Genomic DNA, 60,787 nt, shown 5'->3' with positions numbered 1-60,787 from the left:
AGGGTAAACATCGGGTTACTAAGCGCAGGGCCGCGCTTAGTAACCCGATGTTTACCATGGTTACCGTTGTAAATGTAAAAAAAAAACACTACATACTTACATTCCGGTGTCTTGTCATGTCCCCCACCGTCAGCTTCCCGCACTGACTGGTGAGCGCTGGCCGGCCGTAAAGCACGCTGTGCAGCGGTGACGTCACCGCTGTACTTTACAGTCGGCGCTCAGTCAGTGCGGGAAACTGAAGGCGAGGGACATGACAAGACACCGGGAATGTAAGTATGTAGTGTTTTTTTTTTACATTTACAACGGTAACCAGGGTAAACATCGGGTTACTAAGCGCGGCCCTGCGCTTAGTAACCCGATGTTTTCCCTGGTTACCCGGGGACTTCGGCATCGTTGGTCGCTGGAGAGCTGTCTGTGTGACAGCTCTCCAATGACCAAACAGCGATGCTGCAGCGATCGGCATCTTTGTCGGTATCGCTGCAGCGTCGCTTAGTGTGACGGTACCTTAACTGTTCTATGACTGAGAAGTTATAATAATTAGAAAAACCTAACAATCTCTGTAAAGCTATAAGATTAGTAGGTTGTACCCAATCAAGGAAGGCCTGTACCTTAACAAGATCCATCTGAAAACAATTAGCAGAAACCAAATGACCCAAAAACTGAATCTGCTGCCCTTCAAATTTGCACTACTCTAGCTTGTCAAACAATTTGGCGCAAAGAAGCACCTCTCGAACATACTCCACATGGTAAACTAAGTAAATTAAGATGTCATCTAAGTATATAACCACAAATCTAAGCAACAAAGAGAAAATATGAAAAAAAACAGGGGAGGAGTCCTGCAAAGATAATTAGCATATTCCCAGTGTATTCTGGGATTACGGAAGAATCTCTGTGAACTCAGGGAACACTGAATCTTGGCCGTTGCAGCGGAAAAGAGGAGATCGTAAAACCGCGTGACTTTTGGCACGATCTTCACCGATTTGACATCACATATACATTAAGAACATGGAACAGGCCAGTAGCCACGTGGTGAGCTGTATTGCATGCATCCTTATAAGCAGGGAGGAAATTGTTGAGGAGACAAGGGTGACTGGGACTCTGAGAGGCAGCGATCATGCTATCATAGAATTTTTGATAACTAGAATAGGAAAACCAGAGTGGACTCATTCGTCGGCTCCATGCTACATACTGCACAAGAGCAGCTGCCCGATCAACACTACACAAGCACGGTTCCAAGCCCCACACTGCGCAAGTGCAGGATTCCAGTGACGTCAGTGCAAGCATGGAAATCAAGTTGAGTGGGCGGCAATGCCCATGACTGAAGAGAAAATTAAGCACACACCTATGGCTAAACGAGCAGGTACTATATAAGTATATAAAGTGATTTCTGGACATCATTACAGCACCATTTTTAATTAAAAAAATGTGTTAGTGATGCACATTGCATCACTAACAACACACTAGGGACAGTTTAGATGCTTGAAATGATGTGACAGGTTCCTTTTAAAGTCAACCTATCAGCAGGATTTGCTCAGTAAACTACAAACAGTGTCAGGTTGGCGCCGTTATATTGGTTAAAATTATACCTGGTGATGAAATCTGTCTTGTCGCTGTTTAATCTGTATTTGCAGTTTTCAGTTAATGAGATTCTGGTGTTTCGGAGTAGGGCTGTGGGTGGGGCTGTGAGCAGGGATTTATCTGGTGCTCTGTTCACATATTCATCCTTATGGGCTTATGAGAGGTCATTGACCCATCACTGACCTGCCTCCTATTTTATAAACTGTATATAATATTGTGGGCTCTGAAAAAAAAATGTAACTATAGCAAAATGGTGGCAGCACATAATAATAATAATAATAATAATTTTATTTATATAGCGCCAACATATTCCGCAGCGCTTTACAAATTATAGAGGGGACTTGTACAGACAATAAACATTACAGCATAACAGAAATACAGTTCAAAACAGATACCAGGAGGAATGAGGGCCCTGCTCGCAAGCTTACAAACTATGGGGATGAACAGTAGCATCTATCGCTTCCTGATAGAAGCTACTGCGCACACGCCGCCAGTGCCATTTTGCTGGTTACATTTTTTTTTTCAAAGCCAACAATATTATATACAGTATGTAAAATAGGGGCAGGTCAGTGCAGGTTCAGTGACCTATCATAAGCCCATAAGGATGAATGTGAACAGAGGACCACATATCCACCCACAGCCCTGCCCACCTGCGGCCCCGAAGCATGAGAATATCATGAATTGAAAACTGCAAATACAGATGAAACAACAACCACAGGCCAGATTTCATCAACCAAGGCATCATTTAAATCAGTATAACAGCGCCAACCTGACAATTTCTGTAGTTTACTTAGCAAAATCCTGCTGACAGGTTCCTTTTAAGGACAGAAATTTCCAGGAAGAGTGGGAAATTTTGAAAAATTAGAATCTCAAAGGACGATCATTAACAATCCCTAAAAGAAAGAAGAATTAGACGTATTTAAGGAAATCAGGATGGATGAACACAGAACTTAAACACATGTTAAAAAGTAATAAAAAATGTATATTGAATGGAAAGATGGGGCATATCTAAAGAAGAATATAATGCTGTCTGCAGAACCTGTAGTAAACACATCATATTCTATAGCTGATCATTAATTAAAACTTGCAAGAGACATCAAAAGTATTAAGAAAGAATTTTAGGGGCATGTCAAAAGTAAAAGAAAAGTCAAAGATGCTATAGGATTGTTACAGGATGAAAATGGTGAAGTGGTAAAAATTATGTTGAGAAAGCCGAACTTTTACATTTCTTCTTTGTTGTTTTCGGTTTTCTCTCAGAAAGTAAATGTAACATCAACTGATCTTCACCGTGCCATTGAAGGAATAAAATAATCCACACTATCCATATACAGAGAGGTGGTGAGGGAACACTTAGCTAATTTACATGAATGTAAATCTCCTGGTCCGGATGAATTACATCCTAGGGGGCTGAAAGAGTGAGCAGATGAAATTATTGAACCATTAGCCAGAATATTTGAAAAGTCTTGGAGAAGTCCCAGAAGACTGAAGTAGAGCAAAGGTTGTCCCTATCTTCAAAAAAGGGGAGAAGATGGAGCCAGGAAAGTTACATGCCAGTGAGCCTTCCTTCTATAACAAGAAAGATCTTTGAACAAATTATTAAACAGCATGTATGTAAGTATTTGGATGAGAATTAAGTGATTAACCAGAGCCAGCATGGGTTTGTAACTAATAAGTAATGTCAAACTAACTTAATTTCCTTCTATGACAGAATCACTGACTGGGTAGATCAGGGAAACGCAGTAGATATAGTATATCTTGACTTCAGCAAAGCATTTGACAAATTATCTCATACTATCCTTATGGAAAAAAAATTACTAAGTATGAAATGGACAACTGATACATGGATTCATGCCTGCCTCAGTGATCAGACCAAAAATGTGGTCATAAATGGCTGCACATCCAGTTCGGAAGAATGTCTCAAATGGGGAAGCACAAGGCTATGTCCTGGCCCCAGTGTTGTTCAACTTTTTTATTAATGATTTAGATAAAGGAATTGAGGGTAAACTGATAGAGATGAGTGAATTTGATCGGATCAGGGCTTATTCGGCAAGCTATAGCACTTACCAATTGAGCTACAGATCGCTGCGGCTGATCAGCTGTTCGGTTCCACAGCTGCATGTGTCGTGGCTGTGTGACAGTAACGACGCATGCATGGAGAACCTGTTTGTTGGGCTCTCCATGCATGGGTCATGACTGTCACACAGCTGCGACAAATACAGCTGCGAAGTCGAACAGCTGATCAGCCAGAGCGATCCAGGAAGCAGGGTTGCCTCTGCAGCTTATTCAGTAAGCGCTATATCTTGCGAGTAAGCCCTGACCAGATCAAATTAGCTCATCTCTATAAACCGATTAAATTTTCTGATGACACAAAGCTAGGAGGGATGGCTAATACTAGAGAAGAGGAAGGATTCAAAAAGATCTAAACAAACTGGAACTGTGGGCAGCAACTAAAAGAATGTGTTTTTAACAGGAAAAATGCAAGATTCTAAATCTGGGCAAGAAAAACGAAAATTACATCTACAGAATGGGAGGAATAGAACAAAGGAATAGCACATGTGAAAAAGATTTGGGTATACTAATAGATGACAGAGTGCACATGAGTCAACAGTGTGATGCTGCAGCAAAAAAAAAAAAGCAACCACTGTTCTAGGATCTATTAACCCCTTTACCCCCAAGGGTGGTTTGCACGTTAATGACCAGGCCAATTTTTACAATTCTGACCACTGTCCCTTTATGAGGTTATAACTCGAATGCTTCAACGGATCCCGGTGATTCTGACATTGTTTTCTCATGACATATTGTACTTCATGTTACTGGTAACATTTCTTTGATATTACCTGCGTTTATTTGTGAAAAAAAAACAGAAATTTGGCAAAAATTTTGAAAATTTTGCAATTTTCCAAATTTGAATTTTTATGCAATTAAAATCACAGAGATATGTCACACAAAATACTTAATAAGTAACATTTCCCACATGTCTACTTTACATCAGCACAATTTTGGAACCCAAATTTTTTTGGTTAGGGAGTTATAAGGGTTTAAAGTTGACCAGCAATTTCTCATTTTTACAACACCATTTTTTTTTAGGGACCACATCTCATTTGAAGTCATTTTGAGGGGTCTATATGATAGAAAATACCCAAGTGTGACACCATTCTAAAAACTGCACCCCTCAAGGTGCGTGATAACCACATTCAAGAAGTTTATTAACCCTTCAGGTGTTTTACAGGAATTTTTGGAATGTTTAAATAAAAATGAACATTTAACTTTTTTTCACAGAACATTTACTTCAGCTCCAATTTGTTTTATTTTACCAAGGGTAACAGGAAAAAATGGACCCCAATAGTTGTACAATTTGTCCTGATACCCCATATGTGGGGGTAAACCACTGTTTGGGCGCATGGGAGAGCTCGGAAGGGAAGGAGCGCCGTTTGACTTTTCAATGCAAAATTGACAGGAATTGAGATGGGACACCATGTTGCGTTTGGAGAGCCACTGATGTGCCTAAACATTGAAACCCCCAACAAGTGACACTATTTTGGAAAATAGACCTCCTAAGGAACTTATCTAGATGTGTGGTGAGAACTTTGAACCCCCAAGTGTTTCACTACAGTTTATAACGCAGAGCCGTGAAAATAAAAATTATTTTTTTTTCCCACAAAAATTATTTTTTAGCCCCCAATTTTGTATTTTTCCAAGGGTAACAGTTGAAATTGGACTCTAAAAGTTATTGTCCAATTTGTCCTGAGTACGCTGATACCCCATATGTGGGGGGGGACCACCGTTTGAGCGCATGGCAGAGCTCGGAATGGAAGGAGCGCCATTTGGCATACAGACTTAGATGGAATGATCTGCAGGCGTCACATTGTGTTTGCAGAGCCCCTAATGTACCTAAACAGTAGAAACCCCCCACAAGTGACCCCATATTGGAAACTAGACCCCCCAAGGAACTTATCTAGTTGTGTTGTGAGAACTTTGAACCCCCAAGTGTTTCACTACAGTTTATAACGCAGAGCCGTGAAAATGAAAAATCTTTCCATCTTTCAATCTTTTTTTTTCCACAAAAATTATTTTGTTTTGCATTTTCCCAAGGGTAACAGGAGAAATTGGACCCCAAAAGTTGTTGTCCAATGTGTCCTGAGTACGCTGATACCCCATATGTTGGGGTAAACCCCTGTTTGGGCGCACGAGAGAGCTCGGAAGGGAAGGAGCACGGTTTTACTTTTTCAACGCAGAATTGGCTGGAATTGAGATCGGACGCCATGTCGCGTTTGGAGAGCCCCTGATGTGCCTAAACAGTGAAAAAACCCCAATTATAACTGAAACCCTAATCCAAACACACCCCTAACCCTAATCCCAACGGTAACCCTAACCACACCCCTAACCCTAATCCCAACCCTATTCCCAACCGTAAATGTAATCCCAACCCTAACCCTAACTTTAGCCCCAACCCTAACCCTAACTTTAGCCCCAACCCTAACTGTAGCCTTAACCCTAGCCCCAACCCTAGCCCTAACCCTAAACCTAACCCTAGCCCTAATCCTAGCCCTAATCCTAACCCTAGCCCTAATCCTAACCCTAACCCTAACCCTAACAGGAAAATGGAAATAAATACATTTTTTTAATTTTTTAATTTTTCCCTAACTAAGGGGGTGATGAAGGGGGTTTGATTTACTTTTATAGCGGGTATTTTTAGCGGATTTTTATGATTGGCAGCCGTCACACACTAAAAGACGCTTTTTATTGCAAAAAAAACTCTTGGAACCACTGTTCTCCCTGTTATGCCCTGCTATTGACTTGATGTCGCAATAAAGACTGGATATTTGTACGGATGGTGAGTGCTCTTCCTTCTGACAGTTTACACATATAAGGTTATATGCCTCTATCCGATCAAGTTTTGAAATCCACTTGTCCCCCGCAAGATAAACAAATCAGGACAAAGAGGTAATGGGTATGGATTACATACAGTAATCTTATCAATCTCTCTAAAATCCAAACAAGGACGCAAACCTCCATCTTTTTTCTTCAGGAAAAATTCCACGGTGACTGGTGAGGTGGAAGACCATGCATGTGTAAGGTTCTAGCAGGTACGCAGGATGCAGTAACGAGCAGGAGGCAGAACAAGAGTTAACTTTTTTTTATGAAGAGGTATTATAACTAGTGATGAGTGAATATACTCGTTACTCGAGATATCCCGAGCACGCTCGGGTGTCCTCCGAGTATTTTTTAGTGCTCGGAGATTTTGTTTTTATCACCTCAGCTGAATGATTTACATCTGTTAGCCAGCATAAGTACATGTGGGGGTTGCCTGGTTGCTAGGGAATCACATGTAATCAAGCTGGCTAAGAGATGTAAATCATTCAGCACCGCAGATGACGGGAAAAGTTTCTGAACTTCCACGCAATTGATGCCGTGCACCCCGACGTGCGTTTCGGACGTACTGTTCCTTCGCGTCGGGGTGCACGGTATCAATTACGTGGCGGTCCTGGGAACATCTCCCCTATTTTGTATAAGTAAGTGACTCCTGATAGTATCTCTATATATAGCACCTGTTATACAGCACTTTACTTATATGCACTATATGCACTTTATTTGTTTCCTTTTTCTTTGCACCTGACTTAGATTGGTTACATGCACATTATATGCACAGTTTACTATTTTTTAGAACAAGCACTGCTTGATATGTGCAATATATGATTTTGTCTTTGATACTGATTGAGTCCTTAGGGGTATATAATACAATACATAATGTAGCTGGACCCGCCTTATGTAACAAATATTATTGAAACGTGCACAAATATATTATGTATTTACATATTCATATAAAAAAACCTCTTATTTTTAATTCTTTTACATTTTAATGGTTTTCTAATTGTCACTAAATAAATATATATATTTTAAAATATCTCCTGCTGTGATAGTTTTGGTTCTGGCTATGATTGGAGCACGGTTCTTTTAGTTCTCTTTAGTGGTTACACTATACTACCTGCACATATGGTGACTTCCTGGTACTTCAGTATAATTTGAATATTTCTTTATATACATTAGTGATTTTACATAAATACTGGGGTGTCACTACTGTGTTTAATTAATTCAAACCTAGAAGGAAGACATATCGCTTCTGCAAAAAAATTAGTCCTGGAAAAATATCTCAAAAGAAGAACTTTATGCATACATTGGACTTTTACTGCTGGCAGGGAGTCAAAAATCGTATGATGTTCCAATACGAGAATTATTTCTGGACCCACTTTCTAATTCACAATAAGGCGACAATGTCAGTGGACAGATATGAGGAAATTAGAAGACACATTCGATTTGATGATAAGCGAACACGTGCATTGAGGTTTGAAACAGACAAATTAGCCCCCATCAGTTATATCTGGAACATATTTATCAAAAATTGCACCAAACTTTACAATCCTAGTACTAATGTTACAGTAGATGAGCAACTTGTACCGTTCAGAGGACGCTGCAAGTTCATACAATAAATGCCCAGCAAGCCAGCCAAATATGAAATGAAAATCTTCTGGATGTGTGATTCTGCGAATTATTTTGGCATAAATGGTGCAATGTACTATGGCAAAGAGGTTGGTGCACCAGTACAGAAGGATCTGGGGTCTGAAATTGTCAAAACTCTTGCTGTTCCAATATTCAATTCATGGACAATTATTTCACCAATGTTGAACTAGGCAATTTTCTGCTTCAAAAAGCTATTACACTTGTTGGTACTATCAAACCAAACCGATGAGAAATTCCAGAAGCACTGAAACACAATCGTCAACGAGCACTTTATGAGAGTGTCTTTGGATTCAATAACAAAGCGACTTTGGTATCTTACAAAGCGAAGAAGGAGAAATCAGTGATTTTACTCAGTACCATGCATCATAATTGCAGTATTGACAGCAATGACAGAAAATTAAAACCAGAAATCATCCTGCATTACAATAAAACAAAAGGAGGTGTAGACAAAATGGATGAGATGGTAGGAGAATATTCATGCAAGAGGCAAACAAAATGATGACCTGTAGTATTTTTTTTCAAATATGCTTGATGTAGCAGCCCTAAATTCATAATTTATACAGAAACTCATCCAGAATTCCATGCACAGAGGAAGAACAGGAGACGCCTATTTTTGAAGGACCTTTGTCATGAACTTGTAATGCCTCACATGATACAGTGAAGCAACTTGAAAGGCATGCTAAAGCAAACTAAAGAAGCAATGAAACATTGTGGCGTACAGTTTCAGATGATTCCAGGGCCAGGAGAAAGAAAAAGGGTATGTGTCCACTTTCAGGATGGCAGGCGGTATCGTTGGAGCGGCTTTGCTGCTCTGTGGTAAGCCCCGCCCCCTTCTGGGACGCGATGATGCCGGATGTGTTCATAGCACACATCCGGCATCATCGCACCCATCGCATAGGGCCCTGTGCTATATCTTGCGGCGACGCAGCGTCGCCGCAAGATATACGGACATGCTGCAATCTGAAAAGACGCGCAGCATGTCCGGAGTCGCAGGGCCGCCGTGTGCGTGTTACCACGCATAGTGGAGACGGGATTTCATTCAATCCCCTCCACTATGCTGTAACATCTGGACGCTGCGTGTCTGACGCTGCGGCTCTATGCAGCGTCAGACACGCAGCGTTTCCTGCACGTGGAAACATACCCAAAGAAAGCGCTGTTTCATGTGTCCAAAAACAGAAAGGAAAACTGAGGGATTTTGTTCTATTTGTAAGGAAAATGTCTGCAAAGAACATTCTTCCGAAAAAATAACTTGTCAAAATTGTTTGGAAGACTAATATAATAGAAAAGAAACATAATAGAAATGTAGCTGCAGCTAGTTTGGTATAGCTTTCTATGCGTTTTTGTGCTTTTTTTCATATGTTTGTGTGAAATTTTGAAAAAAAAAAATGTTTTGGGTGCTTTCGGTGAAAAATTATAATTAAAATTTTGTTTACTAATCATATTTTATTTAGCAGTTTTAACATAAACTTGCAAAGTTATATAAGTGTATTTTTCCATATGATTTGCATGGGGGCCTAAAAGGCCCCCAATACGTTAATATGAAGATTTCTGATGTCACGCATACTAGGGTTAAAGACTTAAGGCCCCTTCACATTTAGCGACGCTGCAGCGATACCGACAACAATCCGGATCGCTGCAGCGTCGCTGTTTGGTCGCTGGAGAGCTGTCACACAGACCGCTCTCCAGCGACCAACGATGCCGGTAACCAGGGTAAACATCGGGTAACTAAGCGCAGGGCCGCGCTTAGTAACCCGATGTTTACCCTGGTTACCATGCTAAAAGTAAAAAAAAACAAACAGTACATACTTACCTACCGCTGTCTGTCCTCCAGCGCTGCGCTCTGCTTCTCTGCTCTCCTCCTGTACTGTCTGTGAGCCGGAAAGCAGAGCGGTGACGTCACCGCTCTGCTTTCCGGCTCACAGCCAGTACAGGAGGAGAGCAGAGCGCAGCGCTGGAGGACAGACAGCGGTAGGTAAGTATGTACTGTTTTTTTTTTTTACTTTTAGCATGGTAACCAGGGTAAACATCGGGTTGCTAAGCGCGGCCCTGCGCTTAGTTACCCGATGTTTACCCTGGTTACCAGTGAAGACATCGCTGGATCGGTGTCACACACGCCGATCCAGCGATGTCTCCAGGGAGTCCAGCGACGAAATAAAGTTCTGGACTTTATTCAGCGACCAACGATCTCCCAGCAGGGGCCTGATCGTTGGTCGCTGTCACACATAACGATTTCATTAATGATATCGTTGCTACGTCACAAATAGCAACGATATCGTTAACAATATCGTTATGTGTGAAGGTACCTTAAGGGTACCGTCACACTATACGATTTACCTACGATCACGACCAGCGATATGACCTGGCCGTGATCGTAGGTAAATCGTAGTGTGGTCGCTGGGGAGCTGTCACACAGACAGCTCTCCAGCGACCAAGGATGCCGAGGTCCCTGGGTAACCAGGGTAAACATCGGGTAACTAAGCGCAGGACCGCGCTTAGTTACCCGATGTTTACCCTGGTTACAAGCGTTAAACTAAAAAAAAACAGCACATACTTACATCTGGTGTCTGTCACGTCCCTTGCCGTCTGCTTCCCGCACTCAGTGACTGCTGGCCGTAAAGTGAAAGTGAAAGCACAGCCGCTGTGCTCTGCTTTCACTTTACGGCCGGCAGTCACAGTGCGGGAAGCAGAGACGGCAAGGGACCTGACGGACACCAGAATGTAAGTATGTGCTGTTTGTTTTTTTTTAGTTTAACGCTTGTAACCAGGGTAAACATCGGGTAACTAAGCGCGGTCCTGCGCTTAGTTACCCGATGTTTACCCTGGTTACAAGCGAACGCATCGCTGGATCGCATCGCTAGATCGCTAGATCGGTGTCACACACACCGATCTAGCGATGACAGCGGGAGATCCAGCGATGAAAGAAAGTTCCATACGATCTGCTACGACGTACGATTCTCAGCAGGATCCCTGATCGCTGCTGCGTGTCAGACACAGCGATATCGTAACGATATCGCTGGAACGTCACGAATCGTACCGTCGTAGCGATCGAAATGTTATAGTGTGACGGTACCCTAAACTTCAGACAGAAAGGCCCACAAACAAACAGCAACTGAAAACCACTGCAGTGAAGGCCTGGCAGAGCATCATGGTGATGTCCATGAGTTCAAGATTTCAGGCAGTCATTGCCAACAAAAGGTTTTCAACCAAGTACTAGAAATGAAGATTTTATTTAAAATTATTTAATCTGTCCACTTTTGGTCCCTTTAAAAACAGGGTGGCACGTGTTAAGGAGCTGAAACTTCTAAACCCTTCATCCAATTTTAATGTGGATATCCTGAAATGAAAGCAGAAAGTCTGAACTTCAACTGCATCTGAATTGTTTTGTTTAAAATTCATTGTGGTAATGTCTATAACCAAAATTAGAAAAATGTTGTCTCTGTCAAAATATATATGGACTTAACTGTATATACAGAGCTCCTGTGTATAATGTCACCAGTGATCACTGAATTACCTGTACACTATACACTATATACAGAGCTCCTGTGTATAATGTCACTGGTGATCACTGTATTACCTGTACACGGACACTGTATACGAAGTACAGATCTCCTGTGTACAATGGCACTTATGGTGATATTAGTATTGTGGTTTTTTTAATTAATGATCACTATTGTAGTATTCGGTCACTATGTTGTGGTAATATGTGATCTGGTCCTGGTGTGGCGGCATTTGTCCCTTGTATGTGATATTATAGGTCACTATGTGGTGGTAATATGGTGTCTGATCATGGTGCGACAGTATTTGTTCCTTGTGATATTATTGGTCACTTTAAAAATTGAAAAATAAATAAAAATATACCTAAATTGTTTTAGACATTTAAACAAATGTTTAGTAAGTTACAGTAGAGTAGAGTCCGGCTAAAAGAGTCTACCTTGCCATGATGGCGGAGTAAAAAATCTTTTGGTCAAAACAAAAGCTGCTGATTATGTGGTGATGGGAACTGTAAATGTGTGACTGGTGAGGATGTGGTGCAGAAGTGGAGTTTTTCCCAGGAAATCGCGGTGGGATGTGGATGGTTCAAAGGAAGGAGGCGGAGCTGGGCTGGAGCTTGGGTGGAGTTTCAAGTGAGGCCCTGAAAATTTTGCCAGTATGGGGCCCTGAAATTCCTAGTGGCAGCCCTGTATGTGAAGGTACCGTCACACTAAGCGACGCTGCAGCGATACCGACAACGATCCGGATTGCTGCAGCGTCGCTGTTTGGTCGCTGGAGAGCTGTCACACAGACAGCTCTCCAGCGACCAACTATGCCGGTGAACAGGGTAAACATCGGGTTACTAAGCGCAGGGCCGCGCTTAGTAACCCGATGTTTACCCTGGTTACCAGGGTAAAAGTAAAAAAAAACCAAACACTACATACTTACCTTCCGCTGTCTGTCCCTCGGCGCTCTGCTTCTCTGCCCTGTGTAAGCACAGCGGCCGGAAAGCACAGCGGTGTTGTCACCGCTCGCGGTGAATAAATGGAGGAGACAAGTGATAAGTCTTTACCTGGTTTACTTGTGGGTGACAGGCCACAGTCCAGGGTACCAGGCACAGATGATAGTTGTCCGGCCGACTCAGAGGCAAATTAGAGTTCTCTTTTCCCAGTAGAGGTCCATGAGCCTTTCCTACTTGCGCCTTTCTAAGTGAGGTCCCTGCTGCTTTAAGCTTCCTACAAGGTCCTCCAGTTTCCCCCTGTCCTGGGACAGGTACGTGCACGACGGGCAGCTCGAGCCTTTTTACAGGGACTTTCAGATGCCCCGGGTTCCTCCAGTGCTGCTGCGTCTCAGGCGGGATGCGGGCAGGTGACGTGTAGTGTTATGCCCTCCGGTTCTGCTCCATGTCCTAGAGTCCACGAAAGCCTCGGGTTCCCGGTACCCGAATTATTGCACTTCAGCTCTGAGGGTGCCCTGCCACCGTTCCCCTCTGAGCTCTGTTTCTCTCCTGTGCTCCTTCCCTTCCGGCTGCTCCACATGCAACCCAACAGGTTACTCCTTCCCAGAGGCTGCAGCTCCCTCGTGGCTGCCAGGCCTCTCTGTCTGCACTCAGTTCCAGACTTCCTTCAACTTCTGGGTCTCTTCCAGACTACTCTAGCTCCTCCTCCAGTTCAGGATCTCTATACAGGGAAGCTCCCCTGAATCCAGGTCTTGAGCTCCCCCTCCTGGCCTGGATTCAGAATGTGTTTCATGTGTGCGCCTTACCTGGTGAAGAAAACTCCTTTGCCTCTGAGCATGACATCACCTTCCCCGAAGGAAGAGCAACATCACTGCAGCAACCAGTAACCTGGGGTGCTGCATTAGAGTCCTGGGTAGTGCTCCCTCCTTACCTGAGAGTGGGATACCACACCTCAGGGTGAGGTGCAGTACATCTGTGGTGACTGGACCCCAGGGGCGCCACAGGGAGCCATGTCATCTGCTGGTCTAGGTCCACTGTGTTTTATCAAGACCAAAGTCAGTGCAGCCATATACCGGGAAATTTTAGAGCACTTCATGCTTCCCTCTGCCGACAAGCTTTTTGGAGATGGAATTTTCATTCTTCAGCAGGACTTGACACCTGTCCACACTGCGAAAAGTACCAATACCTGGTATAAAAAAAACAGTATCACTGTGCTTGATTGGCCAACATACTCGCCTGACCTTAACCTCATGGGGTATTGTTAAGAGGAAGATGTAACTGAAGATGAGAGACACCAGACCCAACAGTGCAGATGAGCTGAAGGTTGCTATCAAAACAACCTGGTCTTCCATAACACCTCAGCAGTGCCACAGGCTGATCGCCTCCATGCCATGCCGCATTGATGCAGTAATTGATGCAAAAGGAACCCCAACAATTATTGAATGCATTTACTGAATGTACATTTCAGTAGGCCAACATTTCGGATTTTAAAATAATTTTTCAAGCTGTCGTTATAAAGTATTCTAATTAACTGAGATAATCACTTTTGGGTTTTCATTGGCTGTAAGCCATAATCAACATTGACAGAAATAAATACTTGAAATAGATCACTCTGTTTTTAATGACTATATCATATATGAGTTTCAGTTTTTGTATTGAAGAACTGAAATTAGTTAACTTTTTGATGATATTGTCATGCTCTGAGCTGCGGGCCCAGTCTGTCATGAACAGGGAGACCGGTGCCTATCAAGCAGCTCCACTGGTACTGCTCACCCTGTCCATAGCTCCAGACGATGGGCAGCTACTTTCTCTGCTAGGAACCTGCATCTGAGTCGCCCACCAGGGCAGTGGGGTACTCGGCTCCGGGCCTAGTCGGCTATTAAAGGGGATGTCACGGTGGCTGCGACCTAGTCCGTGGCCCTGGGACTCACTGTAAAAAGGGAAGGTCTTTAAAGGGAATTGTGATAAAGTCTGTCGTGACACCACCTGTGGGGTTCGGTCAATAAGGGAACCGACGCTGCTTTAAAGGGGTCCTCTGGGGGATGTTGTTGCAGCAATGATGGTGACACTTCCCACAGGTGAAGCGGGGTTTTCAGAGCTCCCAACGTGTATGGTGATGATGGTGTATGCCGGTCAATGAGTAAAGGACACAGCGTTGCAGTCTTTACCTGGTTTACTGAAGATGTAACAGGCCTCAGTCCGGGGTACTGGCAACAGGTACATTAGGTGTCCAGGCAGCCTTGAAACAAGTGAAATCCGCTTGGCAAGTCAGATTGGGAGCCTTTCACTTTGCGCTCGCTATAAGTCCCTTGCTGCCTGAAGTGTCCTAACAAGGTCCTGGTTCTTTCCCCTGTCCTGGGACAGGTACCTGTAGGGTAGGCAGCTTGAGCCGTTCCTTCTGGGGTCTTGGCATGGTGACGCCAGGCTTCAGAATGCTGCTGTACCACACGCTTAATTTGGGCAATATACATGTAGTTCTGTGCCCTCTGGTTCTACTATGAGGCTTGCAGCTCCCCACAGCCTCGGGCTCTCGGCACCCGATCTGGGCGCTCTGGCTCCTCAGAGGCCCACTCGCAGCCTCCTTTAACCCTATTCTCTCCTCTGTGCTCCTTTCCATTCACTGTCTGCTCCAGACTCAACTGACTCCTCCTCCAAACCAGGATCTTTATTCAGGGAAGCTGCCCTAAAACCGGGATTTGAGCTCCCCCTCCTGGCCTGGATTCAGAAGGTGTTGTGTGTGAGATTACCTGCCAAAGGGATCTCTCTTGTCTCCAGGCATAGCACTACCCTCCCCGAGAGGAAGGCAGCACTACTGTGGTACCCGAACTCCTGGCAAGTCTCCTGGAAATGCTCTTAAGAGGCGCGCCCCACTTCCTGCACATGCTTAAAGCAGCAGGGCACCTGTTCTCTATTAGGGCTGTCTGTGCTGTGATGCTCTGTGCATAAAAGGCGTCCACCCCTCAAGGGAGGTGCCTGGGCAATGTGTTCATTCTTAGGATCATTGCCTTCTGCTCGGCCACACTCTGCTGTGCTCTGCGATTGGAAGTCTTTGGCTTTGCACTATAATAATATCTCTGTCTCCACAGAATCCTCTGCTGGCAGTTCCCTATCCTGGATTCCTCTGGGATCTATACAGATACCACCACCAGCTGGGTCAGTCTTTCCAGGATTACACAGAACTCCCGGGATTCTCTCCACCGACAGAGCGAGTATTCTACAGTCTCTGCTATCCGGTCTGTATGGGTTGTCTCTCTGGTCCGGGATTCGCGGCATTGAGGCCTCCTGGTGTTGTGACAGGGGAATCCCTCTCTAGGGGTATACCTTGCCCGGTGCTCCACTATGTGGTACAGTGTCATGATCCAGAGGGTCCTCCCCTCAGGAACCTTTTCCTTTTTGTTAAGCTTTCCTTTGCTTTTATGAAGCTCATTCTCCTGTCTCTTGAGTATCGGGTATACAGCTACCACTGCATCATCAGTGGTCTAGTGAGTCTACTATACATCATCATGTCCTGTAGGCGTAGCAGTTTGCCCAGGCCATGGACTCCGCTGATACCCAATTCTCAGTCTAGAGAGAGCTGACTATGCTTCATCAGATCCAGGATCAGCTAGTGGCCTTCATACAAACCTTGGATACCCGACTGTCTACTCTACAGGCTGCCGGCTCCACCAAAGCAACCCAGCTAGCAGAGCTCTATCAGGAACACAAACGCCAATGTGAGACACAGACCCACTTGTTGGACTACATGACCTCTGTGGATGACCGGTTAACTAAGGTACAGGTGGTTGCTGCCCCCCCAGTCCTTCAACCTCCGGTACAGCATTCGACAGTTGTGCTCACTACGGGACCCTGTCCTCATCTCTGCAAGCCTCCTCATTACGATGGAGACCCCAAGTTGTGCAGAGGACTTCTCAACCAATGCTTGCTGCATTTTTGTTTATTGCCTCAGCATTATCCAACTGACATGGCCAAGGTGGCTTTCCTTGCCTCTTACCTGGAGGGAGAGGCATTAGCCTGGTTCAACCCCCTAATGGAGCGGAATGATCCCATGGAACTTGACTGCGTAATAGTGAAGAAGAATCAACAGGAGGAGAAGCTCGCTAGGAATCTGCATCGTTATGGTGGACGCTCTGCTCCCAGTCAACGTAGTGGAACTGAGAGGCTGTAAAAACTCTTCTGCCTATAGATAAGATAAGAGAGGCTTCCCTAGGTGAGAATGATCCCTCTCCCCTGCTAACTATATCCATACAGGTGATCTTCGGAAAGGTGCGGTTCTCCATGACGTCTTATCTGGATTCTGGGTCTGGTGGAAATTTCATCCAGCAAGCTGTGGCCAGGCAGTTCGGGATCCTAATCATTCCCCTGCAGCGATCCATAGACAGAAGACCCCTGAAAGATGCCATTCTTGCTATCACCGAAGAGGTGGAGCTTCAAATCGGAGAACTCCACCTTCTATGTGTTACCGAATCTTTCTCCACCATTCCTACTAGGTCTTCTGTGGCTGCTCCTCCATTAACATGTCCTGGATTGGCTGTCTGGAGATGGCCTTCGATGGGGTCAGTCCTGTCATGATCACTGCCTCAAATCAGTATGGCATGGTTCTACCCCGCGGCGTCTTGCAGCTTTACCCGGGTTACCTTCTGCCTACTGGTCCTTCGCAGATGTATTCGACAAGAAGGAAGCCAAGATTTTTCCTCTTTGCAGGTCTTACTATTGTCCCATCGATCTAATTCCTGGATCAACTCCACCTTGAGGTAGGACCTACCCTCTTTCTCCCACTGAGACTCAAGCCAAGTCCGATTACATCAAGGAGAATTTGGCCCGAGGGTTTATCCAGAAGTCTTCCTCCCTGGCTGGAGCTGGGTTCTTCTTCGTCAAGAAGAAAGATGGGTCTCTTCACCTGTGCATCGACTACCGTCTCAACCTAATAACGGTAACGAACAGATACCCTCTTCCCTTAATTCCAGAGCTCTTTCATCATCTTCAAGGTTCCAGGATTTTAACCAAGTTGAATCTCCGTGGGACTTACAACTTTGTCCGGATGCGATCTGAGGATGAGGGGAAAACCGCCTTCTACACCCGAGATGGTCACTACAAATATCAAGTGATGCCCTTCGGTTTAAACAATGTACCCGCCGTCTTCCAGGAGTTTGTCAATGTTATATTCCGTGACCTGTTCTATGTTTGTGTGGTGTTATATCTGGACGACATCCTGGTGTTTTCTCCCAACTTACCAACTCACAGGATGAATATTCGTCTCGTTCTTCAAAGATTGAGGAAGATCATCTCTACGCGAAGTTTGAGAAATGTCTATTTGAATAGAGTTCTTTATCCTTTCTTGGCTATATCTTTTCTGATACAGGTCTCGAGATGGATCCAGAGAAGGTCTTTGCCGTGCTTAAGTGGCCCCAACCTGAGGGAATCAATTCCATTCAGTGGTTCCTGGGATTCACCAACTACTATCGGCAATTCATCCCCCACTTCTCCTCTCTGGTAAGACCACCCATCGCCCTGACTTATAGAGGTGCCAAACCAAAGGATTAGACTCCTGAACCCGATTCAGCTTTCACCTCCCTCAAACTAGCCTTCTCAACTGCTTCGGCTCTTCACAGACCAATGATCAACAAGCAGTTTTTCCTTGAAGTGGACGCTTCGTCAGCCGGAGCAGTCCTCACACAAAAACTGCCTACCGGTAAGATGGTGACCTGTGGTTTCTTCTCCAAGGCATTCTTGCCCTGCGAACGTAACTACTTAATTGGGGATAGCGAGTTTCTGGCAATTAAGCTATCCTTAGAAGAAAGGCGATATCTGCTTGAAGGCGCAGTTCATCTGGTCAACATTTACACTGGTCATAAGAATCTGTCATATCTTCAGTCTGCTCAAAGACTCAACCCTCCCCAGGCTTGTTGGTCCTTATTCTTTGCTCAGTTCAATTTCTTTCTCCATTTCTGTCCTGCAGAGAAGAATATCAAAGCTGATGCGCTTTCCAGGTCCTTCCTGTCAGACGACCTTGAAGAGGAGCTTCAGCATATCATTGAACCGTCTAAGATGATCATGGTGACTCCAGTCAAGCTGTTGCAGCTCCCCTCCGGTAAGACCCTTGTAACTGAAACAGGCAAGAAGCGAGTTCTACGCTGGGGTCATTCTTCTAAGCTTGCCAGAAATGCCGTTAAAAAAAAAGACGTTACAGCTAATATCTCGACACTACTGGTGGTTCACTTTGCGCCAAGATGTTCTAGACTTCGTTGCAGCCTGTTCCTCCTGTGCTCGCAATAATACACCCAAGAAACTGCCAGCCGGTCGCCTCCTCCCGCTCCCAATTCCATCTACTCCCTGGCAACACATTGCCATGGAGTTTTTCACAGATCTGCTAGCATCGGCCGGTTGTACAGTAATCTGGGTTGTAATTGACCGGTTCACCAAGATGGGGCATTTCACTCTGCTGTCTGGTCTTCCTTCCACTCCAAAATTCGGGGAGCTCTTCATCCAGCATGTCCTTTGGCTTCACAGACTTCCACTCCACATTGTCTCTGATAGAGGAGTTCAATTCATTTCCTGATTCTGGCTGTCCCTCTGTAAGCTGTTGGATGTCACCCTGGACTTCTCCTCAGCTTATCACCCACAATCTAACGGCCAAGTGGAGAAAGTGAATCAAGTCCTCACCAACTATCTGTGACACTTCGTGAATGGTCATCACAGCAACTGAACCGACCTGTTGCCGTGGGCAGAGTTTTCCTACAACAACCATGTTGGTGAGCCCTCCTCTAACTCCCCATTTTTCATTGTTTATGGACAGCATCATAGAATCCTGAATCCATTGCTTCTCACTTCCGGGAATCCTGCGGCTGAGTCCTTGGACAAGGACTTCATGAAGGTCTTGACAGAAACCAGGACCTCACTGGAGCAGGCATCGGTTCGAACCAAGGAGCATGCGAATAAGAGACGTCTGGATCCACCACCTTTCCAACCTGAAGATAAGGTGTCATGAACCAGGCTGGGGTTTGTTTCTTGCTATGATCTCCCCGTTCTTGTCATGCAGGGATTAACTTTCCTCTGCCTCGTTCTGGAATCTGTTTGGCTATTTCTGCCCCCTGCTGTCTGCAGGCAGTGTCAGTTATAGTTCCTGACCAGGCTTGAACGACTGACCCCGTTACGCCCTGATTTGTCCTCTGCCCGTTTACTCAGTCCCCGTGCTTTCCCACTCCTGCTACCCCACTTGACTTAGTATTTGTTCCCCGTGCTCTGATCTCCTGGTATCTGACCCGGCTTGACCTTTGACTTGTTTGACTGTCTCACGTCTCTGGCATTTCTGTTCTGTTCCTGTCTGGCTTTTGACTTCTCTGGCTTGAATCTGACCATGTTTGTTGCTGCTTCCTCTGGTATTGCTTTTTCTGAACGTTACTGACTCGGCTTCTCTGACCACTCTCTCATCACCTTGTGGCGACGGCGCTGCCGCTCTGTGGTGCTACACTGTGAGAGCAACCTTTCTTCCTCCACCAGCTCCCCCTGGTGGAGGCTGTGCATACTGCACTGCAGCATATTACATAAGGTATGGCTGTCTTCTAGACTCATCCATCTTAAGGTTCCTATAAGCTAGCTCCTCATTACATCGGTCCCTTTGAAGTGCTCCACCGAATCAACGATGTGTGCTATGGTTTGAAGTTGCCTGCCTCCTTACGGATCCATAACTCCTTCCATGTCTCCCTGCTGAAGCCGGTTGTTCTCAGTCATTTCATCTTGGATCCAGCTAATTTTCCTTCTCCTGTCAGTACCGAGGATGTCTATGAAGTTAAGGACATCCTGGCCATGAAGCGTAGAGGTGGCATGACTGGTTGATTGGAAGGGATACGGTCTTGAAAAGAGATCCTGGGAGCCTAAGGAGAACATTAATGCCCCGGTCCTCCTTAGAAAGTTCCTGGCAGGTTTGAAGAAGGGGGGCGTAAGGGGGAGCCTGGTCTCTCATGGACAGGGAGACCGGCGCCTATCATGCAGCTCCACTGGTACTGCTCACCCTGTCCATGGCTCCAGACGATTGGCGGCTCCTTTTTCTGCTAGGAACCTGCATCCCCTTGGCAGGTCTCCTGGAAATGCTCTTAAGGTACCGTCACACTCAGCAACTTTCCAATGATCACGACCAGCGATAACACCTGGCCGTGATCGTTGGAAAGTCCTTGTGTGTTCGCTGGAGAGCTGTCACACAGAAGCTCTGCTTTACGGCCGGCCGGCGCTGACACAGGATGCAGGAGGAGAGCAGGGAATCAGACGCCGGGGACGTGACAGGTACTGGAATGTGAGTATGTGTTTTTTGTTTTTGTTTTTTTACATTTACAATGGTAACCAGGGTAAACATCGGGTTACTAAGCGCGGCCCTGCGCTTAGTAACCCGATATTTACCCTGGTTACCAGTGAACACATCGCTGGATCGGCGTCACACACGCCGATTCAGCGATGTCAGCGGGTGATCCAGCGACGAAATAAAATTCTGGCCTTCTAGCTCCGACCAGCGATGTCACAGCAGGATCCAGATCGCTGCTGCGTGTCAAACACAACGATATCGCTATCCAGGACGCTGCAACGTCACGGATCGCTATCGTTATCGTTGTAATGTTGTTCAGTGTGAAGGCACCTTTAGGAGGCACGCTCCGCTTCCTGCACATACTTAAAGCAGCAGGGAACCTGTTCTCTATTAGGGCTGTCTGTGCTGTGATGCTCTGTGCATAATAGGCATGCTCCCCTTAAGGGAGGTGCCTGGGGGGGGCAACATGTTCATTCTTAGGATCATTGCCTCCTGCTCAGGCCACACTCAGTGTCGTGATCCAGAGGGTCCTCCCCTCAGGCACCTTTTTGTTAAACTTCCTTTTTATATTTTGTTAAATATCTTTGGTTTTATGAAGCTCATTCTCCTGTCTCTTGAGTATCAGGTATACAGCTACCACTGTACCATCAGTGGTCTAGTGAGTCCACTATACATCATCACGCCCTGCGTAACAGATATTCTAATTTTGTGAGGAGCACCTGTATATAAAAAATGCATCCTCTCCTTGTCGTAAAGCAACGTGGACCCAGTCCTTCCAGACAAGGACCCTGTAACTGCAAGTAACCAATTCATTATATCCCGGCACCAGTCAATCGGGTTGGTTTGCCCTTCTTGGCAAGGGCCCTGGAACAAATAAACCACAAAGTCTGCCTTTTTACAGTTAGCCCACATGATAAAGGCACAGTCCTTACGAAAGAGACACAGTCCATTAGGGGCAATATTCATCCTGGATTGGGTTCAGTCCTTAGCTGAGGGTGTAGGACTCTCCAGCAACAAATGCAAAAAAAACTAGGGAGAGGAGGTAATTCAGCCATCATCTGCTATCAGGTCACTAGAGTCCCGGGCTATTGGACCATAGGTCTACTGGATTTTGGCTCCCTAGAACCTCCAGCTATTAAACACATTGAGGGAGCAATGGGAACAATATAAGCCTCTCGAGCCCTCGGCTCACTCTGTATCCGCTCCTTCTGGCTCCTCCTCTGGAGAGCTCGGAGACTATCTCTGTCCCCCTTCCAGATCCCATCTCTTCAAGTATTGAGCGGGCTCCTGATGCATGGGAAAAGGCGACAGCCCCGTTCACCACCTGGTATGCAGCAGACCACAAAGAAGCCGATGACGTTCTTTGACTTGTGTCCTGCACAACAGACGCACCTCCATCCAAATTTCAAATCCGAATTTCAATGTCAACTTCTCCATCGCCAGTGTCTTCTTTCCTAACGGTGTCACCGGACCGAAAGTCTACTTCTTGTGCAGCCTGTGGCACCAGCTTCTCATTAGGTTGCATACTTTCATAATCTTCCTTGACTGTTTCAGGCGAAAGGCACAGGGCGGCTACTCCAGTATCTAGTCCCTCCGCGTAGACTAGAGTAGTCCTGTGAGGGAAGCCATAATTCATAACTAAACTTATTTTTACTGAAGAAAAGTTAGTTATGAACTATGTACAGCAGATAGTAGGCATTTATCTTCAAGCATGTTAATTTAACAACCAGTGACATCATCACACCCGTTTTCGCCTTTCCTGGAGTCACTCTATCTTCCTCGGTTACTTCCTTTACTCTTTGCACATCCCAGCACACTACTTAAGAATCGTCCCTCATTCTCAATAACGTAACTACAGTCCAGTAAGCAAGTGTCCAATACTCCAAACAACGGCTCATCGTCCTTTTCTACATAGGAGAATTTTCTGTGCCATTATGGTGGCTTCTCAGCTTCTTTTTCTACTGACACCTCTGAACTATCAAGCAGGGCATTTTCTTTTTGTCTTGCTTCACTTTCCCTTTTCGTTACATTACTTTTCTCGACGATAACTCCATACCGTCCAACTTGGCTTCCTGCCTCAGGCCTGGATACTTCTTCCTTCACTTTCTCACTATTTCTGTCCGGAATCCAGACTGCTACTCCCTTTCCTTCCAGGTGTCTCTTCTCTACAGAGTCTTGCTATCTGGCTCCTTTGTTTCCCTCTTGCCCATGGACACCCACTACAAGAGGTTCTGCTTCTCAGCCAGACCTGAAGTCTGCTACTCTTGCAGGCTTTTCCCTGTCTGACTTTCTGACAAGCTATCCACAGTCTCTTTACCTAGCCCCTACCATTCTGGGCTAGTCCCAACTGTTAACCCTCTCTCCTTATTAACTTCCTGCTACTGGGAAGAACATAATCAATCCTTACAGATTATTAAGCATTAAAGCGTCAAAATGCATTGCAACCACATAAATGTCTTCAAGGGGGAATGTGGACAACACCTCCACCTCTTTATTCTAGTATAGATGGTTAGCACTCGACCACGTAGAGAAAAGGTGCCAGTGAAAAGGAACCAAAAGTTCTGTAAAGTCCAAAATAGATATAGAATCACTGCACTCAATGGAAAAGTATGCTTTCAAGTGAATACATTTTATTTACGGTGGTGGGTGAAGCGACAGTTTTGTCGTTTCGGCCGGACTCCGGCCTTTATCACATAGTCGCTGGAAAAAATGTAAAACAATATATACAATCAGAATGTTTCATATACAAATATACAAAATATTTACAAAATATAAGAGAGCCAGCATATCCAGGTTTTTGTAGGCGCAAATATGCAGATGCATTTAGGCTGGCGACATCAAAGAACAAAAGATACTGGGTATCAGTAGTACAAAAAATGGCATAGAACATAAATTCCAAGAAGGATTAAAATTAAATCTAAATTAAACATGGAGCATACCCTTTAAGGTCACCGAAAGATTATTGCCACCATTTTTTGGAATATCTCAAATTGATGATGTACAGCCTAAAGGTAAAAGGATAAGGGGAAGAGTTGTTAAGAAGATAGCCTAGATATCACTGGCAAAGTGTAACATTGGGGACAGAAACATTGATGTAGTCTGTAGTGGTGCATCTCTCAACGATGTGATGTGACGTGACCGAGGGTAAGAAATGAAGGAAGGAAAAAAGAAGGGAAAAAAAGGAAAAAATATATATACCAGTTTAATGGATGGTCCAGGAGGGGTTTGCGGCAAGCCAAGGGAGCGCTGTCCTGACTGTAACAACTGAGCTATAGTGGGTAAAGTGGTCAGGGTGAGGATATGGCATATACTAGCGCTAGAGTCCGAGTGAGCGGTAAATGTACAACACAGTACTTACAAGAATTGGTGGCGCAGTAGTCCTGCGGGAGCAACGGCGTGCTAGTTGTTATGAACAGGTGATTCAGAACCACAATGGACCTAGTGGTTAAGAGCACACAAAGTGACCTGATAGTTACTAACATAGGACGAGCTCTGAGACGTGGGAACTCTGCTGACCGCAATCCCTAATCCTATCATTCCACACTAGAGGTAGCCGTGGATTGCGCCTAACGCTCCCTATGCAACTCGGCACAGCCTGAGAAACTAACTAGCCCTGAAGATAGAAAAATAAGCCTACCTTGCCTCAGAGAAATTCCCCAAAGGAAAAGGCAGCCCCCCACATATAATGACTGTGAGTTAAGATGAAAATACAAACACAGAGATTAAATAGATTTAGCAAAGTGAGGCCCGACTTACTGAATAGACTGAGGATAGGAAAGATAGCTTTGCAGTCAGCACAAAAACCTACAAACCACCACGCAGAGGGGCAAAAAGACCCTCCGCACCGACTAACGGTACGGAGGTGCTCCCTCTGCGTCTCAGAGCTTCTAGCAAGCAAGAAAAACCAATATAGCAAGCTGGACAGAAAATATAGCAAACAAAAGTAACACAAGCAGAACTTAGCTTATGCAGGGCAGACAGGCCACAAGAACGATCCAGGAGAGAGCCAGACCAATACTGGAACATTGACTGGAGGCCAGGAACAAAGAACTAGGTGGAGTTAAATAGAGCAGCACCTAACGACTTAACCTCGTCACCTGAGGAAGGAAACTTAGAAGCCGCAGCCCCACTCACATCCACCAGCGGAAGCTCATAGACAGAACCAGCCGAAGTACCACTCATGACCACAGGAGGGAGCTTGACCACAGAATTCACAACAGCTAGTGCAGTATATGTGTACTGCACGGGAGGAGGAACAGGAGCAGCAAGCCAGGGGAGCGCTGTCCTGACCGTGGCAACTGAGCTATAGTGGGTAGAGTGGTCAGGGTGAGAATATGGCATATAATACCGCTTGAGTTCAAGTGAGTGGTAAAATAGTACTTACTAGGATTGGTGGCGCAGTGGTCCTGCGGGAACAACGGCGTGCTGGTGCAGCGTGTGTGTACTGCACCGGAGGAGGAACCCTTTTCACATCGCGCCGTCCGGTCATGTGACCGGAAGTGAGTGCGGAGCCACTGCGCCTGCGCAAGACCATAGCATGGTGTCTATGGACACCTGCGCCTGCGTGTATAGTGTAAAACCGCTCCATGTCATGATGCAGAATGTCATGGCAGTTTGCGGTCAGGGAGGGGGAATAACTGGCGATATAGCGCACGCGCCAGTTGGACTGCACTAGCAGGGAATGTCTGCACCTGCGTGGGTGACGGGGCCGCATTAGTACTATATAAGAAAGAGAGAGGCACTAGTAGCTAGAGATGAAAGTAGAATCACCTTGTCCATGTGGTTTCCACCTCTTTTTGGTCTTGGCACTTTTTCAATAATCTGGTACCTTAATTGAGATACATTGTGTTTTGCCTCTTTAAAATGTGCTGGTAGGGGTAGCCATGTCTTACCACATCGGATAGTGGACTTATGTCCAGAAATACGGTCACGTATGGCCTGGGTGGTCTCTCCCACATATAGCAATCCACATGGGCATTTTATGATGTATACAACAAAGTTTGTTTCACATGTGAAGAAATCCTTATTAAAACAAAGGGAAACGTATTGGATCTACACCTTAGATACCCTACACCCCAGAGGGTTAAATCGAGAAATAGATTGGCTAATCTGATATATTTCTTTCCCTAGCCCCATTGAAAAATCATTTGAAAAATCGTTTGTCTCAGTTTCTTCATTCTTCTTCTGGGGCGGTAAGACCAACCTGCATCCCTCTTCTTTTGCCCCCCCCCCCTTCCCCCCTTTTTTTGTTTTATGTTCTTTGCTTCCCCCCTTTTTTCCCCCTTTTGTTTCCTTTTTCTCTTGTTTTCATTTGCTTTCTTTACCTCCCATTTTTTTTCTTTTGTTTGGACTCCTACAAATGCCCTTAATCTGGTAGACTGGGACAATATCCTCAGAAATAAGAATACAGATAATAAATGGGAAATGTTTAAGAACATCCTAAATAGGCAGTGTAAGCGGTTTATACCTTGTGGAAATAAAGGGACTAGAAATAGGAAAAACCCAATGTGGCTAAACAAAGAAGTAAGACAGGCAATTAACAGTAAAAAGAAAGCATTTGCACTACTAAAGCAGGATGGCACCATTGAAGCTCTAAAAAACTATAGGGAGAAAAATACTTTATCTAAAAAACTAATTAAAGCTGCCAAAAAGGAAACAGAGAAGCACATTGCTAAGGAGAGTAAAACTAATCCCAAACTGTTCTTCAACTATATCAATAGTAAAAGAATAAAAACTGAAAATGTAGGCCCCTTAAAAAATAGTGAGGAAAGAATGGTTGTAGATGACGAGGAAAAAGCTAACATATTAAACACCTTCTTCACCACGGTATTCACGGTGGAAAATGAAATGCTAGGTGAAATCCCAAGAAACAATGAAAACCCTATATTAAGGGTCACAAATCTAACCCAAGAAGAGGTGCGAAACTGGCTAAATAAGATTAAAATAGATAAATCTCCGGGTCCGGATGGCATACACCCACGAGTACTAAGAGAACTAAGTAATGTAATAGATAGACCATTATTTCTTATTTTTAGGGACTCTATAGCGACAGGGTCTGTTCCGCAGGACTGGCGCATAGCAAATGTGGTGCCAATATTCAAAAAGGGCTCTAAAAGTGAACCTGGAAATTATAGGCCAGTAAGTCTAACCTCTATTGTTGGTAAAATATTTGAAGGGTTTCTGAGGGATGTTATTCTGGATTATCTCAATGAGAATAACTGTTTAACTCCATATCAGCATGGGTTTATGAGAAATCGCTCCTGTCAAACCAATCTAATCAGTTTTTATGAAGAGGTAAGCTATAGGCTGGACCACGATGAGTCATTGGACGTGGTATATCTCGGTTTTTCCAAAGCGTTTGATACCGTGCCGCACAAGAGGTTGGTACACAAAATGAGAATGCTTGGTCTGGGGGAAAATGTGTGTAAATGGGTTAGTAACTGGCTTAGTGATAGAAAGCAGAGGGTGGTTATAAATGGTATAGTCTCTAACTGGGTCGCTGTGACCAGTGGGGTACCGCAGGGGTCGGTATTGGGACCTGTTCTCTTCAACATATTCATTAATGATCTGGTAGAAGGTTTACACAGTAAAATATCGATATTTGCAGATGATACAAAACTATGTAAAGCAGTTAATACAAGAGAAGATAGTATTCTGCTACAGATGGATCTGGATAAGTTGGAAACTTGGGCTGAAAGGTGGCAGATGAGGTTTAGCAATGATAAATGTAAGGTTATACACATGGGAAGAAGGAATCAATATCACCATTACACACTGAATGGGAAACCACTGGGTAAATCTGACAGGGAGAAGGACTTGGGGATCCTAGTTAATGATAAACTTACCTGGAGAAGCCAGTGCCAGGCAGCAGCTGCCAAGGCAAACAGGATCATGGGGTGAATTAAAAGAGGTCTGGATACACATGATGAGAGCATTATACTGCCTCTGTACAAATCCCTAGTTAGACCGCACATGGAGTACTGTGTCCAGTTTTGGGCACCGGTGCTCAGGAAGGATATAATGGAACTAGAGAGAGTACAAAGGAGGGCAACAAAATTAATAAAGGGGATGGGAGAACTACAATACCCAGATAGATTAGCGAAATTAGGATTATTTAGTCTAGAAAAAAGACGACTGAGGGGCGATCTAATAACCATGTATAAGTATATAAGGGGACAATACAAATATCTCGCTGAGGATCTGTTTATACCAAGGAAGGTAGCACTAGAACCGAGTCTACCAGTGGCGGGATACTCGGCATTCCACCAGGCGACACAGCTCTCTAAGCTCTTCTGGGTCCATCGATGGCAGGCCCGGAACCTCAAACTCTTCCACCTCCCATTCTTCTTTTTTAGGGAACAGCCGCGGCCGCCAAAAGGGAAAACGAGGCGGGGGGGCCAATGTCGCCGTGGAACCCAGAAACCAGATGGCAACTCGCTCACAGGTAAGGACCTACCACTGGTAGTCAACATCTCCTCGAAAAACTTGGACACACATCAACTGTCGGTACTTCAAAAGGGCCTATCGTTCTGCCCTATGTACAAGTTCAACTCCTTTGAACTCAACATGGATCTACAGAGGTTCTATCGTAACCTCAGACTACGTGTCCATTTCTCAGAGCAACCCCCTGCTCTGAATTCATCAAGACAGGACAAGACTCTGCTTGAACTCCACAATCTGGGGCTACGGACCCATAGCACCTACATGCCACCACGGTCCAACCCACCGGTGGAAACTTTTGTTTCCCTTGTTGAGAGAGACATTCACATACTGACTCGGGATATGGACCGGGGGAAGTTCCAGTTCCACACTAATCTCTCACAACCAGAGAGACTTTCACTGGAGCAACTATCGTCGGATAAGTCTTTAATTATTAAACCAGCTGATAAGGGTGGGGCGACGGTGGTTATGGACAGATCTGACTATCTGGAAGAAGTCTTCAGACAGTTGGGGGACACCACGGTATACAAGGTTATACCACATAACCCCTTGCATCAACTAGTCAAAAAAATTGCGCCAGTCATAGATTTCCATTTCCAAGCTGGTACTATCGATAGTAAGATGAGGGACTTCCTCATTAAAAGGGACCCCATCACTCCTATATTTTATGTTTTACCTAAAATACATAAAAGACTAGTTAAACCACCAGGCCGACCAATCGTATCTCTGACCGATTCGGTCTTATCACCACTATCGATGACCCTGGAAAAAATCCTAACACCACTAGTTAAAACCACACGTTCCTTCCTGCTGGATACCAATGACTTTATTCAAGTCATCAAGTCGTTGGGCCCCATGATCCCCTCCTCTCTACTGATTACCTGGGATGTCACCAGCTTATATACTTCAATAGTACATGAGAAGGGCTTAGCAGCTACAGACAGGCTCCTGAGTGAGAACAAAGTAGATTTCAAAATCCGCCATTTTTGTGCCGACCTTTTGGGGTTGGTACTCAAGGAAAACTACTTTATGTTCCAGGATACTTTTTATGCCCAACAACAAGGCACAGCAATGGGCGCGAACGTAGCGCCCCCTTACGCTATTGCATACATGGCGGCCTTTGAAAGTGATTTTGTATATAATCATCCCCTATTTATAGCTCACTGTAGGGTTTGGCGGAGATATATCGATGATATATTTTGCGTATGGGACGGTCCTATCGAATCACTACTGTCCTTTGACCAACATATCAACAGTATCTGGCCTGAACTCAAATTTTCTTTACAACAGGATACACATAGGATTAGCTTTCTGGACACCCTGGTATACAAGGAGAGGGAGGGCCACTTGGCTATTGATTTGTTTACAAAACCGACAGATCGCAATGGTCTTTTGCACTTTACCAGCTGCCACCCACCCTCCATTAAGAACTCCATACCCAAATCACAGTTTCACAGGGTGGACAGAATTGTCTCCGATGAAAATATCAAAAAGACCAGGCTTACAGAGATGGAACATAAATTTACTGATAGGGGTTATCCCCATGGGGTACTGACGAATGCCAGACGCAATTTATCACACAGCAAACCTAAGGATAATCAGAAGAGAATCCCCTTTGTTTCAACTTTCCACCCTTTCTCTGGCCTGGTACAATCTACCATTAGGAGGCATTGGAACATCCTAACCAAAAGTTATCCTACTATCGCAGAGTTCCAAGTACCTTTCCTCTCATGTTTCAAACGAGCAAGGAACCTTAAGGACAGGTTAGTAAAGGCAGATGTTGGCCCGGGCACGATGGTCCCCAAACAAACATTCCTACAAACCCAGAGACGTGGTACATTCCCTTGCTTAAACTGTCTCCAGTGCAGCAACGTACAAAAGGGCCCCTCGGTATTTCACCCGCAGACTGGCAAAGCCATTCCCATAAGAGGTTTTTACACCTGTGAGTCCACTTTTGTAGTCTATCTTATAAAATGCCCTTGTGGTCTGGCCTATGTGGGTGAGACCACACAAACAGTGAGGGATAGGGTGGCCCAACATAAATCCACCATCCGATGCAACAAAACGCACCTCCCCCTCCCATACCATTTCTCCACAAAAAATCACAGCATTTCCCAACTCCGGTTCCAGGTTCTGGAACAGGTCGACATCCCAAGGAGGGGCCAAAACCGCACCAGGTTGCTCCAAAAGAGGGAAGCTTATTGGATTTACACACTACAGACTTTAGAACCAAAGGGATTAAACAGGGATTACGATGTCTCAGCTTTTTTGTAATATACTGTGTATGTTGTTTTAGCACGTTTACTAGATGCGTTGACCCCAGTTGACTGGTTGTGCTATGTTTTTTAACTGTTTCTTGTCCTTTTTCTACAGAATCGCTAATCACACCTCTCGCACTGAGCACCGGTCGTATCCCATATGGTACAGTATATCTGCACTATGCCAATTCTGACAGGGAGTGTTTTCCACGTCTTTCTCGCCCTTTTGTGTGACCACCTTGTAGGGCCCCTCTCTCTGTGTAATGGTCTGTTTATATTTATTTTTATTTTATTTATTCATTTCTTGTACTGAGGGCTTCATCCTGTACCTCGCCCTGCAGCCTCATCGCTCTGACTAGGCGTTCCCTTTACTGTCCCGTTTGCCCTACGTTGCAGCCCTGCCCACACACGCTCACACACAGAGCCGGATGGCTCTCCCCCTTGCGCGCAGGTGCCGTAGGTATGGCATCTCTCTCCAGTGCGTCTCTGGCCGGTGTTCTTACTGCGCACGCGCCACCTACCCGGTCACGTGTCTCTGGTGACGCGGTGGGTCAGGTGACCATCGGGCAGCGCGCACTTAAAACCCGGAAGTGCCGCTGCCTGCCATCAGTCCCGGGCACCCTGCGACCGTTGCGGATCAGCGCCGATGTCCTCTGAGCTCCCAGGTATTAGTCTTATCCACCTGTAGCAGCGCTCAGCTCTCCCGCCCCCTCCTGGGCCCTGTCATTTATGCCTTGTTCCTTTTCGTCCACAGCGCTACTGCCCTTGCGAGTATTTCGCCCCGTACAGCGCTGTCTCTTCTTCTCCAGGCTCTTAGGTAATGGCGGTAATAGGAGTGCGTCCCTGCTTCACACTAGTACGCTCATATTAGACTACATGTCATAGTCCTCCTTCCTACTATTTTGTTCTAGGCGCTTTCTGGTCCCGGTACCTATTTGACGCTGGCCCCGCTGATTGCCTCCGTATATTGTTTTTCGTCTTCCAGGTATTACATTGGGGCATGTGGACTCATACTACTCGGGGCACACACTTTTTGGCACTACGTATATTAAGATAGATATCCCCGGTACTACCGGACCTGGGCTCTAGGTGGTCACACATGAGGATTGGTTTATTAACCTTATGTACCTTGCTGCTCAGTATCGCTAGACGAGACTTATACATTGGCATTAGTGTGTGTACTCATATGTACGTGTTTTTTATATTTCTAGGCACCTTACCTTGCACCTCAGCCTAGTGACCCCGTGCCTTGGGGGGTCACTGCACTCTCTGTATCCTTTGGGGGTGGTCATCATGCTACCTACTCGCTCAGTCACCCGAGATGGACTTGTTACTTTCACTTGTTTCCTATACACATTCACAGTCTATTGCATCTCCTGAAAGTGACTCACGGAACACCAGTCCGGATCTTTTAGACCGCCACTGCTGTGATTATCTATACAACCAGTGATGTATTTAGTTGTTTTTCTTCAAGCAAAATGTATTACATCTGTATTTACTTTGTGCATCATATGTATCCTCTAAAAGTATTCTCCTGTGTTTTGTATACATGTATTACAGTGTTCCAAAAAATACTACTGGTCTGTTGTTAAAGACCGAAAACGTTTAAGTTGGATAGTTGGAACTGGATGCACTGAATAAACTAATCTCTTATCTTGCAACACAATCTCCTGAGTGCCAAGTATTTTGTTATTTATACCAAGGAAGGTGACGGGCACAAGGGGGCATTCTTTGTGTCTGGAGGAGAGAAGGTTTTTCCACCAACATAGAAGAGGATTCTTTACTGTTAGGGCAGTGAGAATCTGGAATTGCTTGCCTGAGGAGGTGGTGATGGCGAACTCAGTCGAGGGGTTCAAGAGAGGCCTGGATGTCTTCCTGGAGCAGAACAATATTGTATCATACAATTATTAGGTTCTGTAGAAGGACGTAGATCTGGGGATTTATTATGATGGAATATAGGCTGAACTGGATGGACAAATGTCTTTTTTCGGCCTTACTAACTATGTTACTATGTTACTATGTTACAAATGCCGATTATTATTATTTTTTCAATTGCTTACTTATTTATTTATTTATTTATTCATTTTTTTATTTATTTGTTCAATTGTCTATTGTACCATTCCCATTGTACTGACCGCCGACTGTGCTATATAGTTACCTTATATACACTACCAACATTCTATTTGTACGGACCGCCGACTGTGCTGTATATTGTTACCATATTTACACTACCAACATTGTCTTTATATGGACAAGGTGATTCTACTTTCATCTCTAGCTACTAGTGCCTCTCTCTTTCTTATATAGTACTAATGCGGCCCCGTCACCCACGCAGGCGCAGAAATTCCCTGCTAGTGCAGTCCAACTGGCGCGTGCGCTATATCGCCAGTTATTCCCCCTCCCTGACCGCAAACTGCCATGACATTCTGCATCATGACAGGGAGCAGTTTTACACTATACACGCAGGCGCAGGTGTCCATAGACACCATGCTATGGTCTTGCGCAGGCGCAGTGGCTCCGCACTCACTTCCGGTCACATGACCGGACGGCGCGATGTGAAAAGGGTTCCTCCTCCGGTGCAGTACACACACGCTGCACCAGCACGCCGTTGTTCCCGCAGGACAACTGCGCCACCAATCCTAGTAAGTACTATTTTACCACTCACTTGAACAGCGCTCCCTTGGCATGCCGCAAACCCCTCCTGGACCATCCATTAAACTGGTATATATATTTTTTCCTTTTTTCCCTTCTTTTTTCCTTCCTTCATTTCTTACCCTCGGTCACGTCACATCACATCGTTGAGAGATGCACCACTACAGACTACATCAATGTTTCTGTCCCCAATGTTACACTTTGCCTGTGATATCTAGGCTATCTTCTTAACAACTCTTCCCCTTATCCTTTTACCTTTAGGATGTACATCATCAATTTGATATATTCCAAAAAACGGTGCCAATAATCTTTCGGTGACCTTAAAGGGTATGCTCCATGTTTAATTTAGATTTAATTTTAATCCTTCTTGGAATTTATGTTCTATGCCATTTTTTGTACTACTGATACCCAGTATCTTTTGTTCTTTGATGTCGCCAGCCTAAATGCATCTGCATATTTGCGCCCACACAAACCTGGATATGCTGGCTCTCTTATATTTTGTAAATATTTTGTATATTTGTATATGAAATATTCTGATTGTATATGTTGTTTTATATTTTTTCCAGCGACTATGTGAGAAAGGCCGGAGTCCGGCCGAAACGTCAAAACTGTCGCTTCACCCACCACCGTAAATAAAATTTATTCACTTGAAAGCATACTTTTCCATTGAGTGCAGTGATTCTATATCTATTTTGGACTTTACGGAACTTTTGGTTCCTTTTCACTGGCACCTTTTCTCTACGTGGTCGAGTGCTAACCATCTATACTAGAATCGGACTGTTTTCTTGGTTATTAGCACCGACCTGAATATCCATGTCGTCTGAAACCTACATGTACAATGATGCACTAGGCTCCACAATCCTATCCAGAATTAGATCTGGCACAGACTTTCTCCACATCCCTAGCAGGGACATCAAGACAAAAGACTGGGAAAAGGAAAGAAAGAGACTGATAGCATACGATTTACACTGTGCGACACTGGGAGAGTACCACAGACAGGGCAAGGTACCTCGGGGATTAAGGTGTAATCTACGACGACTCTGTTTTCTGATAATAACAAGTATTGTGCTACTTTTCAGAAAATCCTGAACAAGTGCTCTTTCGATATTATTCTACTCACAATCGAATATCTTCAAGAAGCCATTAAAGAGACTGAGGAGAAAATTTCCACAATCGAAACACAACTCACTTCAACCTTGAGCACTACGGACTTTAATACCCTGAAAAGTAAGATCGATTCAGCACTCGTAACACATCAGAAGACCTTAGAAGACAGGAAGAGGTCTAAATTTCAACGCGACACCGAGGATTACCTCAATAATAGAGTATATAGATGGGAGGATACAGCTCAGAGACGCTATCATCAGAGACCCCGTTACCAACAGGGAGGATACACAGCTTCAGGGGGCGACACTGGCAGAGCTCCCCCCTCCAGAACGGCTTTTTTAGGCCAAAGCACGCACCAACGAGGCGGTCGAGGAGGAGGAGACGAGAATCGGCAGATGGTCCTTCGCTCTCAGGTAGGAGTCCAAACATAGTTGTCAACATTTCTGATTATTCACTTTCTCCCCTAGAGCTTAAAGTTCTTAATCTTGGTCTCTCCTTCTGTCCAACACCTAAATGGAATGCCTTCCAACTGGAGAAAGATCTCCAGCAATTCTACCGCAACATCAGATTAAAGGTACACTTCGAAAACATCTCACCACACGTACCCAACTCCTTAGGTTCTATCCCTGATAGTGAATCAAGTCCGTCCATCTCAATTAGCTCCTTGGGTCTAAGGAATCCAAGCAACTTTATTCCCCCCAGATCCAATCATGCCGTTGAGACATTTGTGGACCTGGTAGATAGAGACATCAAACAAACCATCCATACTCAACGGTTGGGCCTACTCCCCATCCGCCATAACTTATCAGCACTAGAGAAACAAACATTGAAATCCTTACAGGACAATACGAATATCATTATTAAGGCAGCTGACAAGGGAGGGGCCCTAGTAGTCATGAATAAAAGCCAGTATGTGGGTGAAATTAGGAGACAATTAGCCGACACCAAAACTTATAGAAAAATCCAATCCGACCCTACATTTACCATACGTAGAAAAATTGACAATATCCTCAACAAACATTTAGAAAACAAGACAATTGATAGCAAAACAAAAACTTTCCTAATCAACCAACACCCAGTTACCCCAGTGCTGTATACTCTACCCAAGATTCACAAAGACTTACATAACCCACCCGATCGTCCTATTGTTGCCTCAACGAACTCAATTCTGAACCCTCTATCAATATTTCTCGAAAAAATGCTAACACCATACACTCACAATACCAAATCCTTCATTTTGGACACAGGCGATTTTTTGAACAAAATCCGTACTCTTGACACAGTCCCATCCACCAGCATCCTCTGTACTCTCGATGTGAACAGTCTGTACACATCTATTGCTCACGAAAAGGGTATACAAGCAGTTTTACAAACTCTGGAGGAAGCAAAGACTGACACAAGGTCACGAGAATTATGTCTTGACCTTCTCAACATAGTACTGAGGGAAAATTTCTTCCGTTTTAAGGACGATTTTTTTGTCCAGACGTGCGGGACCGCCATGGGCTCAAATGTTGCCCCCGCCTACGCCAATTTAAACATGGACAGATTCGAACGTGACCACATTTACTCCAATCCATTATTCCAGCAACATGCCATCACATGGCTCCGCTATATTGATTACATTTTTTGTATCTGGCTTGGAGACCTCAATAGCCTATCCACCTTCTTCAATACCCTCAATAGCGTCAGGGAGGAACTCAAATTCACACTCTCTCATGACTCAGAGACTATTACTTTTTTAGACACACGGGTTCAGAAGGACTCCCAGGGCAAATTGACCACCGACATCTACACCAAGCCCACTGATTGTAATAATCTTCTTCGTTATGACAGTTGCCATCCCAAATCCACAAGGGACAGTCTTCTACGGTCACAATTCAAAAGGGTTACGAGAATTGTATCCGATAGTGCCACTAGAAAATCCAGATTGCAGGAAATGTCAGATAAATTCAAGTCTAGGAATTATCCATCCACACTACTAGCCACCGAAATGTCCAGGGCCCTGGAAGATACTGAAATCAATACTCCCACTACGAAACCACCTAGGTTACCTTTTGTTCATGACCATCACCCATCCATGAACAAAGTCCACAATCTGATTCAAAAACACTGGCCTCTCCTTACGAAAGCATATCCCAATATCACCGTATTCAGAAATCCACCTTTAATGTGTCTCAGAAGACCTCAAAACATCAAAGATAGAGTAGTCAGAGCTGACGTAGGACATAACAACAAAACATCCACACGTACCCTCACAGGACTTCGCAGAACTGGCACTTTTCCGTGCCTAAACTGTATGAGTTGTTCAAACATCATTAAAGGCAATGAAGTCGTACACCCCCGAACAGGCAAATCATACCCTATTAAGGATTTCTTCACATGTGAAACAAACTTTGTTGTATACATCATAAAATGCCCATGTGGATTGCTATAAGTGGGAGAGACCACCCAGGCCATACGTGACCGTATTTCTGAACATAAGTCCACTATCCGATGTGGTAAGACATGGCTACCCCTACCAGCACATTTTAAAGAGGCAAAACACAATGTATCTCAATTAAGGTACCAGATTATTGAAAAAGTGCCAAGACCAAAAAGAGGTGGAAACCACATCAGCTTATTAAAACAAAGGGAAACGTATTGGATCTACACCTTAGATACCCTACACCCCAGAGGGTTAAATCGAGAAATAGATTGGCTAATCTGATATATTTCTTTCCCTAGACCCATTGAAAAATCATTTGAAAAATCGTTTGTCTCAGTTTCTTCATCCTTCTTCTGGGGCGGTAAGACCATCCTGCATCCCTCTTCTTTTTGCCCCCCCCCCCCACCCTTACCCCCTTTTTTTGTTTTATGTTCTTTGCTTCCCCCCTTTTTTCCCCCTTTTGTTTCCTTTTTCTCTTGTTTTCATGTGCTTTCTTTACCTCCCATTTTTTTTCTTTTGTTTGGACTCCTACAAATGCCGATTATTATTATTTTTTCAATTACTTACTTATTTATTTATTCATTTTTTTATTTATTTGTTCAATTGTCTATTGTACCATTCCCATTGTACTGACCGCCGATTGTGCTATATAGTTACCTTATATACACTACCAACATTCTATTTGTACGGACCGCCGACTGTGCTGTATATTGTTACCATATTTACACTACCAACATTGTCTTTATATGGACAAGGTGATTCTACTTTCATCTCTAGCTACTAGTGCCTCTCTCTTTCTTATATAGTACTAATGCGGCCCCGTCACCCACGCAGGCGCAGAAATTCCCTGCTAGTGCAGTCCAACTGGCGCGTGCGCTATATCGCCAGTTATTCCCCCTCCCTGACCGCAAACTGCCATGACATTCTGCATCATGACAGGGAGCGGTTTTACACTATACACGCAGGTGTCCATAGACACCATGCTATGGTCTTGCGCAGGCACAGTGGCTCCGCACTCACTTCCGGTCACATGACCGGACGGCGCGATGTGAAAAGGGTTCCTCCTCCGGTGCAGTACACACACGCTGCACCAGCACGCCGTTGTTCCCGCAGGACCACTGCGCCACCAATCCTAGTAAGTACTATTTTACCACTCACTTGAACTCAAGCGGTATTATATGCCATATTCTCACCCTGACCACTCTACCCACTATAGCTCAGTTGTCACAGTCAGGACAGCGCTCCCTTGGCTTGCCGCAAACCCCTCCTGGACCATCCATTAAACTGGTATATATATTTTTTCCTTTTTTTCCCTTCTTTTTTCCTTCCTTCATTTCTTACCCTCGGTCACGTCACATCACATCGTTGAGAGATGCACCACTACAGACTACATCAATGTTTCTGTCCCCAATGTTACACTTTGCCAGTGATATCTAGGCTATCTTCTTAACAACTCTTCCCCTTATCCTTTTACCTTTAGGATGTACATCATCAATTTGAGATATTCCAAAAAACAGTGCCAATAATCTTTTGGTGACCTTAAAGGGTATGCTCCATGTTTAATTTAGATTTAATTTTAATCCTTCTTGGAATTTATGTTCTATGCCATTTTTTGTACTACTGATACCCAGTATCTTTTGTTCTTTGATGTCGCCAGCCTAAATGCATCTGCATATTTGCGCCCACACAAACCTGGATATGCTGGCTCTCTTATATTTTGTAAATATTTTGTATATTTGTATATGAAACATTCTGATTGTATATATTGTTTTATATTTTTTCCAGCGACTATGTGATAAAGGCCGGAGTCCGGCCGAAACGTCAAAACTGTCGCTTCACCCACCACCGTAAATAAAATTTATTCACTTGAAAGCATACTTTTCCATTGAGTGCAGTGATTCTATATCTATTTTGGACCTTCACCTCTTTACACAGATCTCAAACTCAAGATCAAGGTAACTGTCCTTTCATTCACATTTCAGGCACATGGCTGGGGATGACCCCAAAAATGTGAAAGTGATAGACGTACCGTATATTATTTTAAGAGGATTGCAATCACAGACCGAACATACTTTGATATTGCGCCTCATTAGGGTACACTGAGTCTTTTTGCTGAGATTTTAGAGTGGATTTTTGGGCAGAAAGTCAAAGTTTGCATTTTTGAGAAGGACTTGGATTTTCTGCTGTTTTTGCACAAAAAAACTCTGAAAAACTCAGACAGCCCATACCCTTAAAGGTGAATGTGTTTGATACCCCTGAGGTGCCTGCTTTTCTTGCACATTACCAGAAACTGCATTCAGCAGAAGAGCTACCAGCAAGATACAAAAGGTTCAATAAATAAACCCAGATGGTTTTCTGACTTGTCCACATTCCAGAAGTCAGGACTAGAGTTGAGCGACCTTGACCTTTTTAGAGTCGAGCCGGGTTTCGCGAAACCCGACTATCTCAAAAGTCGGGTCGAGTGAAATCGGCCGATTATGACGTAAAGTCGGGATCGACCGAAACACGAAACCCAATGCAAGTCAATGGGGCAGCATAGTCGGCAGTGAGTGGGGGCCAGGAAAACACCTAGAGTGCCCATTTTAATGTCAAAACCATCCATTCTTCTTAATGAAGCTTGTCAAGCGTAATTTACCTTATAATAATTGGAAGGCATTTGAAATTGGGGGTCATTTGGCTAAAGTTGTGGTGGGTAGGGCTGGTTCAAGTAATTAGTGGGCCCAGGAAATCTGGACCACGTCACGGCAGTGGAGCAGGGAGAGGTAAGTATTTCAACTTTGCAAGTGCTGTGAACCTGAGCAAGCAGGGGGGGCCCACTCGTTGGCATTGGCACTGGCACAGGGCCCCTCAAAGTACAGCGGTGTGTTTGCACGGCGGGGGCGCCTCCCACCGGCAGCAACACTTTTGCATACTATGAGAGGCCCTGTGCCAGTGACGTCGCCAACTAGTATTCCTCCCCCCACCTGATGAAGGAACCTGCACTTTCATCTGCACCTTCCTGTTTGTCCCCGTGTAAGGTGGTATGGTATGCGGGAAGAGCAACCTGACTTTCAGCAGGGTCACAATGTTGTTGTGTAGCGTGCACGGGGAATGTTGCGTTATGGGTCAATGTACCAGCAGACTCATCTATCACTGGCTGGGCAATGGGCAGGATGAGGAGGAAACACAGATATAGGCCCAAATAATAAAGTGGGCTAAATGCAGTTCAAAATTGGTAACACAGGAATAACCAGGGGGCATTGCAGTGGAGGACAACTGGAATGAGAGGCTGACACAGAGAGTAGGCCCAAATCAGTAAGTAGTCGAAATGCAGTTCAAAATTGGCAACCGTTGTAAACAGGCGGCACAGCTTTGTTCAGTGGAGGAGAACAGCAAGGAGTGGCAGACACCGATAGTAGGCCCCAACCCAACTAGTAGGCCAAATGCAGTCTAACATTAACAACTACTTAACGAGCGCCTGAAAACGGAATTTCAGGACAGGAAACCAGGAGAACAGCAAGGAGCGGCAGACACTGTTAGTAGGCCCCAAACCAACTAGTACGCCAAATGCAGTTGTTCCATTTAACCACAATTTAACAAGAGCCTGAAGATAGAAGCTCAGGAAAGGCAACCTGGAGAACACCTTGGAGTGGAACACACCATCTCTCTCCACCCCATACCCATTTTGTAGGCCTAATGCTGTGTAGTTTTCTACAACTACTAAACGAGAGTCGGAAGACCGAAGCAATGGCAAGGCAACCTGGGGAACACCTTGGAGTGTAACACACCATCTCTCTCCACCTGATACCCATTTTGTAGGCCTAATGCAGTGTAGTTTTCTACAACTACTAAACGAGAGTCGGAAGATCGAAGCAATGGCGAGGAAACCTGGAGAACACCTTGGAGTGTAACACACCATCTCTCTCCACCCCATACCCATTTTGTAGGCCTAATGCTGTGTAGTTTTCTACAACTACTAAACGAGAGTCGGAAGACCGAAGCAATGGCAAGGCAACCTGGGGAACACCTTGGAGTGTAACACACCATCTCTCTCCACCCGATACCCATTTTGTAGGCCTAATGCAGTGTAGTTTTCTACAACTACTAAACGAGAGTCGGAAGATCGAAGCAATGGCGAGGAAACCTGGAGAACACCTTGGAGTGTAACACACCATCTCTCTCCACCCCATACCCATTTTGTAGGCCTAATGCTGTGTACTTTTCTACAACTACTAAACGAGAGTCGGAAGACCGAAGCAATGGCAAGGCAACCTGGGGAACACCTTGGAGTGTAACACACCATCTCTCTCCACCCGATACCCATTTTGTAGGCCTAATGCAGTGTAGTTTTCTACAACTACTAAACGAGAGTCGGAAGACCGAAGCAATGGCAAGGCAACCTGGGGAACACCTTGGAGTGTAACACACCATCTCTCTCCACCCGATACCCATTTTGTAGGCCTAATGCAGTGTAGTTTTCTACAACTACTAAACGAGAGTCGGAAGATCGAAGCAATGGCGAGGAAACCTGGAGAACACCTTGGAGTGGAACACAACCTTCTCTCTCCACCCCATACCCATTTTGTAGGCCTAATGCAGTGTAGTTTTCTACAACTACTAAACGAGAGTCGGAAGACCGAAGCAATGGCAAGGCAACCTGGGGAACACCTTGGAGTGTAACACACCATCTCTCTCCACCCGATACCCATTTTGTAGGCCTAATGCAGTGTAGTTTTCTACAACTACTAAACGAGAGTCGGAAGATCGAAGCAATGGCGAGGAAACCTGGAGAACACCTTGGAGTGGAACACACCATCTCTCTACACCCCATACCCAATTTGTAGGCCTAATGCAGTGTAGTTTCCAAGAACTACTAAACGAGAGCTGGAAGATCGAAGCTCAGGAAAGGCAACCTGGAGAACACCTTGGAGTGGAACACACCATCTCTCTACACCCCATACCCAATTTGTAGGCCTAATGCAGTGTAGTTTCCAACAACTACTAAACGAGAGCCGGAAGATCGAAGCTCAGGAAAGGCAACCTGGAGAACACCTTGGAGTGGAACACACCATCTCTCTACACCCCATACCCAATTTGTAGGCCTAATGCAGTGTAGTTTCCAACAACTACTAAACGAGAGCCGGAAGATCGAAGCTCAGGAAAGGCAACCTGGAGAACACCTTGGAGTTGAACACACTATCTCTCTACACCCCATACCCAATTTGTAGGCCTAATGCAGCCTACTTTCCGACAACTACTAAACGAGAGCATGAAGATCGAAGCTCAGGAAAGGCAACCTGGGGAACACCTTGGAGTGTAACACACCCTCTCTCTACACCACGGAAGGGCTGATTCTTAGGAAGGAAGGCTGTCGGAAAGAAGCAGGGCGCGTCCGAGGGTGATTATATTCTTGTTAGGTATATACTCACCCTCGGACGCGCCCTGCTTCTTTATTTGTAATGAATGTTTATTTGCAATGTGGTTTTGACTTACTCTATTTTTTTGGTAAATAATGATTTTATTATTTTCATTGTTTTGCATCTTCTTGGCAATAATATAAAGAAGACGCGACAGGACAACACTTGGTGGATGCCATATCTGTGTTTTAAATTGAAAAAAACTTTCAGCTAACTACTTGCAGGAGAAAGTTATTGTAGCTGGTGGCCATTTTTAGTACTGTACCAGATTTTTGTTGTATGTGTTTGTTTTTAATGTTAAAATGTCTGCATTTGATATCTCTCCAGTATTTTCTTTTTTATAAGCAAAATACTTATTTTTATATTTTCTGATGTTGGTTCAAGGGGTACACGGGCAGCAGTAGACAGGTCAGTGGAGGCCTAGTGGAAGGAGGGACCGCAGACAGGCTTCGAAGCCCTAACATAATAAATTGGGCTGGCTGTAGGCAATTTAAAATTGGTTCCAGGGGAACCCGGGCAGCAGTAGACAGGTCAGTGGAGGCCTAGTGGAAGGAGGGACCGCAGACAGGCTTCGAAGCCCTAACATAATAAATTGGGCTGGCTGTAGGCAATTTAAAATTGGTTCCAGGGGAACCCGGGCAGCAGTAGACAGGTCAGTGGAGGCCTAGTGGAAGGAGGGACCGCAGACAGGCTTTGAAGCCCTAACATAATAAATTGGGCTGGCTGTAGGCAATTTAAAATTGGTTCCAGGGGAACCCGGGCAGCAGTAGACAGGTCAGTGGAGGCCTAGTGGAAGGAGGGACCGCAGACAGGCTTCGAAGCCCTAACATAATAAATTGGGCTGGCTGTAGGCAATTTAAAATTGGTTCCAGGGGAACCCGGGCAGCAGTAGACAGGTCAGTGGAGGCCTAGTGGAAGGAGGGACCGCAGACAGGCTTCGAAGCCCTAACATAATAAATTGGGCTGGCTGTAGGCAATTTAAAATTGGTTCCAGGGGAACCCGGGCAGCAGTAGACAGGTCAGTGGAGGCCTAGTGGAAGGAGGGACCGCAGACAGGCTTCGAAGCCCTAACATAATAAATTGGCCTGGCTGTAGGCAATTTACAATTGGTTCCAGGGGAACACAGGCGGCAGTAGACAGGTCAGTGGAGGCCTAGTGGAAGGAGGGACCGCAGACAGGCTTCGAAGCCCTAACATAATAAATTGGGCTGGCTGTAGGCAATTTTAAATTGGTTCCAGGGGAACCCGGGCAGCAGTAGACAGGTCAGTGGAGGCCTAGTGGAAGGAGGGACCGCAGACAGGCTTCGAAGCCCTAACATAATAAATTGGGCTGGCTGTAGGCAATTTAAAATTGGTTCCAGGGGAACCCGGGCAGCAGTAGACAGGTCAGTGGAGGCCTAGTGGAAGGAGTGACCGCAGACAGGCTTCGAAGGCCTAACATAAGAAAAATGTCAATACAATGGTATTGACAGTGCCAGGCATTGAAGGATGTCAGCGCATAGACTAAACATTGGTGGAGCTGTGAGAGAAAATTTTGCAAGTGGTAGAGCACTGTTTGACCTGGGGGGGGGGGACTGTCTTGTGGCCGGCGGTACAGGCCCAGGGCCCCTCATATTACAACGGTGTGTCTGACGTTGGGTGCGCACCACCACCGCCAGACACTTTATTGTACTATGAGGGACCTAGTGGCAGTGCCGTCGACCAAAAGCGGGCACACCCACCTCTTCAGACAAACAGTACTCTCACGGGTGCTGGCGCCAAGTGGCGATACCACGGCCCCGTGTGGGGACTTTGGCCATTCAGGGAGGTGTTAACATGTCGGATGCTGGACAATCAGGTGCTGTAAATTACGAGATTGGAAAAGTCGTTCAGAATAGTCCACAGGCAAGACCTTTACATAGGAAAGCTAGGTGTCAGCCGGGCAAGGTGGGGCAAAAGATTTCGAAATCCAGTTGTGGTTCATTTTAATGAAGGTTAGATCATCTACATTTTGGGTAGCCAGACGAGTCCTTTTTTCTGTTAGTATTGAACCTGCAGCACTGAATACTCTTTCTGATAGGACACTAGCTGCCGGGCAAGCAAGCTCCTGCAATGCATATTCTGCCAATTCTGGCCAGGTGTCTAATTTTGATGCCCAGTAATTAAATGGGAATGACGGTTGAGGGAGAACGTCGATAAGGGATGAAAAATAGTTAGTAACCATACTGGACAAATGTTGTCTCCTGTCACTTTGAATTGATGCTGCAGTACCTGTCCTGTCTGCGGTCATAGCAAAATCACTCCACAACCTGGTCAGAAAACCCCTCTGGCCAACGACACTTCTGATTTCTGCCCGTCTAACACCTCTGGTCTGCTGGCCCCTGCAGCTCGTGTTAGAACGATCACGGGCGCTGTGTGCAGGGAATGCCAGAAGCAAACGGTCAACAAGAGTTGATTGTTTGGTTGCTAATATTAGTTCCAAGTTCTCATGTGGCATTATATTTTGCAATTTGCCTTTATAGCGAGGATCAAGGAGGCAGGCCAACCAGTAATCGTCATCGTTCATCATTTTTGTTATGCATGTGTCCCTTTTGAGGATACGTAAGGCATAATCCGCCATGTGGGCCAAAGTTCCAGTTCTCAAATCTGTGGTTGTGCTTGGTTGAGGGGCAGTTTCAGGCAAATCCACGTCACTTGTGTCCCTCCAAAAACCAGAACCCGGCCTTGCCGCGCCAACAATTTCCACTGGCCCCGGAAAAGCTTCCTCATTAAAAATATAATCATCCCCATCATCCTCCTCGTCCTCCTCCTCCTCTTCGCCCGCTACCTCGTCCTGTACACTGCCCTGGCCAGACAATGGCTGACTGTCATCAAGGCTTTCCTCTTCCTCAGCTGCAGACGCCTGATCCTTTATGTGCGTCAAACTTTGCATCAGCAGACGCATTAGGGGGATGCTCATGCTTATTATGGCGTTGTCTGCACTAACCAGCCGTGTGCATTCCTCAAAACACTGAAGGACTTGACACATGTCTTGAATCTTCGACCACTGCACACCTGACAACTCCATGTCTGCCATCCTACTGCCTGCCCGTGTATGTGTATCCTCCCACAAAAACATAACAGCCCGCCTCTGTTCACACAGTCTCTGAAGCATGTGCCGTGTTGAGTTCCACCTTGTTGCAACGTCTATGATTAGGCGATGCTGGGGAAGGTTCAAAGAACGCTGATAGGTCTGCATACGGCTGGAGTGTACGGGCGAACGGCGGATATGTGAGCAAAGTCCACGCACTTTGAGGAGCAGGTCGGATAACCCCGGATAACTTTTCAGGAAGCACTGCACCACCAGGTTTAAGGTGTGAGCCAGGCAAGGAATGTGTTTCAGTTGGGAAATGGAGATGGCAGCCATGAAATTCCTTCCGTTATCACTCACTACCTTGCCTGCCTCAAGATCTACAGTGCCCAGCCACGACTGCGTTTCTTTCTGCAAGAACTCGGACAGAACTTCAGCGGTGTGTCTGTTGTCGCCCAAACACTTCATAGCCAATACAGCCTGCTGACGTTTGCCAGTAGCTGCCCTATAATGGGAGACCTGGTGTGCAACAGTGGCAGCTGCGGATGGAGTGGTTGTGCGACTGCGGTCTGTGGACGAGGTCTCGCTTCTGCAGGAGGACGAGGAGGAGGGGGTGCGAATGGCTACAGCCAACTGTTTCCTAGACCGTGGGCTAGGCAGAACTGTCCCAAACTTGCTGTCCCCTGTGGACCCTGCATCCACCACATTTACCCAGTGTGCCGTGATGGACACGTAACGTCCCTGGCCATGCCTACTGGTCCATGCATCTGTTGTCAGGTGCACCTTTGTGCTCACAGATTGCCTGAGTGCATGGACGATGTGCTCTTTAACATGCTGGTGGAGGGCTGGGATGGCTTTTCTGGAAAAAAAGTGTCGACTGGGTAGCTCGTAGCGTGGTACAGCGTAGTCCATCAGGGCTTTGAAAGCTTCGCTTTCAACTAACCGGTAGGGCATCATCTCTAACGAGATTAGTCTAGCTATGTGGGCGTTCAAACCCTGTGTACGCGGATGCGAGGCTAAGTACTTCCTTTTTCTAACCATAGTCTCATGTAGGGTGAGCTGGACTGGAGAGCTGGAGATCGTGGAACTAGCGGGGGTGCCGGTGGACATGGCAGACTGAGAGACGGTGGGAGATGGTATTGTTGCCGCCGGTGCCCTAGATGCAGTGTTTCCTACTACGAAACTGGTGATTCCCTGACCCTGACTTCTTTGGCCTGGCAAAGAAACCTGCACAGATACTGCAGGTGGTGCAGAAAATGGTGGCCCTACACTGCCGGAAGGGATGTTGCGTTGATGACTAGCTTCATTGGCCGAGGGTGCTACAACCTTAAGGGACGTTTGGTAGTTAGTCCAAGCTTGCAAATGCATGGTGGTTAAATGTCTATGCATGCAACTTGTATTGAGACTTTTCAGATTCTGCCCTCTGCTTAAGGTAGTTGAACATTTTTGACAGATGACTTTGCGCTGATCAATTGGATGTTGTTTAAAAAAATGCCAGACTGCACTCTTTCTAGCATCGGATACCTTTTCAGGCATTGCAGACTGAGCTTTAACCGGATGGCCACGCTGTCCTCCAACAGGTTTTGACTTTGCCACGCGTTTTGGGCAAGATACGGGCCCGGCAGATGGAACCTGTTGCGATGTTGATGCCTGCTGCGGCCCCTCCTCCTCCGCTTCAGAACTGCTGCCGCCTGCACCCTGTTCCCCCAATGGCTGCCAATCGGGGTCAAGAACTGGGTCATCTATTACCTCTTCTTGTAGCTCGTGTGCAACTTCGTCTGTGTCACCTTGTCGGTCGGTGGTATAGCGTTTGTGATGGGGCAACATAGTCTCATCAGGGTCTGATTCTTGATCAGCACCCTGCGAGGGCAATGTTGTGGTCTGAGTCAAAGGACCAGCATAGTAGTCTGGCTGTGGCTGTGCATCAGTGCACTCCATGTCAGATTCAACTTGTAATGGGCATGGACTGTTAACTGCTTCACTTTCTAAGCCAGGGACGGTATGTATAAAGAGCTCCATGGAGTAACCCGTTGTGTCGCCTGCTGCATTCTTCTCTGTTGTTGTTTTTGCTGAAGAGGACAAGGAAGCGACTTGTCCCTGACCGTGAACATCCACTAACGACGCGCTGCTTTTACTTTTACCAGTTTCACGAGAGGAGGCAAAAGAGCTAGAGGCTGAGTCAGCAAGATAAGCCAAAACTTGCTCTTGCTGCTCCGGCTTTAAAAGCGGTTTTCCTACTCCCAGAAAAGGGAGCGTTCGAGGCCTTGTGTAGCCAGAAGACGAACCTGGCTCCACAGCTCCAGACTTAGGTGCAATATTTTTTTTCCCACGACCACCTGATGCTCCACCACTACCACTACCCTCATTACCAGCTGACAATGAACGCCCCCGGCCACGACCTCTTCCACCAGACTTCCTCATTGTTTTAAAAACGTTACCAAACTAACGGTATTTGTTGCAGTCACACAACTTACACGGTGAGCTATAACTTCAGTATGATTTAGCTACCCCTTTACAGGTGGGTGAGACCACAACGAAAATCAGGCACAATGTTACACACTCTGTTGTTGGTGGCAACAAATGAGAGAGATGCCACACACGCAGGACTGTCACTGAAGCGCAAATGTAAATATTAATCTCCCACTGATTTGTGTTTGTTTTTTTTAAAAAGGAGACTTTAGAAAAAAAAAAATGATTTTTTAAGGAAGAATTTATAAACCAAATAAAATGAAATGATTTTTTCAGGGAGAATTTAGAAAACAAATAAAACATAAAATAGCCTTTCCAGGGCCCAGTGAGTGAGAGAGGACGCACACAGGAGTCAGGAGTGGCACACAAGCCCAGAGGCCAATATTTATCTCCCACTGATTGATTTAGTGATTTTTTCAGGTAGATTTTGGAACCCAAATCAAGCAAAAAAATTAATAGGCTTTCTATGGCCCACAATTGGAGAGAGAGAGATGGCACACCCAGGAGTCAAGACTGGCACACAAGCAGAAAGGGCAATATTAATCTCCCACTGATTTGATTTTTTTTTTTTTTTTTCAGGGAGACTTTAGAAAAAAAAATACAAAAAAATGAATTTTTCAGGAAGAATTTAGAAACAAAATAAAATAAAATGATTGTTTCAGGGAGAATTTAGAAAACAAATAAAAAAAAATAGGCTTTGTAGGGCCCACTGAGTGAGAGAGGACGCACACAGGAGTCAGGAGTGGCACACAAGCCCAGAGGCCAATATTTATCTCCCACTGATTGATTTAGTGATTTTTTCAGGTAGATTTTGGAACCCAAATCAAGCAAAAAAATTAATAGGCTTTCTATGGCCCACAATTGGAGAGAGAGAGATGGCACACCCAGGAGTCAAGACTGGCACACAAGCAGAAAGGGCAATATTAATCTCCCACTGATTTGATTTTTTTTTTTTTTTTCAGGGAGACTTTAGAAAAAAAAAATACAAAAAAAAATGATTTTTTTCAGGAATAATTTAGAAACCAAATAAAATAAAATGATTTTTTCAGGGAGAATTTAGAAAACAAATAAAACAAAAAATAGGCTTTCTAGGGCCCACTGAGTGAGAGAGGACGCACACAGGAGTCAGGAGTGGCACACAAGCCCAGAGGCCAATATTTATCTCCCACTGATTGATTTATTGATTTTTTTCAGGTAGAATTTAGAACCCAAATCAACCAAAAAAATAAATAGGCTTTCTATGGTCCACTATTTGTGAGAGAGATGGCACGCTCAGGACTGGCACACAAGCCCAGAGGCCAATATTAATCTCCCACTTTTTTTTTTTTTTTCCAGGGAAAATTTATAAACCCAATAAAAAAAATAATAAATAGGCTTTCTATGGCCCACTATCTGAGAGAGAGAGATGGCACGCTTAGGACTGGCACACAAGCCCAAAGGCCAATATTAATCTCCCACTGATTGATTTATTGATTTTTTCAGGTAGATTTTGGAACCCAAATCAAGCAAAAAAATAAATAGGCTTTCTATGGCCCACTGAGAGATGGCACACACAGGAGTAAGGAGTGGCACACAAGCCCTGAGGCCAATATTTTTCTCCCACTGATTGATGTAGTGATTTTTTCAGGTAGATTTTAGAACCCAAATCAAGCAAAAAAATAAATAGGCTTTCTATGGCCCACTGAGTGAGAGATGACACAGACAGGGATGGCACTCTAGCAGAAATGCCAATCTTAATCTCCCACAAAAAAAAAAAAAAAAAAGGAACTGTCCTTCAATTACTATCTCCCTGCAGTAATCTCAGCCAGGTATGGCAGGCAGCAATAAGGAGTGGACTGATGCACAAATTAAATAAAAAGTGTGGACAAACAAACAAGATAGCTGTGCAGAAAGGAAGGAACAAGAGGATTTGTGCTTTGAAAAAAGCAGTTGGTTTGCACAGCGGCGTACACACAGCAATGCAGCTATCAGGGAGCCTTCTAGGGCAGCCCAATGAGCTACAGCGCTGAGGGGAAAAAAAAAAAAATGTAGCTTCCACTGTCCCTGCACACTGAAGGTGGTGTTGGGCAGTGGAAATCGCTACAGCACAAGCGGTTTGGTGGTTAATGGACCCTGCCTAACGCTATCCCTGCTTCTGACGAAGCGGCAGCAACCTCTCCCTAGGCTCAGATCAGCAGCAGTAACATGGCGGTCGGCGGGAACGCCCCTTTATAGCCCCTGTGACGCCGCGGACAGCAAGCCAATCACTGCAATGCCCTTCTCTAAGATGGTGGGGACCAGGACCTATGTCATCACGCTGCCCACACTCTGCGTTTACCTTCATTGGCTGAGAAATGGCGCTTTTCGCGTCATTGAAACGCGACTTTGGCGCGAAAGTCGCGTACCGCATGGCCGACCCCGCACAGGGGTCGGATCGGGTTTCATGAAACCCGACTTTGTCAAAAGTCGGCGACTTTTGAAAATGTTCGACCCGTTTCGCTCAACCCTAGTCAGGACTGTAGATAAAGGAAATAAGAGACTTTATTTCTACTACAGATGTGGTTAGAAGGCATCGGATTGTCTGACATGAGCATGATCCCGTTTTATCCTTCCTTCACAGGTAAGGACCCCACTGGCAGCACACACTGTCTGCAGTACACACTATCTGCATCCTCTCCCTCAGCACTTCTCATACATCATACTGTGACCATCTGCCGAGTGATTCGCAGGAAGGAATGGGTTACAGGACATCATTTTAGTACCTTGTCTTGTGGTTAATCCATTTCACTTCAGGCTCGGAGCCAGGATTCTGGATTTATTGGGAATTGGGCGGGCATATTTAATTACACATGATTTATAAGGTGAGGACAGAGTGGAGACTTGTCATGTGTGGGTGCCGCTCAGGGATCATGGGCTATATTTCCAGAAGACAGATAAGCAGGTGGACTTTTCAACTCGTGTATGTACATCAGAATAATCTGCAGGACATCTGGAGGTCTTCCCAAGAGGGATCAAATGACTTATCACATGGACACAAACACCACTGCCATAATGACATCAGCACAGACCTAGAAACATGATCCTTGTACCCCACCATCCACCCTACACACTGTTGACACCGTGACCCTCGCACCGCCATGCACCCCGAGGGTCTCAAACATGGCCGGGTAAATGAAAATATCAATTTGACGGCCACATTTTTTGGGGGTTGAGATGATGTTTCTCAGTAATAAACGACTTTCTGATAAGGTTTTTTTTTTTAATCATTATTTTTTTTATTTAATGGTGTTTATTGTATTATGGTCCAGTTTTATAGCTGTTAGGGTTGGCAGAGAGCGCTAAATAAAATAAATAATAAAGCAAACGCAACCCGGGGTCCACCGTGCAGAGATGGAAAACTGCTGCTAGTAAACAATGACGGAACACACGACTATACCAACATAGAAGAAGATTCTTTACTGTTAGGGCAGTGAGAATCTGGAATTGGTTGCCTGAGGAGGTGGTGATGGCGAACTCAGTCGAGGGGTTCAAGAGAGGCCTGGATGTCTTCCTGGAGCAGAACAATATTGTATCATACAATTATTAGGTTCTGTAGAAGGACGTAGATCTGGGGATTTATTATGATGGAATATAGGCTGAACTGGATGGACAAATGTCTTTTTTCGGCCTTACTAACTATGTTACTATGTTACTAATTGCCTGTACACACTGGGTTAACGTCACTCAGTGTAAACAGGACAGTGAGTTCCAACCTCTGTTAATCCAGAGAGGAACAGTACAGAAACAAAAGAGTTGCTCTGCAACTGAACTCTGTCATTTGCACACAGAAACAAAAGAGCTGCTCTGCACGGAGCTGGGTCAGTCGCACACAGAAATGAAATAGAAGCTCTGCAACTGAGCTGTGTCACTCGCACACACTTTGTCACTCGCATAATACCCTGGCTAATTTGTGCTTGCTCTGGAACTCTGCAGTGCTAACTCCACACATGTAGAAACCAGATGCTAAGCCAACGGCTAATTGCTCCCACTGATGCTAGCTGCCTGCCTACTTGTACAGTTTCAAAGCTTAGACAGACTCACGACACTTGCAGACAGAGTGGTAGAGACTCTCTCACATAGCCATACATAAAATGATACTAGCGCATTGGCGTGCGCCTCTGAGAGCCTTTTAAACATTAGGCTCCACCCCAAACACTCACGCCCAGCCGGCCGTGACATTGCCCGAAGGCCAATCCGTAGCTGCCACATCACGGACATGGTCAGTAAGGTGACTTCAGAACTTAGGCTCCAGAGTGCTGGACTGCACCTGAATATTACTGGTTACTAAGGGCTTGGCTGGAGAGCCAGCAGTAACCAAACGAACAGCACAAGCCTGAACAAGACACTGGGACTGAAGTCTATGCTCAGCAGCACCCACAGCGGCTGAAGCTGAATAGAAGCCCGCAGAGGCGGATAAGGCTTTGTTTTTGATGGTAATAGCATTCAAACCCCTATAATCTATGCAAGGATGAAGTTCCCCACTCTTCTTCTGGACAAAGAAGAATCCAGCCCCAGCAGGAGACACTGATTTCCTAATAAACCCCCTCGCCAGATTCTCCCTGATGTACTCTGACATAGCCTCAGTCTCCGGGAGAACCAAAGGGTAGACACGACCATGAGGAGGCTCTGCCCCCGGGATGAGGTCTATAGGGCAATCATAAGGGCGATGGGGAGGAAGAGTCTCCCCGGCCTTCTTAGAGAACGTGTCCACATAGTGCCAGTAGTGCTTAAGAAGAGGAGTTAGATCTGAAGTGACCTCAGACGACCCAAAAAGAACTTGGACCCTAAGACGCTGTCCCTCACATAGACTCCAATGTAGAAAGACAGCACTCCATCCGGGTGTTGAAAATCAAAAAATCTTTATTTTAGCCATGATAAAAGCAGCCAACAGCGGATGGAGCGCTGTCTTTCTACATTGGAGTCTATGCAGTTTCCAGGAGGGTTCCCTGGACTTGGATCGAGCGCCCTGCATGAGTGAGTGCTGTCAGCCATTCTTTTCTATATGTGCTGTCCCTCACATGACTTATTCCAAACCAGTATGCTCCCAGTAGCCCAATCTATGTGAGGTGAATGGCAGCACAACCAGGGTATGCCTAACAGTACCTCATCAATACTCTCGAGGATGACCAACAAGAAAATTATCTCGTGATGTTTTGGAGAGATTATGAGCATAAGAGAAATGGTTTGATGAGTGATCTGGGTAGATAGAGCGGACCCATTAACCACCCGGATGTAGTAATGAGCGAATAGCATTGTTGTTCGGGTCTCCCCGAGCATTTGTTAGTGCTCGGAGATTTAGTTTTCGTCCCTCAGCTGCATGGGTTACGGCTGCTGGACAGCCTGAATACATGTGAGAATTCCCTAACAAACAGGAATTCCTCATATGTATTCAGCCTGTCTAGCAGCCGTAAATCATGCAGCTGCGTCGACAAAAACAAAATTTCTGAGCACTAACAAATACTCGGAGACCACCCGAGCGTGCTCAGGAAAACCCGAGCAACAAGTATACGCGCTCATCACTACCCAGATGGTGATTGGTTTTGGGAGCATCACTTGGAGTATTGCGTGCCGTTGAGCGAAGGTGGAAGATAAAAAATTGCCCTCAGGCCCGGAATCCACGAAAGCCTCAGTAATGTGGATGGTCGACCCACAAGAAAGAGTCACCTTAAAGGTTAGTTTGGAGGACACATCGACCGTGTCTAGCGAGCCTCCTCTGATATCCACAAGACGCGGTCATCTCTCTGCCGCCTGGGGACACTTGTTAGCGCAATGACCTGCCTGCCTTCAAACAGAGCAGATCGGACGTGAATGAACTAGGTTCTGCTCGAGATACCTCCATGGCCTTCTCTGGCTCGGTAGTCTGAGCCAGAGATTCCAAAGGATTGATAAAACTTGGAGCCAACCGATTCCTTTGTCTACACTGGGCTCGCTCCAATCTTCACTCAGTGTGCAGAAGATCGATGCAAGTGGACACCGATATTACGTCCTCCAGTGTGGTGGGAATCTCCCTAGTAGCCAGAGCATCCTTAACGTGGTCAGCAAGGCCCCCCCCAAAAAACGGGAATAAGAACCTGATCTGACCACTACAACGGAAGCTAACATTCAGAAACAAATAGCAAACTGGCTGGCCAAGGAAGAACCCTGGGTTAACGCCAAGAGTTAGAGTGCAGTGTCGTGGGTAACCTGAGCTCCTAGGAAGACCTGCTTCAGAGCGCCCAGGAAGTGAGAGGCACTCCCGACCTCCTGGTCCTTACGCTCCCATAGCAGCGTCGCCCACTCCAACGCTCTGTCCTTCAACAGGGACACCACAAATCCCACCTTGGCCCGTTCAGATGAGAAACGTGAGGCCAGTAGCTCTAGCTGAATCAAGCACTGGTTCACAAATCCCCTGCAAGCCTTGCTGTCCCCTGAGAACTTATTGGGAAGTAGAAAGAGTGGGAAAGGAGTAACAAGAGTCGCAGCAGAAACCCTAGTAGCAGCTTCACTGGCTGCCTGTGCCGCAACTGCAGATAGACCCACAGCTGAAGTCACCTGCTCAAGCATGGACAACCTGCCCTTAAGCTGCTGGATATTCTGCTGAAGCTGCTGCATTACTAGGAAGACCCTGGCGCTAGTATACTGTTAAAGTTGGCAGATTGCGCTAAACAAAATAATAAAGCGCAATCGCAACCCAGGGTCCACCGTGCAGAGATGGAAAACTGCTGCTAGTAAGCAATGACGGAACACACGGCGAGCAATTGCCTGTAAACACTGAGTTAACGTCACTCAGGATGAACAGGATGGTGAATTCCAACCTCTCTTAATCTACAGAGAGGAACAGTAGAGAAACAAAAGAGTTGCTCTGCAACTGAGCTGTGTCACACACAGAAATGAAAGAGAAGCTCTGCAACTGAGCTGCGTCACTCGCACACAGAAACGAAAGAGAAGCTCTGCAATTGAGCTGTGTCACTCGCACACAGAAATGAAAGAGAAGCTCTGCAACTGAGTTGTGTCACTCGCACACAGAAATGTAACATTTGTTCTGAGCTGAATATCCTGATTAGGGTTGTGCTTGCTCTGGAACTCTGCTGTGCTAACTGCACACATGTAGGAATCAGATGCTAAACCAACAGCTAATTGCTCCCACTAATGCTAGCTGCCTGCCTATATGTACAGTTTCAAAGCATAGGCATACTCACGACACTTGCAGACAGAGTGGTAGAGACTCTCTCACATAGCTATACACAAAATGATACTAGTGTAGCGGCATGCACCTCTAAGAACCTTTAAAACATTAGGCTCCACCCAAAAAAACTCACGCCCAGCCGGCCATGACATCGGCCGCAGTCCAATCCGGAGCTGCCACATCATGGACATGGTCAGTAAGGTGATTTCAGAACTTAGGATCCAGAGTGCTGGACTGCACCTAAATATTACTGGTTACTAAGGGCTTGGCTAAAGAGAGCCAGAAGTAACTAACCGAAGAACACGATCCTGAGCAAGATGCTGGGACCGACATCTATGCTCAGCAGCACCCACAGTGGCCGAAGCTGAATAGGAGACTGCAGAGGCAGATAAGGCTTGAGATCTATCCTGTGCAGCAGGAGAAGCCCAACAATAGCTTGGGTGGTCCCACAAGTGCCAATACCACACGTGTCCTGTTCTTGTTTACCATATTTTTCACTATTTTCCCCAAACTTGGGGGGAAAATGGGGGTGTGTCTTAGAAAGCGAACATGCCTTACTGGGGGGTGTCCGGGTGTCTCCGGGTGCCTGGTGGTTGCTAGCTGTTGCTGCGGGTGTCTCCAGTGCCAAGCGGTGCTGTGTGGGTGTCCGGCGCTGCCCGGGGCTCTGCCGACATTTTGCAACAGGCCAGAGCCCCGGCACTTCCAGGGTTCCACGTGCGCTGGTCTCCGTGAATATGGCCACGTCGGGGGCGGTGCATGCGCTGATGGTGATCTCGGGATCAAGATCTCGAGAGATGAGATTTCAGAAATCGCAGCAACGGCCAGCAACCGCCGGGCACCCGAAGACAACCGGCAGCAGCACAAGATCCCCGCAGCAGCACAAGATCCCCACAGCAGTGCACAACACAGCGGAGTCCCCCCTCATCCCTGCCTGCGGCCTGGAGCATCACCCCACTCCTGCCTCCTCCAGCAGGGACCCTGGGACCCCGCTTTACTGCAGCCACCACCCCCAGTAAGCAGTAAGATGCAAGGATTATAAGAAGCACCACCAATTTATTAAAAAATAAAATATGGTGCTTTAGTTTTGATCTAAAACATATTTTTTAGTAGCAAACCATTTTTCTATTATTTTTCATACTTTATTAAGGATTTTTTTTTAAATGTTTACAGTTTTTTTCCTTTTTTGCCCCATACAGTAATATTGTCTTATGATTGGCCCCACATGGGAATGGGCCACTTTCTGTAATCTCCCTCTTCATATTATATCTCTTGTCTTGTAATAATTACCCACATGCTGGCCCCCAACTTGTTGTAATGTCTACCACTCTGGCCTCCAGCTTGTAGTAATGTCCTCCATCCTGCCCCCAGCTTGAAGTAATGTCCGCCACTCTGGCCCCCAGCTTCTAGTAATGTCCCCCATCCTGGCCCCCAGACTCTAGTAATGTCTCCCACCTTGGCCCCCAGCTTGTAGTAATGTATACCACTTTGGCCTCCAGCTTGTAGCAATGTCCCACACCCTGGACCCCAGCTTCTAATAATGTCCCCCATCCTGGCCCCCAGCTTCTAGTAATGTCCCCCATCCTGGCCCCCAGCATCTAATACTGTCCCGCACCCTGGTGCCCAGCTTGCAGTAATGTCCCCCAACCTAGCCCCCAGCTTGTAGTAATGTTCCCCATCCTGTCCCCAGCTTGTAGTAATGTCTACCACTCTGGCCTCCAGCTTCTAGTGGATCGCCCCCAGACACAGGGCCACGAGTTCTCGGTACCGGGCCTCTCTGGTTCGGTTCTGAGGCTGTCACGGTGGCTAGACCCGGTCCGCGACCCTGCTAAGGGGCGTCCAATGAAGGTGATGCAGTCTGTCAGGGGTTCGTGACGCCACCTGTGGTGTTCGGTCAGGGTGACAGACGCTGCTGTGGGGTCCGCTGGGGTGATGGAATGGCAGCTGGATGGTATACCTTCCCACAGGTGAAGTATGTCCCCAGGGTTTCCCAGTAAGGTAGATGGTGATGGTGTGAGGTGCAGGCAATAACGAGGACACAAGGTTGCAGTCTCTTTACCTCTTTACTGAAGACTTCAGGATCCTCAATCCAGAGCACGTTTAACAGGGCTATCAGAGACTGGACGGTCTGATGGGCACTTCCAGAGTTTCCCTCTCAGATGGAAATCGTTGCCCACCACTAGCGCCTGTGTGTTGTAGTCCTACCCTGCTGAGCATTCGGAATAGTCCTCACAACTGCTGTTCTCGTTCGTTCTCTACAGCTCTCTCTCTCTTTAGTTCCAGATGTTACTAGTTTCTCGTCCCCCAGATATGTTATGGCTAAGATGCACCCATATGACGGGAAGGCCTGGAGGTCTTCCGGGACCCTAGAGACGCCCCTCTCCCACTGTTGCCCCCTATGTCTTCGTAGGAAATTTAAGGTAGACAGCCAACCTATAATTAACTGTCCTGTGGAGTTCGAAGTAAGGCCTAGAGTCAGTTACTCCCGCGGTGTTCCGGCCACCGGCTACGCGCCTCAGTAGGATGTTGCCTCGGTCTCACGGCACGACTCCTACTGGTACTCCTTTTTGCTTGATGTCGTTTACACTGTTCCACAATATCCTTCCCTTTGTGTCTCTTTTTTAGGATACCGCCGCAAGGAAGTGCAGGTGCGGTTCCGTTACGTTCTGTTCTGTTCGCTAGGCTCCTGCCAGGTTCCCACGCCTGACAGGAACCCCCCTGTGTCTTCTCCCTGCAACACCCCCTGCCACGGGATGTTGCTTGAATCCAACCCAGTCAGCTTCTGACTAACTTCCTCCCCAACCCCTAGTTTTACCAGTGTGAGGAGTAGCCCAATAAATAAAGCCTTTTTCTCGGAGTGTGAAGTGTAATGTGTTCTGGTGATAACTGGTCAGGAGAATTCCTTCAGTGCCATCAGATGTACCATCCCTCCCCTTAGTGGCAGAGTGTCATACTGCAAAGCCAAGATCTCTGGGGAGCTGCACTAGTAATGTCCCCCACTCTGGGCCTCAGCTCGTAGTAATGTCCCCCTCCCTGGCCCCCAGCTTCTAGTAATGTCTCCCAGACTGGCCCCCTTCTTCTTCTAGTAATGTCCCCCACCCTGGCGTCCAGCTTCTAGTAATGACCCCCACTCTAGCCCCACGCTTGTAATAGTGTCCCCCACCCTGGCCCCCAGCTTCTAGTAAAGTCCCCCAGCTTGTAGTAATGTCCCTCCATCCTGGCCCCCAGCATATAGTAATATTCCCCACCCTGGCCTCCAGCTTGTTGTAATGTCCACCATCCTGGCCCCCAGCTTGTAATAATGTCCCCCACCGTGGCCCCCAGCTTGTAGTAATGTCCCCCATCCTGGCCCCCAGCTTGTTGTAATGTCTGCCACTCTAGCCTCCAGCTTGTAGTAATGACCCCCCGCTCTGGCCCCTAGCTTGTAGTGATGTACCCCACCCTGGCCTCCAACTTGTAGTAATGTCCCCTACCCAGGCCTATAGCTTCTAGTAATGTTCCCCACCCTGGCCCCCAGCTTCTAGTAATATCCCCGACCCTGGCCCCCAGCTTGTAGTAATGTCCTCCACCTTGGCCCCCAGCTTCTAGTAATGGCCCCCATCCTGTTTTCCAGCTTGTAATAATGTCTCCCACCCTTATCCCCAGCTTGTAGTAATGTCCCCCACCCTGGCCCCCAGCATGTAGTAATGTCACCAATTCTGGCCCCCAGCGTCTAGTAATGTTCCCCACCCTGGCCCCAGCTTCTAGTAATGATCCACACTCTGGCCCTCAGCTTGTAATAATAATGTCCCCCACCCTGGACCCCAGCTTGTAGTAATGTCCCCCACCCTGATCGCCAGCTTGTTGTAATGTCCCCCACCCTGGCCACCAGCATGTAGTAAAGTCCCCCACCCTGGCCACAGCTTCTAGTATTGACACCCACCCTGGCCCCCAGCTTTTAAAAATGTCCTTCACCCTGACCCCCAGCTTCTAGTAATGTTCCCCACCCTGGCCCCCAGCTTCTAATAATGTCCCCCACCCTGGCCCCCAGCTTCTAATAATGTTCCCCACCCTGAACCCCAGCTTGAAGTAATGTTCATCACTCTGGCCTCCAGCTTCTAGTAATGACTTCCACTCTGGCCCCCCGCTTGTAATAGCGTACCCCACCCTGGCCCCCAGCTTCTAGTAATGTCCCACACCCAGTCTCCCAGCTTGTGGTAATGTCCCTCACTCTGGCCCCCAGCTTCTAGTAATATCTACCACTCTGGCCTCCAGCTTCTTGTAATGTCCCCGATCCTGGCCCCAAGCATGTAGTAATGTCCCACCACACCCTAGAAATGACCACCACTCTTGCCCCCAGCTTGTAGTAATGTCTCCCACCCTGGTCCCTAGCTTCTAATAATGTCCCACACTCTGGCCCCAGCTTGTAGTAATGCCCCCACCCTGGCACCCAGCTTCTAGTAATGTCCCCCACCCTGGCCTCCAGCTTCTAATAATGTCCCCCACTCTGGCCCCAAACTTCTAGTAATGTCCCCCATCCTGGCCCCTAGCTTCTAATAATATCCACCACCCTGGCCCCCAGCTTCTAGTAATGTCCCCGATCCTGGCCCCCAGCTTCTATTAATGTCCCAAATCCTGGCCCCCAGCTTCTAATAATGTCTCTCACCCTAGTGCTCAGCTTGCAGTAATGTCCTACACCCTGGCCCCCAGCTTGTAGTAATGTATACCACTCCAGCCTCCAGCTTGTAGTAATGTCCTCCACCCTGGCCCTCAGCTTCTAATACTGTCCCACACCCTTGTCTCCAGCTTGCTGTAATGTCCCCCATCCTGGCCCCCAGCTTCTAGGAATATCCCCTATCCTGTCCTCCAGCTTCTAATAATGTCTCCCACCCTTGTCCCCAGATTGTAGTAATGTCCCCCACCCTGGCCCCCAGCTTGTAGTAATGTTCCCCTTCCTGGCCCCAGCGTGTAGTAATGTCCCCCATTCTGGCTCCCAGCATGTAGTAATATCCCCCACCCTGGCCCCAGCTTCTAGTAATGATCCCCACTCTGACACACATCTTGTAATAATGTCCCCCATCCTGCTCCCCAGCTTCTAGTAATGTCCCCCACTCAGACCCCCAGCTTGTAATAATGTCCCCCACCCTGGCTCCCAGCTTCTAGTAATGTCCCCACCCTGGCCCACAGCTTCTAGTAATGACCACCACTCTGGCCCCCAGCTTCTAATAATATCTCCCACCCTGGTCCCCAGCTTCTAATAATGTTCCCCACCCTGGCCCCAGCTTGTAGTAATGTCCCCCACCCTGGCCCCCAGCTTCTAGTAATGTCCCCCACCCTGGCCTCCAGCTTCTAATAATGTCCCCCGCTCTGTCCTCCAGCTTCTAATAATGTCTTCCACCCTTGTCTCCAGCTTGTAGTAATGTCCCCACCCTGGCTCCCAGCTTGTAGTTATGCCCCCCTTCCTGGCCCCAGCATGTAGTAATGTCCCCCATTCTGGCCCCCAGCATGTAGTAATGTCCCCCACCCTGGCCTCAGCTTCTTGTAATGATCCCCACTCTGGTACTCATCTTATAATAATGTCCCCCATCCTGCCCCCCAGCTTCTAGTAATGTCCCCCACTCTGGCCCCCAGCTTGTAATAATGTCCCCCACCCTGGCCCCCAGCTTCTAGTAATGTCCCCCACCCTGGCCCCAAGCATGTAGTAATGTCCCACACCCTGGCCCCCACCTTTTAGTAATGACAACCACTCTGGACCACAGCTTGTAGTAATGTCCCCCACTCTGGCCCCCAATGTGTAATAATGTCCCCCACCCTGGCCCCACCTTCTAGTAATGACCCCCACTCTGGCCACCAGCTTGTAGTAAAGTCCCCCACCCTGGCCCCAGCTTCTAATAATGTCCCTTACCCTGGCCCATAGCTTCCAGTTATGTCCCCCATCCTGGCCCCCATCTTCACATACTGTCCCACACCTTCTAATAATGTCCCCTACCCTGACCCCCAGCTTAATAATAATA

General features: G+C 46.3%; 1 long non-coding RNA gene across 1 annotated transcript; it reads left to right on the top strand.

Annotated features, from left to right (window-relative positions):
• Positions 1 to 28,098: 28,098 nt before the first annotated feature.
• LOC138658100 (uncharacterized) lies at positions 28,099 to 32,049 on the top strand. The gene is made up of 4 exons (XR_011317342.1): positions 28,099 to 28,263; positions 30,633 to 30,680; positions 31,729 to 31,788; positions 31,881 to 32,049. It is a non-coding gene; the product is annotated as an uncharacterized lncRNA (long non-coding RNA).
• Positions 32,050 to 60,787: the final 28,738 nt, after the last annotated feature.

The sequence above is a fragment of the Ranitomeya imitator genome, chromosome 1 (genome assembly GCF_032444005.1).
Source record: "Ranitomeya imitator isolate aRanImi1 chromosome 1, aRanImi1.pri, whole genome shotgun sequence".
NCBI classification, from domain to species: domain Eukaryota; kingdom Metazoa; phylum Chordata; class Amphibia; order Anura; family Dendrobatidae; genus Ranitomeya; species Ranitomeya imitator.
Note: the sequence above shows the minus strand (reverse complement) of the source record. Positions and strands in the feature narration are given on the sequence as shown.